This window comes from Hibiscus syriacus, unplaced genomic scaffold, assembly GCF_006381635.1.
Source record: "Hibiscus syriacus cultivar Baekdansim isolate YM2019G1 unplaced genomic scaffold, ASM638163v2 tig00110863_pilon, whole genome shotgun sequence".
In the NCBI taxonomy this organism is placed as follows: Eukaryota; Viridiplantae; Streptophyta; class Magnoliopsida; order Malvales; family Malvaceae; genus Hibiscus; species Hibiscus syriacus.
This window is the reverse complement of record NW_024062892.1, coordinates 192,727-264,815: the sequence shown is the minus strand read 5'-3', so window position 1 is coordinate 264,815 and position 72,089 is coordinate 192,727. Positions and strand designations below refer to the sequence as shown.

Sequence of the window (72,089 nt, the reverse complement as noted above, 5' to 3'; positions counted from 1 at the left end):
GATGACAAGTGAATCGGGCTTCTTCTTACGCAGTCTTGGAACTATTGGGGTGAAAGGAGACTTAATGGCATGTCCACGACGTCTGATGTGTGAACCTCGTCTTGTAAGAAAAACCCGATGTAAAGCATCTACCTTATCGGACCGCTAAAAATAAATTAATACATAAATCAGTAAATAAATAAATAAAATAATGTCGAAAAAGGTTATTTGCATTTTTAGTATAATATTAAACAAATTTACCTCATTGCGTAGAATATGAACCTCATTCTGCAACTATGAAATAATCTCACGTAGAGCGGCTACCTCATCACGTAAAGTAGATATCTCACCACGTAAAGCACCATTGTCATCGCATAAAATAGCTACCTCACCACGTAAAGATTGTACCTCATCACACCATGCCCATTGTCGTCACGTAAAGTACCGACCTCATCACGCAAAGCACTGACCTCATCACGTAACTCTCTTAACTCATCCTGTGGAGGTGGAGAACGGGGAGATAAATGTCATGGCATCTTTTTCGGTCGCCTATCATGAGGTGATAGTAGATAAGAGGCTCGATGATGTGATGGAATTGGTGATGGCTCTTGGTGTGGAGGTATATAATCGGCTCGATCAGGTGATGGCTCTCAGTGTCGAGCTGTAGAATCGACTCAATCAGGTGATGGTTCTCGAAGTGGGGGGGTGCTCATCATCCGTCCCATAAAAAACGCTACTAGCTTGCCACCAATCAGTGGTAAGCTCAGCCTCTGTGGATGTCAGCCTTTGTAATAGATAGTTTGCCTCCTAATAATATAAAAGCTCAAACAAAGTTAAACGTCTACTAGTAATAACTTATTTATATATGGTAGTATTTGTGTTAACTTACATCATTCATCGTCGTATATGGTAGTAAATCTTCCCAATCCAACAGCGGATCCTCCTCTAGGTAATATCCCTAGGAATTTCATTTGAATTTTTGATGGCATATGTCTGCATGCTGGGAAAAACCTCAAATATCCAAATCTACAAACAATATAATACACAAACATTAATTTTAGTAATTGTTAAATAATTAATTATAATTTTGGAAACATTATATAGAAATTCTTACCTTAAAGGCCAAAATAAAGCCTACCAAAGTGTATTTGGAACCATGGGCACGCAAACTACGACGGTCCTCAAAGGCAGACGACAATTTTTTCCAGGTACCTTTCCATAGATATGAACGCCATGGAAACATGTTTCATGCATTTAGGTCCTCTACCAATAATATTAAATCCTCATAAATAGGTTATATGCCCTCTTTGCCTAAAAAGTCGGTATTCAAAAGTAATAAAAGACATACTCGGATAACATCAAGGTCATCCATCCGAGTAAAACCATCTTTAAGAAGTAATCTTTTCAAATCGTCGACGTGTAAACTGGGCTTCGCCTTTTCCAGCTTAGGAAAAACCCGAAATAACCATGATGGGCGGGCGATATGACTAGTGTACCGACCTATTTCATTGTGTCGTCCGAAACGTAGACCAGTGATTAAGCAAAACTTCTCCCGCCAAAACAAGTATACGCCGGTGGAAAAAGAAACCATATCTCTTCATCACCACGTTGTATCTTCTCGGGTAGATCGTTAGTCATGGTCTGAAGAAACAAATGGGTCAACATAGCATCTCCACCTGGATGTTGTACTTTCAGCCATGACCGAAACAAGTATTCTCAAACAAATTTCTTTGTACAGGTGTAAGTGTCGTCACAATTGTAATGGCTAGGCTTAATTTATTCCTTAAAGTCAATGAAGTCGAAAAAAATTCCTAACAAAAACAATAAACATACCAAGTTAGATATACCAAAAACTAAAAATTATACACTATAAACAAACATGATATTAAATAGGGAAAATATAGCCAAATATGTTTCAATCTAGCACGGTATTCACCTAAGTCATTATTCTATCATAGTTCACAAAATGCATCAGATAACATTCCAGAAGTAAGCACTTATATAAACATTTAAAAGGACAATATATAGGTTTAGTGCAGGTTCAAGGACAACATAAAGAGTAGTAGTTTTTTCTTGAAACTTAAATTCGCAACACTGTGAAGTTATTATTTATCTTTGTTTTTTGGTTGAAGTAATGCAATTCATTCAAGTTTCAATTTGCAGAAGAAGAGTGGTTTTTGAAACTTAAATTCGCAATGCGAAAATGAAAATCGCGTTACTTCATTTTCGTGTTGCGAATTTAAGTTTCAAAAACTATTCTTCTGCAAATTGAAACTTGAATGAATTGCATTACTTCAACCAAAATACTAACTTCACAGGGTTAAAGACTAAATAGTTTAGCAGTATTGGCAGCAACCGAATGAATTTACTAAGCAATCTAAGTGAAATGGTTGATCTATATATTGAAATTACCAATAAATTTATCATCAATTTAAATATGAAAAATCTAATAATAATACAAAAATTTCAAAATAAAAATAACTAAAAAAAATAATCCTCGGTGGTTGATTTTCCATTTGTGGCCGTGAATGGTTGTGAGAGGGTGGCTTTGAGAGATAGAGATAGAGGGGGGTCGCCGGATATGGGGACGGATGTCGCCGGAGATGGGGACGGATGTCACCGTAGAGAGTGAGAGATGGAGATGAGATTGAGTTGTGATTTAGGGTTTTAGGTTATGAGTTACGATTATATTGTTTACATTTGTGTTGCGAAATTAATATTGTGTTTCGAATTCGAAAATAAAATTCGCGTTGCGAAAATAAACGCGCTTTGCGAATTTGACTTATGTGTTACGAATTTGACTTCTGTGTTGCGAATTACAAATTCGCGTTGCGTTTTGGAAAATCGCGTTGCGGAAAAGAAATTTGAGTTGCGAATTTCAAAACTGAGTTGCGAATCTGGGAAATTTGCGTTGCGAATTTGGAAACTGTGTTGCGAAATTAGAGTTCGCGTTGCAAATTTGTTGGTCATTTTCGCAAATCCAAAAAAAGTTGGTTAAAATCGTATATTATAAGGCATTTTCGGTCACTGAAGTTATTTTCTCATTTTTTAAAGGAGAAGAGGTGATCGTTAAAGGTTTCTGGGTCTTCAACGTGGCGGTCAACCCAGTCCATGTAAGTAATTAACGCGTCAGTTGTGTTCTCCGTCACGTCTGTTAGTAGTTGTTAACATCGAGTGATCAATTTGTAACAAAAGATAACGTTAATGACCGATTTATGACTTTTGAAACATTAATAGTGAAAACGAAAACTTACTCAAACATTAATGACCATTTGCAAAATTTACCCTTTAAACTAAGCAGAAATTTAAACTAAGCAAAATATGATTTTAGGGAACATAAACCTGGGCAGCTGGGCTGCTATATGTGGAATCCCAACATCAAACCACCAGCCCAAGTCTTATATTTGAATCAATTTTGCAAGAATCAATTTTTAACATATTCGTCATTGGGAATAATTGGATTTTGGCGGTTTGGTAATTCTAAAAAATTTCACTTCTTCCACGAATATCTGAACTTGGTTCTTCATTCTACTTGGGAGAGAGAGTAAGCTACCTCTCTTCATTTTCATTCTTTAAAAGTCTTAACCCTTATCAATTCCCCATTTTTTTATATTGAATATAGTTTTTAGATTCACCGTGCTCTTATTTGTCTTCGTTTTTTTATATTTATGAATGCACTTTATGTATGAGTTAAATTAATTAATTCACTTTGTTAAATTTCCTTGCATAATTTTTAAAATGCCGAACTGAGTAAAATAATTTGATGATATTGGAGTTCCTTTTGTTTTGTTTGTGTTGGTGCTTATGATTTGTTTGGTGATGGGTGTTAGGTCCAAGTCGAACTAGTATCCAAACACTTCTTTGATCTAGAACGAGGGAGTTAACATCAAGGAGGAAGTCGTTTGGTATGTTGCAAGCGTGTAACTTACATCTACAAGGCTAAAGTGAAGAAGAATGACTCACTCCATCACTGCATTTGGGGAAATGTTACTAGCTCCCATGGTAACAGTGGGATCGTTCGTACTAAGTTCTAACCTTCCCCCCAAATCTATGGTACATGTTTTGTATTATTATATTTGACAGGTTTTTGGACATTTATGCTTTTGATTTTATACGTATAATTTGGTTACTTAGTTCAAAAGAAATTACAGGTGAAGAAGGGATGGAGAAAGTATTTGATAAAATGTGTGAAGACTGAACGTGTATGTTAAATATTGTTTCTTGCATGAATGACTTAAATACAAGACTTGGAGTCAGTTAAATATACCAATAGTGTATGGATATGAGTGAAAGATGATGTGTTATTTTTTTTTAATAATATGTGGTGATTATAAGATAATATCTATTTAAAATCTTTATTAGTTATTGACAAACACACACTGCATATATAACTGCTTGAATGTAGGATCTCAAGAAAAATAACATTTTGTTTAATCACTGATTCTATTTGATGGTTTCAGATTTGTTAGACTTTTAAATCTTCAAGGCTTGCTAACATTATAGGGTGTATTAGAATAGGGTCAAAGGAAGACACTATGATTGTTGTTGACTCATCGTTTAGCTTTTATATAAGAGTTTGGTTAAAATTAGAAAATTTCAAGACTGCAGGTTTACTCGCTTAAGTTTCTTTTTTGATTTTGCAGGGACTACAGGGATTCTAGACTACACCAACTATGATAATAAAGCTGGAATTCTTTACAAGGAATTGCAATGGTAGAGGTGGATTTTAGTGAAGTAAATGCTTTGGGGTTTGCAACTCACCGTCATTGAGCGGTAGAAATATTTCACTGTCGATTTCAGCTCCGGATATTGCCAAGCTAATAGGACATGCTATGTGGATTACCTGGGTATTGCAATAATAGGGGAGCATGCTCATTCTCTATACGCTGGTGTTGAAATATGATGCGGAAGGAGCATCAAGGCAAAAATCGTTAAAAGGAACGTGTTGATTTTAAGTTGTTCTTTCTGGAACTTTCACAGATCTCCTTTGCCTTCTGTAAGTGTATCTCTTTGCATATATGTTGTTAAAGTTTTCGAAATTGAACCTGTTCCCCCCTCTACACCTTTTTGAAATACTGGTTATGTCCCACTTTGCAGTTAATCTGATCCAGTTTGCTATTCCAATTGTCTCGTAAACAAAATTTCACTAGAAACTGAACAATATTCATTCCATTTGACAAGTCAGATACTGTTGCAGAGTTGATTATTAGCTGGAGAAGATGCCTACGTAGTTTAAGTTTCAGATAAACTTTTTAGAATTTTCAGCTATGATGGATTTCGTATGACTATATTTAGAACATATGATGTTGGGTGTGTTATTTTAACTAGATTGTTACTTGCTTTTGGCACTTAAATATATGATTTGATTGTTGGTTTAGTGAATCTTGCTTTAGTGCATAGCTTTAGAATTTGAGTTGTGAGGATGAACATCAATTTTTTTGGATAGTATGCGAAGTTTAATGGGAAATGGTACTCAAGTAGTACATTGAAACGTGTCGTGATTTTTTTACTTGGCGGGAAAAATAATATGGATAAAAAATAATTAAAAAAAATGGTTTGGGAGTCACCATCGGCCTTTTGGATCAGGTAGATCGAATGCCTAAAAATTACATTTTAAAAGAGTTTTTGTAAGAAAACATCAGTTAAAAGATAAACTGATTTGCGTTTAACCAAAAATTCGTTCTTTTTAGAAATAAAAAGGGATTCGTGGTCGGTTACGTTTAGGGAAGGATTAACACCCCTATAACGCCCAAAATTGGTACTTATTAATTATAAATTGTCTCTATTATTTGAAATTTAAAAATTCAAAAATATATTTAATTCATAATTCTGTTATTTCAAATAATTTTAAGAAAATATATTAATATATATAAATAAGATATTTACTTATTTAAAAATATCAGAAAATGACTTCTAGGTGCATTAAGACAGCTATTTTCTTTGATATTAAAAAATAAATAATTAATTAAAATATTTTTCTAATAATAATAAATATATATAATTTATAAAAATAGGATATTTATTTATTTAAGAATATTAAAAAATGGACATCCAGTTGTTTTAAGACTGTCATTTCTTAATATTTAATAAATATATAAATAAAAAATATGATATAAAAATGATAATAAAGTGATCGGCTGGTGATCAGAAGTGGCGTGTGAGCCTATGCACCGACAAGGGTGACCAGATAAAACTACCAACATTGGATCCATTTCCGATCCAAAGACCAAGGTAACTTTTTTCTTCTGACATGATAATTTATAACTCACATTAAATGAATCAAACAATGAGGGGCCCACCATCATATAAAAACCAACGGCAATCAATGTGCAAAAGGGGAAGACAATACTAATTCGAAATATTAAAGTTATTTAAAACATTATTAAAATATAAAATATCAAAATTAAAAATACTAATTCTAAATATTATGTAATATAAGCATAGTGTAATTTAATTCATAATAATTTATATGGGATTAAAATAATAAATAATAAAATCTAAAGGAATAAATAATATATATTTACCATAATATATATATATATACGAGATAGGACTAAAATGTATAAAAATAAAATTCTAAGACCGAATTAAAAAAAATTGATTTCAATAACCAAAATGGAATGTTATAAAACTCGGATGGCTGCAGGTATGGTTATTCCATATGAGAAATTACAGAAACACCCTCATCAAAACGGCGTCGTTTTGGTGAGGATATAAATAACATATTATAACCGGCCCTTTGGGCCAAATCCTCATTTCTCTCTTTCTCGGTTTCTCTCTAAAACAGAGAGAAGCATTTTTCTCGGGCTTCTCTCTAGGTTCCTTCACCGGAGGGAATCCGGTCGCCAGCCGACAGCCACACGCCGCCGTTAGCTCCGCCGCCTCCGGTGGCCGGATTTTACAAAAACACCCCCAAATTACAGCTTATATTTTCCTTTATCTAGATCTAAAGTGAGTTTTGCTAAAAATCCTCTAGATTTCCGTAAATTAAACAAAACCGTAGGTATTACCTTCGGTTTTCACGGTGAAACTGATGAGCAGGGTAAGTTTTCTTCTCTTTTCTCAGTTGGTTGTTGATTGTGCTTCGTGGTCGTTCTCTCCTCCTCCCTTTTTTCTGTTGTTCTCTTTCTCTGTATCTTGGTTATCTTCCTCTCCCTCCTCTTTGTTTGCAGGTGAGCCAAGGCTTTATAGCTTTGATGAGGCTCTCATTGGACTGGTCCCAAAGGGATTTCTCGGTGAGTCACCGAACTATGTGGTGACTCACCCCTAGAGCAGCAACGTGGGTGACCATCTGGGTCTTCTGGAGCCTTCGACAAGGGTAGCAGCGTGGAGGCATGGCATCTGGCAGTGGAGGTGTAGACGTGGGGCGGCTGGAATGCTCTTGGAGGCGGCGACGGCCGCGTGGCCCTAGGGTGATGATACCCTAGGGTTTGTTGCTGGGATCATATGGACCGTTGGATCTAAGTTAGATCCAACAGCTGACAAGGGGAGGAGGCTGGAAGCTTAGATGGAAACCCTAGTTGGGTTTTAGGGTTTTTGGTGGGTTTGGGCCATCTGTTTGGGCCAGTCACTGTTGGGTCTGTAATAGTAATTGAGTTAGGTCTGATTTGGGCCTGCAATGTAATAATAATAATATTTAATAATAATAATAATAATAATAAATAAATATAATAATAATAAAAAAAATCAAATGGAAAACAACTAGTGTCTTCAGCTGCCCCTCTTTGCTTATTCTTGTGTTAACGAGAATAGGGCAAATATGAAAAGACAATAAGTTTTTTTTTCATTTGACTTCACTTGGAAATGTTGAACAAGTTCTTCTTTGGGATTAGTTCTTCTCATTATGAACTTTTCCACTAGGGATGACAATTCGTCTTTTTCTGTGATGTGATTTAGCAAAAAGTTGAAGAAATTCTTCTCATTATGAACTTCTTCTCTGTAACACCCTTAACTCATATCCGACCCGAATACAAGTCTGAGGTGTCACATTGACTTTTCAAAACCTTGACTCTTATAGAAAATCCCGGGGATTTTTAAAACTTTCATTAAAACGAAATACTTTAATTTACATAAGACCATAAAATACAAAATCGATCAGAGTATTCGTAATTAACACTTATTACATGCCCACATTCTATACATAACCAAGTACATACTTTGTCAATTACTTCTGATCTGATCTCTTAGTAGTATTGCTGTCCTTACTACTTCTATTTCCACTTTTCCTGATTCTTGGTACCTACGTGTAAATCACTTACACGCTAAGTCATAGACTTAGTGAGGCAATAAATAAATATGCAACAATAAACTTATGAATGTTCATACTTACAATTGGATCATGACATTTCAATATGCATGTATCTATCACACGATAACATATATAATCATATAATGCACATACGAAACTTACCTTCTTGTATCACTTTCACTTTAATTCGGTATTTCAATTGCATTGCCCATGTATATTATTGAGAATAAGGTATGTGAGTGCTTTGAGGTTGTGCACTAATGCTGTCACCACAGCTCGTATCAATTCCCTCATGGGGTACCGAACCTTAGTTCAGTATTCGTCCCAAAGGACCACGATCTAGAGGTCACAATATAAACTGTTCATATGTGCCTTTAAACATATGTAAATTGTTCATATGTGCCTTTAAACATATATAAACTGTTCATATGTGCCTTTAAACATATGTAAATTGTTCATATGTGCCTTTAAACATATGTAAATTGTTCATATGTGCCTTTAAACATATGTAAATGTTCATATGTTCCTTTAAACATATGTAAACCCTCGACTCTTGGCATGCCAACTACACCTATAATTCTCATATCGTATACTATGAGCATTATTTTTATACCTTTCATATCACTTGTTCTTTCTCTTCTGTCACATACCACATGTATGTGTAATTATATATTTCATATCATATCACATGTATCACAAGTACATACATTCACGTAGATCATGTAGCTCATATCAGTTAATTCATATCATGTTCGCATATCACATATCATATCACCATAATTATCATGTATGCATGTTCACAATCATTGTATTATAAAAATCAACATAAGGACTAGACTTATCACAAGTCTTATTCCATTATACTATACATATAGTATGCACTTACCTTAGCTTTGCTTTGATTCGATTCTAATCCTTTGATCGTTCCGGAATAAGCTTACTTTTAGTATCTACATAATCACACATGGATCTATATCAGTATTATAACTAATATACTCTAATGGTTCACTCTTTAGACTAAGAGAAAAGTCAATTTCATCTTTTAATGAAGGTATGCATCGATGCACTACTGATGCATCGGTGCATAAAATGTATTCGATGTTGTATTATTGCTGGGATGTATCGATGCACTCCTTATGCATCGATGCACCAATTGCATTCGATGTTTCATTATTAATGGGATGCATCGATGCACTACTTATGCATCGATGCACTACTTATGCATCGATGCATGAATTGCATTCGATGTATTTATTTTAAAAGAGTGCATCGATGCACTTCCTTTGCATCGATACACCTTCAAACAATTTCTGGGTTTTAACCTTGATGCATCGATGCACAATTAATATGCATCGATGCACTCTGCCCAGAATCCTCTTTTTGAACCCGAAAGTTCATTCATTTGGATTAAATCCTTCATGTTTAATCCCCTTTTTCATTCTTAACTCTAGTACACATCCTTAAACCAATTTATACTCATTTATTTCATCTTAAACCTTCAAATCCTATCCTTCATATGTAATTCAAGAATTACATTAATAAATCAACATGTTTGAATTCCGTTTTTAACACTTCGTATATCTTAACTAGATTGATGACAAGTCAAATTCAACTTTCAATTCTTGTTATGAACTCTATTCCAATATTTCATTCAAGAACCTCTAATCTTTAATCTTCTCTATCTCCTTTATCTTTTGATCTTAAGATAACTTAAGCTTTCATTAAGCTTAGTTATCATCTAATGATCAAAACCCAATCTTAAACTTAACAAATAATTAACTTAGTAGAAGACTCACCTTTGAGCTTGGAGATACGGGAGGAGAGGAAGAAGAAGGAGAAGAAGTTCTGGAGAAATATCTCGTTACATGCTTATCTCTTAATAAAGAGATAAGATAATTATCTTTTAGATAAAAAGAGCATTTTGCCCTTTAATTCATTCAATAATTACTAAAACTTTTATGATTTATCTCCAGATAAATCATTGAACTAATCTATTCTTCTATTTTAACCACTAAATTCTGAAACTTTACCATTTAGTCACTAACCCATAGATTGGGATGTTACAACTCTCCCTCCCTTAAGAAAATTCGTCCTCGAATTTTCATTGCACAAGAAGATAAGATACTGCCTACACATCCACTATTCCTTTTCCCATATTACCTCTTCAATAATTCTTTCGTGCTATCACAACTTCACTTCATTACTTTAATCATTCCTTTACCTTTTTCCTTTATGCTCTCACATTCTTTTAACTTAATTACTCTTACTATCATACCATTTTATTATTCAACTCATTTATTATACAGTAAACGGTACCTGCTATTATCTCCGGATCATCAAAATCTTCATTTGTCTGATAAACTGATCTCCTATATACTTGTTTTTGAACTCTTTTAATAACAAAGACCAGGTCACTTGGTCACTTGTCATTCTCAGAGTGACGTTCGTCCACCAAATTCTCGCTTGCCCACGAAGCAAGGAAACCACTCCATCTAACATTTCCACATCAGAACAATGGAGTCCATCTAACATTATTTTCACATCATTGAGCCAAAATCTGCAGTAACAGACCTTCCTTAGCTTCACCTTTGAATTCAGGAGCTCCTAATCTCTTCAACTCTTTCGCAACATTCATTTTCGGAGTTGAAGTAACAGGAGATTGGAAACGCGTTAATACATCGTTTAACGTTCTAAAGAATACATCTTGATCATTCACAAGCACTCTAGAGAGTGTCTGTTCTTCACTCTGCCTGGCCAGGGCAGGTGAATCAATGCTTTTAGCGGGTCTATCATCTCTCGCTTCATTCCTAGAACTACCTTGTCCGGACATCTATAAAAATACAACCATATAGTTCTATTAGGAAAATAACATACTTGCTATTCTATCAGATCAGAAGTTTCCACTATTTTGTTGGCATGTATACCTTATAAAACACTCTAGACTTCGGTTTATGCTGAGAATCGACTAAACCATAGCTCTGATACCATTAAATGTAACACCCTTAACTCATATCCGACCCGAATACAAGTCTGAGGTGTCACATTGACTTTTCAAAACCTTGACTCTTATAGAAAATCCCGAGGATTTTTAAAACTTTCATTAAAACGAAATACTTTAATTTACATAAGACCATAAAATACAAAATCGATCAGAGTATTCGTAATTAACACTCTTTGCTCATTGTCGTATAACGAGAATAGAGCAAAGATCAAAAGATGATCGAGTTTTTCTGGTCATGAGAACTTCAAAAGATTAAACCACTCACTGTTACTTCGGGATAAATGAGACTTGAAAAATCTTCGAATGACGGGTCTGCTCCCTCTTGTTCAGGGAGTAGAATTTGAATAATCTTCTGCTTACGGGTTCGCTCCCTCTTGCTTCAGGGAGTAGAACTCGAATAATCTTCTGCTTACGGGTTCTCTCCCTCTTGCTTCAGGGAGTAGAACTTGAACAATCTTCTGCCTACGGGTTCGCTCCCTCTTGCTTCAGGGAGTAGAACTCGAATAATCTTCTGGTGTGATTCTGCTTCACTATTCTTCCATGAAGGCTCAACTTCGAGGGTTAAACCTGAAAATCAAACGTTGTCACTCATTAATGTATGCTTGAAGATTTGAAAAACATTATACTCGAAAAAATTAGAATTTAAGAGAATCTTTGAGAATCCATTTCTCTTGCGGGAGCTTGTCTCGCAACAACTAGATATGAAAATCTTCTTGGACTCGACAACCATCTGAACCTCTCTCTTTCTAGGACCTTGAATTAGTTAATGACTCCTGATGCGCATTTCCTTTTAATCAATTGATATGCTTCTTTGTACTCGAGAACCTTCACTTTCTTCCCACATCTGATGACCTGATAGTTTGCTCCAACACTATTCCGAAAAGGCTTAAAATGGCCCGAAGGACTTATCATCTCACTCGAAAGACTTACAAATGACCCGAAGGATTTCATCATCATGCTCGAAAGACTTACTGATGAATTTACTTCAGTACTCTTCAGTGAAGGCTTACAAATTATCCGAAGGATTTAATCATCATGCTCGAAAGACTTACTGATGGCCCGAAGGATTTCATCATCATGCTCGAAAGACTTACTGATGGCACTTACTGATGGGTTTGCTTCACTACTCTTCGGTGAAGACTTACAAATTACCCGAAGGATTTAATCATCATGCTCGAAAGACTTACTGATGGACCGAAGGACTTATAAATTGTGAAATTTTGAAAATCGCATTATTTGTTTTCAAAAATTTCATCTTCTCAAAACATCGTTTTTCATTTTCAAATTCTTTTGAAAACATCTTACCCGAAGGTTTTACGGATGGCCCGAAGGACTTATCATCTTGCTCTAAAGGCTTACAGATGACCCGAAGGATTTAAGCATCATGCTCGAAAGACTTACTGATGGCCCGAAGGACTTATAAATTGTGAAATTTTGAAAATCGCATTCTTCGTTTTCAAAAATTCCATCTTCTTAAAACATCATTTTTTATTTTCAAATTCTTTTGAAAACATCTTACCCGAAGGTCTTATGAATGGTTTGCTTCACTGCTCTTCGGTGAAGGCTTAAGATTGACTTGCTCCAATCTCATGTGTGCAAGTCTTTCCAATCGATCGATTCACTTCTTTATACACAAAAATCTTTGTTTTTCTTCTATATCTGATGGTCATCACTTTAGAGTAATGTTTCTTCTGTGGATTAGACCTCTCAATTCTTCAGGGTATGCCTCTCTAAATGTAACTCCTTGCGTTTGAGGTTGGAAATTTTCCCTTCAAACTTGTCGGGCTTTTGACATCATGAATCTTCTCTTTTCACGGGAAGATCTGTCAAAATCATGTATTTATGCATGAAACACTAATGCAATTAAATGTATCAGTGTAATGCATTTTCTTTTATGCAAATGATGTTTTCATGAATGCATAAATGTTGAATCAATTTTCACTTGGCTCCAGAGTGGTGAGCTTGATCTTCTTCTATTTGATCATTCTTTCAAGGGTCTACTTCATATGCTCGTGTAGCAACTCACGGTTTCCAACTTGCATCTTTGACAAGCCCTCTGATCTTCTTCTTGTCGTCTTTGTTTTCTTTCTTTATTTCGGAGAAAGTGTTTTCTCTCTCAACATCTTGCTATAGTAAGAAATACGACTGTCTTGCCCCATTTCCGTCCTTGGCTCAATTATACTTTCAGAGTTGTTCTTCCAGGACTCTGCCATTGATCAATGCTCAGTTGATTTGCTTTACAAGGTAAGCTCTGCTCAAATTCACGGTCTGCCCCTAACACTTCAAGTTGTGAGGCTCATTCTCAATATCTTCTTGATCTGAATCTTGTCATCCCAACATGATATGGGTTTCTGGTCATGCCCCAAAGTGGGTACTCTTGGATCTCTTTGTGCCCAACATATCATAACTTGAATGTTCTCATTCTCGTATCACTACATAGTAGTGTTGTCAAGTAGTTTGAAGGCGTCTCTTCACATTGTCATAAACACTTAAGTGCCTAATTTTTCTAACAAAATGTCTTGCATTTTATACAAGTTGTAATATGTGCCCCTTCTGAATAATGAGATCATCTTCTTCTTGATGGGTAATTGACAACGTCACAAGGAAATTTTATAAGTTTCATTCTTCATTCATTCTGTTCTCTTGGACCATCTACTTCAAGATCGTGGAATACTTCATGTTCTGGCATTGCTTATTCCTTTTCTCCAATAGAGGCATAATGAGTCTCACAAGCTTCAAGGACCTTTCACACTTGAAACTGTCATGTTTGAAAATGTTTTTCCCTTTTCTCTTATTATAGGGATCAAAGAATGAAAGAATTTTATAAAATATTGCCCCTTAATTCAGGCTCACAATCAAATCAAATCATAAACATGAGTTCAAAAAATATCAAAAGAATCAATAACTATTTAATTTTTCAGAGTTATAACTCTTTGACAAGTGTCAAAATTGATGGGTTGGCTTCAGTTGGCTTCCTATTTTTAAGGTTTTAACCAACAAACTTATATTTCTTTCTCGGACTTCGTGAACATCACAACATGCCCCTTCTTCTGGCTTGGTATTTTAATCGGATACGGACAAAATGACGCAACTTGCATAATCAATTACTAGACTTTATAGAACACTTCTATTTCAATTTTCTGAAATATTCCATTTGTTCAAGGCTCGTAGACTCCTCTAACAAAGGCAGTGCAGAAATATCGATCTAAAAATGAAATTCCTGAGTGTTCGTGTGAAGTTGACTATAACAGGTTTTCCTTAACTCCCTTAGTCAATCTTTACCGAAACTCCTTATTTAGAAAAACTTGATTTAATTTGCCATTGTCTGGCTAGCTGAAATCAGCTTTATTGTAATTTGCCTCTATCGGGCTAGCTGAAGGGTTCGTCTCATCACAAAGTCTTTGACTTGACAATCACAGTGGAGCATACACCAAATTGCCAGGTACCCGATCAAGGTCATGGTTTGAATATAATCTATTCATAAAGCCAGGGCTTTCGAGTTTCCTCTATAACCAATTGCTTTAGCGGAATAGATCAGCTTTATTGTATATATATAATATTATAATTTGGGTATACGGGTCCAATTTCTTAAGCTTGTCAAGAAGAACCTGTCATAGTCTAGGTGTTGTTGAAAGTCAGAAAATCTCATCGTTGGAGTTCAATTTCCAAGTAACTGACCTAAACTAGATTCACCTACTCGATTATTTCATCCGTAAAGATCATAATCATCATTGAACGTCATCAACAAAAGTGTGGTCTATTTAGTTTCGTGACATCATACACAAAAGATGCCCCACGTTGTCCGCTCCTATACATACCTGAATACCAAGCCTATGGCTCATTCCATTATGATAGAAGAAGGCTATATCGGTCCCTGCAATAAAAAGGTATGGTGTTCGATTGTATCTTCTGGGGATAAGGTCAAGGTCCTTGTTTTATCAGGTTTCAACCTTATCATCTTGTCAAAGATTTATAACTCTAATCATTTAAAGAGTTTTTAATTCAGTTGATATTCAAAGAATTTCAAGTTGCAAATTCGATTTAATGCTTACCATCCTCAAAGTAACATGAATTTATTTAAACATCATTATAAAAAAAACTGAGAAAGGATGAAAAACAAGTTCAAACATGATGTTGCAAATGAAATAAAGCTCCATAATGAATGAAATGATCTCTTCCTAATTAGGATGCCCCATTACCCATCTAATGTCGTGGTACTTAACTCAAACGGATGTTACATATTGTTCTTTGATGCCCCACTCAAGCTCGTCATCCACTGTTCCACCAATTCCTCTGTTAACGTCCCATTTGCCACAAGCATCTCTATCTCCTTTAACAGCGGCCTACAGTTTCCCGTAGAATGTCCCAATTCCCCCAAGTGGAAATCACAGACACTATCTTGATCATAGCTATGAGCAGAAGGGTCTGGTTGCACTTTCACTGGCCTCGGTGTGAGGTATTGACCTTCAATCAAATGGGGATACAGATCTGAGATAGGAGTTTGGAACACTTTCAAAGCATTTTTCGATCTTGGGACTTTCTTTGGAAGTCTCGAGTAACCCGCTACCCATTTTCTTTTACGGCTTTGAGAGCTCTTGATGTAACATTCATTCACCTCATCAGATTGTTCCTTTTGATCGGTTGGGTTTTTAGAAGTGTCTTTCAAGTTTCCTTTGCTGATTGCATCCTCAATTAACTCCCCAGCAGAGTCGCCAAGCTGTCGAAACGATTTTTTTTAAAAGGTGAGATTTTGAAAACCACATTAATTCTTAATTTCTCTTTTAATTTAAAAACAAATGCGATTTAAAAGACCTCTCGTTTCGAAAAATTTAGGATTTCATTTACAATAGAAAAATATGGTTCGAAGAGTCGCCACCAATCTTTGATTAGGGTGTGATTGGGCACCCAAAAATATTTTGTCATTTTAAATAAAAATTAATTTTAATTAAAACAACAAATTGAGGTCTACGTTTCCAAAAATGGATTCGGGAATCGGTTACGTGTGGGGAAGGATTAGCACCCCCACAACGTCCTAAATCGGTACCTAGTCGATTAATTAACTCTTTGCAATGAACTTTATAAATTCGAACTTAATTTGATTTTTGATCCCATAAAACAAAGATATGAATTTAAAAAAAAATCAAAAGCACTCAAATAAATTAAATTAAAATTACCGAGTCGTTTTAGAAAGATAAAGAATGTTCGATTATTTACAAATATCGAGACAAGATCTTAAAAGTTATAACAACCTTTTCTCGATAAATTTAAATAAACGAACATTTCCTTTTCTTTCGTTCCCAAATTTTAGGTGACGAATCAATTTTTTTGTTTCACTTTCGGGATACACTTTTAATTTAAAATCGTCAAAACGGCCCTCTAATCAGTTAAGACAAGCCACTTAGGACAATTTTAAATTAAAAGGGTATTACCCTTAGTCCGATTATGTATTTATAAGTCGAGTTATGCACATGAGGTTACCATGCATTAAATAAATAAACAATGCAACAACCTAGATCTAGATGGACATGCGAGTACAAACATAAAATTTACGTGTTAATATTAAGACAACGAATAAAAATCATGCAATACACTTTCATATATAAAGATTGTACACACATGGTAAAGATTATGTTCAATTCCTAATATGATAATAAATATACCACTACGAATATATAAATGTGCATGAGGAAGACAACAGTATAATGATTGAAACAAAAGGTAAGCAAGTCTAAGGTTAAAATTATGAATTGAACAAAAATAAGGTCATGAACCACAAATAATTAGATTTCAAACATTATGATTAAAATACAACCATAGACGCATGTAGGACTAAAATATAAATTTCAGAAATATCATGTCCAGAATACAAACAAGTGAAAGTTTACAATCCCAACATTAGGACCTAAATAAAAAGACTGGAAACTAATGATCAGAATAAACAAAAGCAAGAATTAAGACCCCAAGCATAAACATCATTTTTCTACAAAAACATTCACTAGGGACAGAAACAAAATTATTCAAAAAAGAGGAGTCAAAGAATGGTTCATTCAAAATTATAATAACTACAAGCACAATATTATCAATACATTAAAAATGCACGTGCAACATATAATTTCAAAATTTTCAAAGCACAAAACAGTTCCAGACCTGTTAACAGATTAAGGGTGCGTTTTGTCACCTTCTCGCCAGAACGAAAGCTGTCATCCACCGCCGCACTCGGGCGATCGTTAACGCCGAACTTTTAGGGAAGCTTCGCCTCAATGTCAGGAGCTTGAATATGGCCTTGGTTTTGCGAGAAACGGTCTTCAAATCCACGAAATGGTCGATAAACGTCTCATCTTTTCCTCTCCGATTTGCTCTGATTTGGAAGCTTCTCTACCCCGATATGCGACGGAATTGTTCTACAAAGGAAATAGTAGGCTCTTTGTTCTCTCCTTTTTCTGTTTGAATTTCTTTCGAAATTTTTTACTTTTGTTCGATACCTTGCTGCTGCTGTAAGGAATTTTCTGATATCCTCCTTTATTTGAGAAAAATGGTTGGTATATGAATGGTTGTGCGTGGTTGATGATAATTTTCTTTCTCGTTGGTTGCTTTTTCTTTACCTTTGCTTTTAAAATAAACACACACACTGTAGAAATCCAAAAGAAAGATGATGAACCCTCTCGTAATGGTAGTTAATTGCTAATTAAAACCCCCATTTACAGTTTCTAGTGGTTAATTCCTGATAACTATTTTTGGTTTTCCAGGGCTTCACGTGGGCTGCTCTGTCGGGTCATTGGTTTGGACCTCCAACTGCTCTGCTTCGGGTCTGCTCCGACCTAGCCCCGGACAAAAACGAGCATCTACAAACACTTATTACATGCCCACATTCTATACATAACAAAGTACATACTTTGTCAATTATTTCTGATCTGATCTCTTAGTAGTATTGTTGTCCGTGCTACTTCTATTTCCACTTTTCCTGATTCTTGGTACCTACGTGTAAATCACTTACACGCTAAGTCATAGACTTAGTGAGGCAATAAATGAATATGCAACAATAAACTTATGAATGTTCATACTTACAATTGGATCATGACATTTCAATATGCATGTATCTATCACACGATAACATATATAATCATATAATGCACATACGAAACTTACCTTCTTGTATCACTTTCACTTTAATTCGGTATTTCAATTGCATTGCCCATGTATATTATTGAGAATAGAGGTATGTGAGTGCATTGAGGTTGTGCACTAATGCTGTCACCACAGCTCGTATCAATTCCCTCATGGGGCACCGAACCTTAGTTCAGTATTCGTCCCGAATGACCACGATCCAGAGGTCACAATATAAACTGTTCATATGTGCCTTTAAACATATGTAAACTGTTCATATGTGCCTTTAAACATATATAAACTGTTCATATGTTCCTTTAAACATATGTAAACTGTTCATATGTGCCTTTAAACAAATATAAACTGTTCATATGTGCCTTTAAACATATGTAAACCCTCGACTTTGGCATGCCAACTACACCTACAGTTCTCATATCGTTTACTATGGGCATTATTTTTATACCTTTCATATCACTTGTTCTTTCTCTTCTATCACATACCACATGTATGTGTAATTATATATTTCATATCATATCACATGTATCACAAGTACATACATTCACGTAGATCATGTAGCTCATATCACTTAATTCATATCATGTTCTCATATCACATATCATATCACCATAATTATCATGTATGCATGTTCATAATCATTGTATATAAAAATCAACATAAGGATTAGACTTATCACAAGTCTTATTCCATTATACTATACATATAGTATGCACTTACCTTAGCTTTGCTTTGATTCGATTCTAATCCTTTGATCGTTCCGGAATAAGCTTACTTTTAGTATCTACATAATCGCACATGGATCTATATCAGTATTATAACTAATATACTCTAATGGTTCACTCTTTAGACTAAGAGAAAAGTCAATTTCATCTTTTAATGAAGGTATGCATCGATGCACTACTGATGCATCGGTGCATAAAATGTATTCGATGTTGTATTATTGCTGGGATGCATCGATGCACTCCTTATGCATCGATGCACCAATTGCATTCGATGTTTCATTATTAATGGGATACATCGATGCACTACTTATGCATTGATGCATGAATTGCATTCGATGTATTTATTTTAAAAGAGTGCATCGATGCACTTCCTGTGCATCGATACACCTTCAAACGATTTCTGGGTTTTAACCTTGATGCATCGATGCACAATGAATATGCATCGATGCACTCTGCCCAGAATCCTCTTTTTGAACCCGAAAGTTCATTCATTTGGATTAAATCCTTCATGTTTAATCCCCTTTTTCATTCTTAACTCTAGTACATATCCTTAAACCAATTTATACTCATTTATTTCATCTTAAACCTTCAAATCCTATCCTTCATATGTAATTCAAGAATTACATTAATAAATCAACATGTTTGAATTCCGTTTTTAACACTTCGTATATCTTAACTAGATTGATGACAAGTCAAATTCAACTTTCAATTCTTGTTATGAACTCTATTCCAATATTTCATTCAAGAACCTCTAATCTTTAATCTTCTCTATCTCCTTTATCTTTTGATCTTAAGATAACTTAAGCTCTCCTTAAGCTTAGTTATCATCTAATGATCAAAACCTAATCTTAAACTTAACAAATAATTAACTAAGTAGAAGACTCACCTTTGAGCTTGGAGATACGGGAGGAGAGGAAGAAGAAGGAGAAGAAGTTCTGGAGAAATATCTCGCTACATGCTTATCTCTTAATAAAGAGATAAGATAATTATCTTTTAGATAAAAAGAGCATTTTGCCCTTTAATTCATTCAATAATTACTAAAACTTTTATGATTTATCTCCAGATAAATCATTGAACTAATCCATTCTTCTATTTTAACCACTAAATTCTGAAACTTTACCATTTAGTCACTAACCCATAGATTGGGATGTTATATTCTCCTTCTTCATATGAGTTCTTCTCATTATGAACTCTCTCTGGAAATGTTGATGTTGATCTATCTCCTTTTTTGATAGCGTCATGCAAAAGGTTGAACAAATTCTTCTCATTATGAACTTCTTCTTCCTCTTCAGATGTGTTCATCTCATTATGAACTCCTTCTGGAAATAGATGTTGATCTATCTCCTTCTGCGATAGAGTCAAACAAAAGGTTAAACAAATTCTTCTCTTTCAGATGAGTTCTCCTCATTATGAACTCCTTCTGAAAATGTTGATCTTCAAAAGAGGGGTTCTTCTTTCAGTCAATTCCATAAGATATGAATCAAGGCAAGGTTGAACATGTTCTTCTCATTATGAATTTATTCTTCCTCTTCATATGAATTCTTCTCATTATGAACTCCACCTGGAAATAGCTCTGCTGCTCTATCTCTTTTTGGAAATGGAGTCAAGCAAAAGGTTGAATAAGTTTTTCTCATTATGAACTTCTTCTTCTTTCTTCAGATGGGTTCTTCTCATTATGAACTCTTTTGGAAATGTTAATCCATCGAATGATGAATTCGAGCAAAAACTTGAACAAGTTCTTCTCATTATGAACTTCTTCTTCCTTCTTCAGATGAGTTCTTCTCATTATGAACTCTTCTGAAAATGCTAATCCATCGAATGATGAATTCGAGCAAAAGGTTAAACAAGTTCTTCTCATTATGAACTTTTTCTTCCTCTTTAGATGAGTTCTTCTCATTATGAACTCTACCTGAAAATGTTTTAAGAAAAAAAATTATGTACTGCAGGTCTTATGGATGACCCGAAGACTTTGAAAACATCAAAAAGCTCCCGAAGGCTTTTTGGAAACATCATGCACTGTAGGACTTACAGATGACCCTAAGGCTTTGAAAACATCAAAAAGCTCCCGAAGGCTTTTTGGAAACATCATGCACTGTAGGAATTACAGATGACCCTAAGGCTTTGAAAATATCAAAAAGCTCCCGAAGGCTTTTTGGAAACATCATGCACTGTAGGACTTACAGATGACCCTGAGGCTTTGAAAACATCAAAAAGATCCCGAAGGCTTTTTGGAAACATCATGCACTACAGGACTTACAGATGTGGGAAATAGTTTACTAAGTAAAAAAACTAAGGAAATCGTTTTCTTACTTTTCAACAATTCCATTTTTAGAAAAGATTGAATGAGAAACTATGGAAATCATTTTCTCATTATTTTTTTTGAAATAACATGTTGATTGGGTAACATGCCCCAATCTCAAGATAATGCTCATTTTTGTGGATTACGTCCATCTATTCTTCAGATGTTTGCGTGATTCCTGTATTTGCGGTTTTGAATACCTTCTTCTTGTAAGGTATTTTTTCCATGAATCTTCTTGTTCTTCCGAAGATCTGTAAAACTTCATGTTTGAATGCACTCAGATGTATCAATGTAATGCATTGTTTATTATGTAAATGATATTCTTATGAATGCATGAATGTTGATGCAATCTTCATTTGACTTCAAAGTGGTGAACTTGGTCTTCCTTCACTTCATCATTTATTGCCAGGGTTACCTCTGGATATCAGTGTAGAAACTTATGCTATCAAGCTTGCATTTCTGCAGAATCATCTGATCAACTTGTATCTTTGCTGTCTTCTTTGCTTCATTTAAGTCTCAGAAGAAATGTTTCATTTGTGGATTTCTTGCTGTAATCAGAACTATGACTTTGATGCCCCATTTTATCTTGGATAAAACCAGCTTTCTTTGTCGGACTTGTTTAGAAATTCAATAAAGCTTTCATATTTGAAAAGAGAATCTATCATCTTTAAAAAGAGAAACTATCATCTTTGAAAAGAGTGTAGATGTAGATATGCCTGACTCAGCAGGGATTAATCAGGAGAGTAGAGTTTGTTCTGATTTGACTCTTGAAACACATCACAAGGAGGATTTATCCTAATTCCTTTCATGTCTCCACATATAATCAAATCTCAAATAAGGCAACTTGGACCATATCATGTCGAGATGCTTAACAACAACCTGTTATTCAACCTTAGTTGGCTCCACTAGTTTCTTGTTGTTAAAATTTCAGCTTCCCTTCTATGGAAAGAAATATTCATCATATCTCACTTCTAATCTTGGGGTTGAAGAAGACATACTTCATCTTGGATTAATAAATGAAAACCATATGATCACAACATTGGTTTAGCATCAGAAGAACTGGTTCGTAAAATATTTGACAACACATTCATCATCTTATGTGGCTTCTGCTTGGATTGTTGGTAAAGAAAACTCTTTGCACAGTGTTTAAAGCTTTTGTATGATGTCACAAGACCACTTGAGAACAAAACTCAATGGGGATTCAAGTGTGATGTTGGTATGACCAAAAAGTTGGTCAAATTCACAAAATGTGCTGGTGTCGAATTGAATAGGAGACAACAATTGATCTTAACATCATCTCGGGCAAGGGCAAGTGTAATACTGATCACGTTTTCTTCTGTAATGAGCATTGTAGAAAGTAGAAACACTTCAGCTATAGGATCCATGTACAGAAAGATATCCGTGGAATTCTTGCTGCTGGGGATGAAACGCACATGATAAAACCAAAATAGATGAAAACTCAGTTCAACCTGGCTGGCAATGATAACCCCAGTAACAACGGGAATAACAGTAATGTAAGTGAGTCGAGTCTCCTTTTCTAATGTCATCGATTAAGCGAAAACTATTGTGAAAAATAGCTTCGTAATCCCAACAGTATGGTTAAAACTAACTGCCAGGAATCTCAAAGAAATATTTCTAATCATCACCGACACACAGAATACAAAATTCAAGGCTGAGATCTTGAGGAACTGAACCCTGGATCGAGTAGTCTGCCTGGGGACCATCTTTATCCATGCAATCATGATATAGTTTATCAAATAACACACTGTCATGTGACACATGGTTTAAGAAGATTGGGTATTTGAAACCATGCTTGCTGAGTATATATTTGTTCAACAACATGATCATAATATAACTGCCTGATGAACGAAGCAATTATGTATAGTCAGCTCGACTGTCACTGTTTTATCATTTTCATTCTTCATATCTTTCTGTCTCATTGGAAATATTTTCTCAAATCAATGATCTTTAACACATGATGATATGGGCCTTCAACATGCCCCAGCATTTACTGATAAAGATGCTAAAAGTGTGCTCAACATTACTTCTTGTTGAGATGAGCCTCTAAGAATACCCAAATATCCATATTATTGTGAGCCTTCAAAATGCCCCAATATTCTATTTCTGGTTGAAAATGGGCCCTCAAGATGTCCCTCTAGATTTGTCTGATTCACTCTCAATGTCTGTTTGACTGAAATGTCATGATCCCCACGAGGTCCAATTTTGACAATGAACTGTTTTAGGTACTTATGGCTTTATTCGTGCCCCAAATCTGTTTATCTTGAATACTCTCATTCTGGTGTCACTAAACAGTAGTATTGTCAAGTAACTGGAGAAATTCTCTTCATGTTGTCACAAACTTAAGAAGTACTCAATCATTCTGACAGAAACGTCTGAGATATGTGACTTCTGAATGAGGTGACCATTTTTTGTATATGGAGGGATTTAGTCAGACAGAGCAGTAAAAATAGCTTGGTAATCCGTTCCAGGCTGACACAGTAGCTTATCATCTTTCAGTGAAGGCCATCTCTGAAATATATTTTTCGGTGGGAGAGAAACCAATTTATGCAAACAGTAATCTGATGCACTGACAAGACTACATATACAATGGTACATGCCCTTGAAAAATCCACACCCATGCAACATGTTGATTCTGATAACAACTCATCTGATTATGAAGCGATCTTTCAGGATGATTTCACAGATATTGATAGTTCTTTCTGATACCGAGGAAATCCTGAATTCTGATTCTGATGAGGAGAATAAACTGTTATTCTTGACGAAAATGGGGTACTCAGAGGCTGAGGCTTCAATAACCATGGAGAGATGTGGTCCAGATTCATCAATTGCAAATTGAAAGATTTTATATGTGCTGATCAAATGGCTAAAGTTGCTGACGCATTTCTTCCAATAGAAGGTAGGAATTCATTATGCAATGATCCCAATTACAAGCAAAGGTGAAACTTGGGCTATGATTTTTGAAAAGGAAGAAGCAGAGGAAGCTTGAAAAGAAGCTTCCTAATGAAGACGAACATGCAGTTCATCTTTCAATTCCAATGATTGGTTCTGGGTTCCTACCGAACCAGATCAGATAACTCAAAGAACACTTCCAGAAGATGCTATTGGGCCTCCTTATTTCTACTATGAGAACGTGGCGCTTGCTCCAGTTGGTGTTTGGACCAAAATGTCACGGTACTTATACGATGTAGAGCCAAATTTTGTAGATTCAAAGTATTTTTGTACTACTACACCGAAAAGGGCTACATTCATAATCTGCCAATTGAGAACAGATTTCCTCTTATTCTGCTTTCTCATTGCACCATACATGATGCTTTTCCATTGACAACAAACTGGTGACCTTCCTGGGATCCAAGAACAAAGTTGAAATGTTTACAAACATGTACAGGAAGTGTCAAATTGACAGAAAGAATCTGTAAGGCTCTTGAAACTTCTAATGATGAGCCATCTTCGAGTGTCCAGAAGTATGTTCTTGATGAGTGCCGAAAATGGAATCCGGTATGAGTTGGAAGGCATAAAGATGTTCTTCTTAAATCTGATACGGTAGAAATGCTTCTAGGTTTCCCTAAAAACCATACACGAGGAGGAGGATCTGCTAGAGACATGTTCTCCGGTGATATCAATGTCTTGTCTCTTTTTTCTAGGATCAGTAATGCAGAGGTTGCTTTATACTGTCTTGGCATACCTTTGAAAACATATGTGCAAGAACTTAATGGTGATCAGTTGGAGCAATTGATGAGTAGATTTGGCGGATTCAATCTTGTTGTCGATGACATCCAATGTAACAACCTTACCGGAAGAAATAAACATCATCAAGATGAACTAGAAGATTTTTGTTGGTGCATTTTCATGCAATGGTCACTACAGCGGTTGTCCCTTCTGTTGCTCCAAGATATATCATACCCTCGTATGAAAGGTCTATAAGTGTAGAATATGTTCCAATGCCATAAGTTCTCAAATTCAAGTTCAGCAATCTTCTGAATGACATAATGGATATAATCTTGGCAAGGAAAATGATCAGCATGGAAGAAGTAGCAATGATGTATCAAGACTTGAGCCATCATCATGGTATAACCAGAGTGCAGGTAGTGAATTGTTCATGGCTCTATGATGTAATCTTCTAGAGAACATGGATTGATGGCTGGGGAAAATAATTTGTCTGGTGATGCTTATCGACCTCAGCATGAGATAAATGATAATCTTTCTTGATGAGCTGCTAATAATGTCATAGGAGAGTGTCACAAGTTCAATTCTCCAGACTTTCTGGCTTCTTGGACCAATTGCCTTCAAAAATGTGAAGTGCTTCATTATTCTGGCCTCGTTCATTCTTTTTCTACAACAGAGGTAGAATAAGCAACAATTGCTTCAAGGACATTCCTCATTTGAGACTGTCCTGTTTGAAAATGTTTTTTCTCCTTTCTTTATCAAAGAATGAAAGAATTTTGCAAAGTAATGCACTTCTCAAGTTCACAATAGAATCAAATCATAAACAATGAGTTTGATGAATATCAAATAAATCAACTACACTTTTAAATCATTCAAAAATCATAGTCCTATAGCAAGTGTCAAAAATATTGACTGATTTAAGGTGTAGGTTAGTTCTGGTAAAGTAAGGTCTCTCAGGTTAATTCAGTATATATGTCTCTTTGGGCTTCCATTAACTTGAAGAAATGGTTGTTATGCTCATCTCGTAGAGATACTTATTGATTCCAGAATATCAGGAACGTCTTTGGGATGTGCGGTGCTTCATTAAGAGCTTAAGATCGTCTCTTATGTCGTTGTTGCACCATTCAATATTCGAGCCGCCTTTTCAGGTTTTCAACTCGAATCCTCTTTTGGTTCTAAGATGTTATTTAAAAATTTACATCTTGAACCCCCCTTTTATCATTTTTCATATCATGCATTAAAGATTTTAAAAACCAATTTTTGCAAATAAAAATCAATCTTGAGAGGCGGAATGAATTCTAAAGATATTCTCTTTTACTTAGAAATCCATGTATGATTAGAATGGATTTTTCAGGTACGTAACGTAGGCCATGGCTTATGGTTACGAAAGAAAGGGATAAAAAGGCCCAAATAAGTGTTTAAGGGTAATCAAACCAAGGATCAATTCATTCTGATGCCATCAATCTTGCCTTGCTTAACTTGGATCTGCTTTGTTGGGGATTTTTCCATCATCTGGATCCCTCTAGACTGTCAAATTTTGGATTCATTTCCATTTTCTCATATCTTCATCATTTCTTGCTCTTCTTGTTTGTACTTGATCAACCTTGTAACTTTGAGGCTCAATAAGTCACCCATCTTGATTCAATTTCCTTTTTTTTTTTCTTTTTTTTCCCCTTTTTTTACCTAATGAGTATAGGACTTCAATTGCTTCGAGCACCTCCTTTTCCTCTTGCATTTTGGAAATTTTCCATTATTCTTGATTGGATGATATTTAAGCACTTTATATTTGACTACCTTGTAGTTCAAAACTTCTTGACTTCATGGAAACTTGCCTTCGTAATAAAAACTGTATTGACAATCTTTATTCTTGTGAGCCAATATCCTTTACTTTGCCCCTAATGTGGAGGGTGATCCTGGTTAGGGTTGAATCAGAAGAAAAATCATTCAGGCTCAAGTGGGGACAACAAAGGATATACATATATATTTAAAAGGATAATGAATAATGTCGTTCGTCATCTCATACACAGAAACCTTTGTAAAAAGAGGTATCTCCAGGGGGATGAATATTCAAGATTAACCTTATTTACATGAAACAATGTAATTAATGCATGATATATTTATTTCAATCAATCACCTCTTCTTTGAGTATGTCCCAATCACTTGAAATCATCTTCGATAGTTGGTCCATGATGCCTCATCTCATCTCTTCTTGCAGGAAAATTCACGATAACTGAAAGTTTGGTTCTTTTGAGGTTTTTTTTATGATGGCATTGTATTGGAAGGTCAAATGTGACTTTTGAGGTCATATATATGGTGGAGGGGTAATATCATAAACCAACCAACTCTATCCGAGAAGGTAAACATCTAGATTTGGTGTCTCAAAAACAGGTAGAGACGTTTCTTAGAGTCTCAGATATGTACATCAAAATTTGGTTTTAGTAAGGATCAAGTAATTGGCATTGGATGGAAGGTATAATTTTATCACTTGCCAAAGATATATAATTCTTGAAAAATTAAAAGAATATTTAATCTACTTGATACTCAATAATCTCAAGATTAAAAATTGATTCCTTGCTCATAACCATAAACAACAACACATTTATTTATTGCACAAAAGCGGAGAAAAGAAACAAAAAACAAGTTCAAACAAGATGCTGAAAATATAAAGTACACAGTGGTAGATAACACTTCCACTGTTTATGCTCATTACTCCTCTAATGTTGGGTGTACTTGGCCCAGGATTTTATCCTTATTTTCCCCCATTTCTTGATCTTTCTTGTGTCAAGACTCCCTTGTCGACGAGCGTCTCTATTTCCTTTAACAGTGACCAACAATTCCCTGTTGAATTCCAGATACCCCAAGTGAAAATTACAGAAGCTATTTTGATCATAGCAATGGGCAATTCCCTGTTGAATTTCCAGATACCCCCAAGTGAAAATTACAGAAGCTATTTTGATCATAGCAATGGGCATAAGGCTTTGGTGACACCTTCACCAATCTTGGTGTAATATATTGACCTTTAACCAAATGAGGGTACATGTCTGAGATAGATTCTTGAAACACCTTCAGAGTTTTTCTCGCTCGTGAGGCTATCACTTTCTTTGATCGTTCTGAACGACTGAATGCTATCATGTTATCGAGGGGGTTCTGGGTGCTCATTTCAGCTATAATTGGGGTAGTGTTCACCAGACTCCTTAGATTGCCCCTTGGGACCAAATCTTGAATCTGTCTTGAATTACCATGCTCTCTAATAGGTTCTTAATCATCAGACACTATCACATCGAACTCGTCATTATCATTCAGAACCTTATTCACAGCCTTCACAGCTGGATCCTTTAAGGGTTTCTCTCCATGGAGTACAACATTTATCATGTCCATCAATTTTGTCATTTGCTCTTTTGAATCATTATGGGATTTTTTTAATTGATCAATCATCTCTTGTTGAGTCTTGATAAGTTGCTCTTGTAGTTTCTCAATTCCACCAACCCTTGCTAAAATCTCATTCATGGTTCTTATCCTTGTTTAGGAAGACCAAGTTAGCTCCACTTTGATTTTAGAAATTCTGTCATGGAATCCTCCACGAATTACTCTCATGTTTTCATGTTTAAATGTATGTAAAATAGTTTAAAACCATTGAATCATTATGGGATTTTTTTAATTGATCAATCATCTCTTGTTGAGTCTTGATAAGTTGCTCTTGTAGTTTCTCAATTCCAACCCTTGCTAAAATCTCATTCATGGTTCTTATCCTTGTTTAGGAAGACCAAGTTAGCTCCACTTTGATTTCAGAAATTTGTCATGGAATCCTCCACGAATACTCTCATGTTTTCATGTTTAAATGTATGTAAATAGTTAAAACCAAATGTATTATGTAAAATGAAATGTAAATACAAATGTAAAAAATGCAAATGTAAATATTGAATGTAACAATAAAAATGCAAATTGTATAGTACAAAAGCAAATATAAAAGTATAAATGCACAATGAAAAATGCAAAGATGCAAAATGCAAATGCATGTATGAAAAGGTGTTTACTCAAGAGTCATCATCTTAGAACAGATTTCATTGAACATAAAAGTTTCGGTACATCAAACAAAACTTTACATATAAGAATATATGTCACTCCTAACTTCTCCAAAGCCCAGTTAGTTTCCATTCATGCTCAAAAAGTTGAGACTTCAGTCTGCTTCATCTCCTTGTAAAATCAGCTAAATCAATCACTTAAGAACCATATTATTTTTCTGGACTGCAACTTCTTCCATGACATTCTCTTTCATCTTCTGTCTCATTTCTCGGAGTTGCTAATTTTCCCTTATAAGAGAACCTTTATGTCCAAGAAGTTCTTGAACAAGATCTTAATATATGTTGCAGTTCTTTTTCAGCTTGGTGACCCTTGTGATCCACTCTTCTGGGTGTTTCTAGGCCATTTTGAAAGGCTTGATGACCTTCTGGAAATTCATGCATGGTTTCCATTTTGGTGCTCAATTTATCGTTTGCAATCTTTAGATGACGAATTTGAGCCTCAGACCTCATCAAATTTTCTTCTTTCTGGGTGCCCTTACTTATACTCTTACCTTTGAAGACTTTTGGTATTAATCTAGCAGAACCTTCGGTTACCAAACTAGGTCAATCCTTTATCATAAATTGTAAGGATCCATGATCCAAAAGACTTTGGACTCGACGTTTAAAGGCAAGACAATTCTCAATGGTATGTCCTTGAGCTCCAGCATGATATTTACAATAAACGTTGATGTTATACCAATTCGGATACGGAGGTTGGAACAGTTTTATATAATATGGATCCACTTCTCGTGCTTCAAGTAGCTTCTCATATAACTCTTTATATGATATGGGGATAGCATCAAAATGAGAACCGCCTTTTGTCTTGGATTGAACCTGAGTTTTAGACGTCGGGAGCAGACTAAACTTCGTCGATTTCAAATTACATGATTTTTTCTTTTTGTACAGGGGTCTCTTTTCCTTTGGCCAAAACAGATATTCTACCCATCATCTTGGACATCTGCTCTCTTATTTCTCATATCTCCTTTTTCTCTTCAATGGGCATACGATCTTTGGGTACATAACTATCCTCTATCTTCAGAGTTTTCTCAAGATGACATTCCATAGTTGCGTCATATTTTGTTTGATCATAAAACTTTTTGTCCATTTATGATTTCTTTCCAATTTGATGAACAGTCTTTCAAGTCAACACCTTTTGGTTATGCTATGATCATGCAATGCAAACGAAAGAAATCAATATAAACAAGTTAGAGCAAAACAAAATATATGAAAAATAAAAATGGAAAGAAAAAAAAATTGGTTAGTGCCAAGAAAGATTCTATCTATCAAGGTATATAATGTATCCTAACCTCATGCTTTCTAGTTCCATGCTTTGTTTGGAAAAATTAACCTAACTGCATGATTTCTAGTTCGCATGTGTTTATTTAGGAAAAATAAAGGAAAATAAAATAAATTAAAAGCTAGAGCTTATTTCTCCTTTGTGTATACATACGGACAGAGGTTCATTACAGTCCTAGATCCGGAGAATTTCTAGGGTCTATTATATGCAAGGTTTCAGTTCTAGAAGTAAAGGTACTCGAATTGTCCTTGTTGATGCCCCCTTGGGCTGTCAAACCTCAATCCTAGTCTATTACAGACTTAAGCGGATCGAGTTCAATTCGAGGGGAAACATTTCTCTATGCCTGACACGGAGAAAAAATTCTCACGAAGATATAAAGCATATGAACCCCGAAAGTTATTTGCTAGGTCTGACACGGAGAATAAATTCTCACGAAGACGTCACTTTCACTCCCACTTAAAAGGGACAAGCTTGATTAGAAAGCTTATGTTATGCAATGCAAGTGTTGTGTGTGAGGAGAAATAGTTAGACATCTGACAAACAAATAAAAAATGAAATTTAATACATTTAGATAAAAAAATAATCATAAAGAAGATTATATAAAATATTATAAAATAATAAGTATAAAAATTTTAAAAGAAAAGAATTATAAATTAAATATATGAATTTTTAATTTCTAATTAATAGAGACAATTTATAATTCATTTAAAAGCTTGAGTGATCCCCAGCGGAGTCGCCAAGCTGTCGTAACCGGTTTTCGTCCGGGCACGAATTTTTTACTTGGCGGGAAAAATAATGTGGATAAAAAATAATTAAAAAAATGGTTTGGGAGTTGCTATCGGCCTTTTGGGTTAGGTAGGTCGAATACCTAAAAATTACCTTTTTAAAGAGTTTTTTTAAGAAAACATCAGTTAAAAGATAAATTGATATGCGTTTAACCAAAAATTCGTTCTTTTTAGAAATAAAAAGGGATTCGTGGTCAGTTACGTTTAGGAAATGATTAGCACCCCTACAACGCCCAAAATTGGTACTTATTAATTATAAATTGTCTCTATTATTAGAAATTTAAAAATTCAAAAATATATTTAATTCATAATTCTGTTATTTCAAATAATTTTAAGAAAATATATTAATATATATAAATAAGATATTTACTTATTTAGAAATATCAGAAAAGGACTTCTAGGTGCCTTAAGACAGCTCTTTTCTTTGATATTAAAAAATAAATAAATAATTAAAACATTTTTCTAATAATAATAAATATATATAATTTATAAAAATATGATATTTATTTATTTAAGAATATCAGAAAATGGACATCCAGTTGTTTTAAGACTACCATTTCTTAATATTTAATAAATATATAAATAAAAATTATGATATAAAAATGATAATAAAGTGATCGGCTGGTGATCAGAAGTGGCGTGTGAGCCTATGCACCGACAAGGGTGACCAGATAAAACTACCAACATTGGATCCATTTCCAATCCAAAGACCAATGTAACTTTTTTCTTCTGACATGGTAATTTATAACTCACATTAAATGAATCAAACAATGAGGGGCCCACCATCATACCAAAACCAACGGCAATCAATGTGCAAAAGGGGAAGACAATACTAATTCGAAATATTAAAGTTATTTAAACATTATTAAAATATAAAATATCAAAAAAAATACTAATTCTAAATATCATGTAATATAAGCATAATGTAATTTAATTCATAATAATTTATATGGGATTAAAATAATAAATAATAAAATCTAAAGGAATAAATAATATATATTTACCATAATATATATATATATACGAGATAGGACTAAAATGTATAAAAATAAAATTCTAAGACCGAATTAAAATAAAAATAAATTGATTTCAATAACCAAAATGGAATGTTACAAAACTCGGATGGCTGCGGGTATGGTTATTCCATATGAGAAATTATAGAAACACCCTCATCAAAACGGCGTCTTTTTGGTGAGGATATAAATACCCTATTATAACCGGCCCTTCGGGCCAAATCCTCATTTCTCTCTTTCTCGGTTTCTCTCTAAAACAGAGAGAAGCATTTTTCTCTGGCTTCTCTCTAGGTTCCCTCACCGGAGGGAATCCGGTCGCCAGCCGGCAGCCACACGCCGCCGTTAGCTCCGTCGCCGGCCACCGTCTCCGGTGGTCGGATTTTACAAAAAACACCCCCAAATTACAGCTTATATTTTCTTTTATCTAGATCTAAAGTGAGTTTTGCTAAAAATCCTCTAGATTTCTGTAAATCTAAACAAAACCGTAGGTATTACCTTCGGTTTTCACGGTGAAACTGACGAGCAGGGTAAGTTTTCTTCTCTTTTCTCAGTTGGTTGTTGATTGTGCTTCGTGGCCGTTCTCTCCTCCTCCCTTTTTTCTATTGTTCTCTTTCTCTGTATCTTGGTTATCTTCCTCTCCCTCCTCTTTGTTTGCAGGTGAGCCAAGGCTTTATAGCTTTGATGAGGTTCTCATTGGACCGATCCCAAAGGGATTTCTCGATGAGTCACCGAACTATGTGGTGACTCACCCCTAGAGCAGCAACGTGGGTGGCCATCTGGGTCTTCTGGAGCCTTCGACGAGGGTAGCAGCGTGGAGGCATGGCATCTGGCAGTGGAGGTGTAGACGTGGGGCGGTTGGAATGCTCTTGGAGGAGGCGACGGTCGCGTGGCCCTAGGGTGATGATACCCTAGGGTTTGTTGCTGGGATCATCTGGACCGTTGGATCTAAGTTAAATCCAACGGCTGACAAGGGGAGGCGGCTGGAAGCTTAGATGGAAACCTTAGTTGGGTTTTAGGGTTTTTGGTGGGTTTGGGCCATCTGTTCGGGCCAGTCACTATTGGGTCTGTAATAGTAATTGGGTTAGGTCTGATTTGGGCCTGCAATGTAATAATAATAATATTTAATAATAATAATAATAATAATAGTAATAAATAAATATAAAAAAAATAAAAAAAATCAAATGGAAAAAAACTAGTGTTTTCAAAACGTGTGAAAGATTCGACGTCTTCTCTAAATAAATATATAAAAAATCATCTTTAAACGTGTTTCTTCAAATACCGTAACATTCATTCTTTTTAAATAAATAAAATTTGTACCATTTCTTATAAACGGCATTAAGAAATCTTGTTTACATTGTCGAAAACGGTATCTCTCTCTTTCTCTATCTCCCACACATGCACCGTGATGCACGTGGGAACATGTGGTGTGTTGGCAGGTCAGAGAATGAAGCGCAATTCGACCTTAGCAGACACATCGAGAGTGGAATATCTGCAGGCATACATGGGGAGTACGCTGGATGCAATAAGGTAAGGCAGCTTCATTTTTCAATTAAGATATGCAAATATTACAAGTACAGGACATATTAATCCTTTCTTAAAAACTGTTGAAAAGAATGGATCGGATACAAGAGGGTACTTTGTATGGTCGTTCCTAGATGTGCCGGAGATGCTAGATGGTTATGAATTGAGTTTCGGATTGTATTACGTAGATTTGGATGATCCGGATTTGAAGAGACAACCCAAGTTATCTTCATATTGGTATTCCCATTTTCTCAAGGGAGGGAATGTTGGTCCTGATATGCTCATGCACTTCAACACTTCACACCCACATTTCTTCCGGTAGCTCTCACGCTTTTATCTATTTTCAGCTCTTTGCTCAAATAAATCTCACAACTTTACAGTTTTGTGTGGTTAAGATGGTTTGTATCGTTGCTCCATAAGAATAAAATTCTATGCCCCCTTTTATATGCTCACCAATAACTTTGGTCATTTCATCTAAAATGTATAAAAAAGATGTTCGACTCGCATTTGATATCATGTAAAAAGATGTTTTTTTATAGGTTGTCAATCCTGATAATATCCCTAAAAGATGCGTACACTGAAAACACTTTTCAGGTCTTGAATCATTTTTTTAAGTTAATGGTTTAGGTGTTTCAAGGGTAGTTTAAGTTTTTTCTAGTAATTAATTTTTAATTTTTTAAATATTTGAATTTTATAATAAAGAAAAGAGAAAATATCTCAATAGCTTTCCAAAAGAGGACGACGACATTTCGGGACATGAAGATAAATTTTACATTTTTTCAGTGATAAAGAAGAGAAAGATACATATGTAGTGACTTGTTAAATCAGAAGGTGAGTTCAAAGGAAAATTTCAGAAAATTCAAATTTGAGATAATAAATTAAAAAGGGTCGCTGATTTGTATTCTTCTAGGCTGAAGTTGGAAGAATTGAAAAAAAAAATCAAGTACATTTTTCTTATTTTCTCATAAAAGTCCAGATTTTCTTAACAATCAAACAAAAGATAAGAGATGGAGCTTGCTTTTCTTCGGATGAACTTCTCAGGAAAGAAGGATTAAATGAGTTGTTAGAATTAAATTGGTACAATATTAAAATATTAAAGATTAATTTTTTAGAATTAAAATTAAATTAAAATAAATATATTTTAACGAATAACTATCAATTTGTTACTTTTTCAAGGTGGTGACTATTTTATGAACTTTTATAGTCAACGCAAAAAATATTTATAATTCGTAGGACTACTTGTTACGGAAGACGGCTATCGGATAGAGCAAAATCGCAACTGATAATTTGAGAAAATAAAAATAAAGATAAAAGAGACAAAATTTACGTGAAGAACCCCTAAATAATATAGGATAAAAACCATGGGCAATGGTAGAAGAATTTCACTATAAGAAAATAGGAATTACAACTTCTCTCGATCTACCAAGGAGAAAACAATGATAATTATCTCTTGATAAAAAAGAGAAAACAACTCTCAATAAACTCTCTAAATTCTCTAATATTGGGAGAAATCTAGAATGATTTGGGATGGTTTTGAAGCTAAATGAGCTAGGGTATTTATAGTTAAAGCTTAAGGACTAATTTGTAAATACCCTAAATTACAATGACTAAAAATGATTTTACCATTTTCCAAATTTCCACAAAACCCATTGTGCACCTTTCGGTGCATTAATTATATGCACCTTTCGGTGCTTTAGTCAACAATCTCCCACTTGAAGATTTGATTGGAACAATCATATCTTCATATCATTCTTTCTACCTTGTACCTTCATATTGCTTACGTCTCTGACATACCGCAGGAGGATCGATACCAAGTAAATTTATCAACATTGATCGCCTTCGTCATGAAATTTGCTATGTTGTCTTTGGTATGGATCTTCTGCATATCTATCGTCCCTTCTTCCACCTTTTCACGAATGAAATGGTATTGAACTCGTATGTGCTTTGTCCTTGAATAAAATGATGGATTCCTTGCTAGATGCAAGGCCCTTTAACTGTCACAAAACAGAGAGACATACTCTTGATTGTGCCCAAGCTCCTCCAATAGCATCTTCAACCAAATTGTTTCTTTACTGGCTTGTGTAGCTGCTACATATTTTGCCTCTGTTGTGGATGTAGCCACAACTGACTGCAATTTTGAAACTCAGCTTACAGCTCCACCAGCAATTTTGAACACATATCATATAGTAGATTTGCTTTTATTCAAATCCTCTGCATAGTCAGAATTAACATACCCATTGATAAGTAAATCTGATCCTCCGTAATATAATGCAACATTTGAGGTCCCTTTGATGTATCTCAGGATCCTCTTTACTGTATTCCAATGCTCTTTGCCTGGATTCGCCATGTACTGACTAACCACTCCCACTGCTTGTGCAATGTCTGGTCTTGTGCATATCATAGCGAACATTAAACTTCTCACTGCCGATGCATACGGTACTTGAGACATCTCTATCCTCTCTTCTTCACTGCTAGGACTCATACTGGAGGATAATTTGAAGGTAATAGGAAGAGGGGTAGAAATTGGCTTACAATCTTGCATGCTAAATCGTGACAAGATCTTCTTCAAGTAATTCTTTTGTGAAATCCAAATCTTCCTATTATTTCTATCTCGGTGAAGTTGCATCCCTAGAATCTTGTTTGCTGATCTCAAGTCCTTCATTTCAAATTTCCTATCCATTTGTGCCTTCAATTATTCAATATGATCTTTGTTGGGTCCTGCAACCAACATGTAATCCACATACAACAGCAATATAACAAAATCGTTATCACCATACGTCTTGAAATAAGCACAAAGGTCTGCATTAAGTCTGTTGTATCCAAGGCACATAATGAAGGAATCAAATCTCTTATACCAACACCTCGGCGTTTTCTTTAGACCGTACAGAGATTTGTTCAACCTGCAAAACAAGTTCTTCTTTTCTTTTTCTTCAAAACCTTCAGGTTGAAGCATATAAATCTCTTCTTCAAGATTTCCATGAAGAAAAACTGTTTTAACATCTAGTTGCTCTAGATGTAAGTTCAATGTAGCACACATTGCCAAAACTACTCGAACTGTTGTTAGTCGAACCACAGGAGAAAAGATTTCATTGAAATCAATACATTCTTTTTGAGCATATCCTTTGACCACCAGTCTTGCACGATACCTCTCAACTTGATCGTCACCATTTCGCTTGATTTTGAAGACCCATTTGTTACCAATTGGCTTCCTTCCTTGTGGTAGTGGCACAAGGTCCCATGTATTATTTTTATGAAGGGCTTCAATTTCTTCTTGCATCGCCATCATCCACAGTGAAGCATCTGAGCTGTTTATTTCCTCCTGGTATGTTAATGGCTCGCCGTCCTCTGTTAAAAGGCAGTATGCAATATTACTTTCATAAAATAATCTGAGTGCCAATTGGGACGTCTTCTCACATGATCTGATTGACGAGTTTTTGGAGCTTCAGAACTCTCTGGTTCTTGTTCATCATGTGTTGGTTATGCTTCAGAAGAATCTCCTTGTTCAACCTCATTTTCCACATGTATTTGTGTAGTCTCTGACTTTTCAGCGATATCTTCGTCTTCTTTTCTTTGTAGTTTATCTTCTACAAAGATAACATCCCTGCTGATGATCACTTTGCGGACAGTGGGATCCCACAAGCGATACCCCTTTACTCCATCAGCACACCCCAAGAATTTGCATTTCCTGGATTTTGGATCCAGCTTTGAAATTTATTGGGAGTTGTACATCACATACACAATACTTCTAAATACATTGAGGTTTGAATAATCACCTGGTTTACCAGTCCACATCTCCATTGGTGTCTTCAGCTCTATTACAGTTGATGAAGCTCGATTCACCAAATAACAGGCGGTATTGACTGCTTCTGCCCAGAATGATTTTTCTATGCCTGCATCCCTCAACATTTCTCTTGTTCTTTCTAACAAGGTTTTGTTCATCCGCTCTGCCACTCCATTTTGTTGAGGAGTGTTTGCCACTATGAACTGCCTTTTGATGACCTGCAAAATTCATCAAATTTTTCGCTTGTGTATTCTCCTCCATTATCTGTTCTGAAACACTTGATCTTGTTTCCAGAATCAAGTTCCACCCGCGCTTTGAAGTTTCTGAAAGTTGAAAACATATCTGACTTCTTTTTAATAGGGTATACCCAACATCTCCTGGAGTAGTCATCAATAAATGAGACAAAGCATTTTGCTCCACATAGGGATGTAACTGGTGCTTGTCATACGTCAGAGTGAACCAATTCTAGAACACTTTTACCTCTAGAATTTGACGTGTTGAATTTCAACCGGTGATGCTTACTTGTTATACAATGCTCACACAAAGGCAGTGATACCTTTGTTAAGCCTGGAAGTAGCTTTTGCTCCACAAGGAATTTCATTCCTTGAATAGACATGTGTCCAAGTTTCTGATGCCATAACATTGCAGAATCTGAACTACATGAGGCAACATAGGCTTCTGCTTCTAGCAAAGTCTCTCCTTTCAGCATGTACAAGTTTGCTCCACGAAACACCTTCATGATTCCTTTCTGTCTTTCAATCTTGCTTGCATTATTATCTAACAATCCGTAGGATAATAAATTTTTCTTCATGCCTTTCACGTGCTGCACATCTCGAACAACTTTAATTGTTCCATCGTACATCTTCAATTTGATGGTTCCCACGCCAACGATCTCTAAGGCATGATCATTGCAACTATACACAGATCCTCCTGAGACAGGTTCATAATGATGAAACCATTCTCTTTTTGAGGTCATGTGATATGTTGCTCCCGAATCAATGAGCCATATATCTGCAAATCGTTTTCTTCCTTCCACGGTGGTTGACGCTTCAGAGCATAGAGCATCTCCATCATCTGAAGTGTTTGCAGTATTGCCTTTTGGATTGGAGTTTTTATTTAGACTCCAACAATCCTTCTTCAAGTGACCATTCTTTCCACAGTTGTAGCACTTTAAATTCTTCTTGCTCCTCGACTTCGATCTACCATGTTTGTGACTGCTACTTTGGCCACGTTCTGTTGATCTCACCTCTCATCGTTGTCAACGCTTATGCTTGTTGCAGATTTACTTATCTGTCTTCCTTGTTCTTGCGCCGATTTTCTTCTTGTAGAATAGCAGCTGCAACGTCATCGAAGACTAGACTGGTGACATTACTATTTGTCAAGTTGATGTTAAGTTGATCATACGAATCAGTTAGACTTTGAAGTAGAAGTTCAACACGTTCTTGTTCTCCTATTGTACATCTTAAGGATGTAAGCTAAGAAAATAAAGTGTTCAGCTTGTTTAAGTGCTCCATCACTGAAGTAGATTCTGACATACGGAGTGTGTACAATTTTCTCTTAAGGAAAATTTTATTGTGCAACGATGTGGCCTCGTACAATTTGGTTAGATGATCTCATATCTCCTTAGTTGTCTTCTTCTCCTCGATGCTTGACAATACTTCATATGCTAGTGCTAGATGAAAGTTTGCTATAGCATTCCCGTCCATTTCGATCATTTGTTGTCATCTGTGAAATCTATCGGCCTTTCACTAATAGCTGCTAGACAACCGTCTTTCCTCATGATTGCCTTCATCTTTAATTTTCACAAAGAGAAATTTCTCTCATTGAATTTTTCAATATCAAATTTCGTTGCCATAGCTTCTATTACGGATAGCTCCCACTTTTTCATTATCGTGAATAGTTCTCTGGAACCTTCAAAGAATGGGTAATACCTTCTTACTTTCTTATGTTGGAGGATCCACCTTTTGGTGGCAACCACAAAGACAATAAGCAGATATTACACACTCAAATCTGGCTCGGATACCAATTGTTGCGGAAGACGGCTATCGGATAGAGAAAAATCGCAGCTAATAATTTGAGAAAATAAAAATTGAAGATAAAAGAGACACAAAATTTACGTGGAAAACCCTAAATAATATAGGGTAAAAACCACGGGCAACGGTAGAAGAATTTCACTATGAGAAAATAGGAATTACAACTTCTCTCGATCTACCAATGAGAAAACAATGATAATTCTCTCTTGATAAAAAGGAGAAAACAACTCTCAATAAACTCTCTAAATTCTCTAGTATTGGAAGAAATCTAGAATGATTTGGGATAGTTTTGAAGTTAAATGAGCTAAGGTATTTATATTTAAAGCTTAAGGACTAATTTATAAATACCTTAAATTACAATGACTAAAAATGATTTTACAATTTTCTAAATTTCCACAAAATCCACTGTGCACCTTTCGGTACATTAATTGTATGCACCTTTCGGTGCTTTAGTCAACACTATTTATATATTTTACCAAATATAGATTGGCCTTGTAATTTCATTATATATTCTGGGTTATGCTTGAACTCTTTGATTCTATAAAGCCTGATATTGATTCGAATTGTTCTATATGTTTGGTAAGTTGAAAGATTTCAACTGATATGGAACACTTTGTGAGTACCATCCATCGATAAAACTGATTTACCCTCAAAACAAAGTGCATGAAATTGCTTGCTTTTCACTGATACAAGACATTCATCTTCATCCTTGATGTAGCAGGATACATTATTTGATCCAGTTTCCCTCACTTGTGGCCATATATTCTGCTACATTTGCGCTTGTTCATCTGCATCGATGACCATTATCGATGGACTGAAAGCAGCCAATCCAAAAGAAAGGTGTCTTTTATGTCGACAGGTGAGTGTCCATTGGTCCCATAATTATTAAAGAATGATCACTTTATGTTATGAAAGTAGACGTAAATCTCTGCATATTTTGTTTTTCTTCTGAGTTTCAGGCTGGAGTTTATGAAGGTGCTGTCCATTTGGATGAACTTGTTACATTATTAAGGAGAAGGTACGATCCTATGGCTACACCATTAGTATCTATTTAATTGTGCGATTATTATGTTTGTCATTACTTTTTGACAGAACACTTGTTCATATGTTCTTACTGGGATCATGGATTTTTCTGAACAGCTACCACGGATACTGGGATCATGGAGTTTATGAGCAGCGGCTTGAGACGGAAAGATTGGAGAGAATTCGGCAGGCAAAGGGACATTGGGAATCTCAGTGTCGGGCATTCCTTGGCGTCTGATCATCAGTTACTTCTTTTCCCTCTGTAAATCCATTTTTCCTTTTTGTTCTTACAATGCCCTCTATTGATGTTTTGTAAATGAATCTTACCATGAAAGTTCATTTTTGGTTTGGTAATATTTTCAATTCACTGACCAAAGATCAATAATCTAATATAGAGAAATCCATGCTAAAGAAAAAGAAATGGATGAAACGAGTACATTTTTATATAGATAGCTAAAAGAGAAGATTACATTTTGCTAAACGTTTACTGTAAATAGAACATTCCCCATAGCTGTAAGTATATTAGGTTAATTAGCAGCTACAGCTCTTACATGTTACGTTTGTTACATAAAAAATATATCACCTATGGGATTTTAGGCGCCGGTAGTCTGAAAATCTGTCACAAGATTCTGTTATAGTCCAGAAGAGCGGTTGGCATACTCTTGAACCAACGCTGCAAAGAGTGTTGGCCTTTCGAGCAAGCGTGACGGTGAGTCGAATTCTTTAGCCTTTCCTGTGTTATTAAAGAAGATAGGCATTAGCTATAAAATTCATGTGACAAAATGATCCATGGAAGCTTTGCATTGAAGTTTGGCATGGGTTCATGCTACTAAGCTGAGAGTGAAATAGGTAAGAGAAAGAAAGACGCACCTGCATCGACAACTAAAACCCTGTCACAGTCCATGACTGTTGGTATTCTATGAGCGATGCTGATGATTGTGCAGGCTGCAAAGTCTTCCCTGATGATCTTTTGGATTATGGAATCAGTTTGCGAATCGACGGATGCAGTTGCCTCATCCATGAACAAAAGCCTGCTGCGCTTAAGCATAACTCTCCCCAAACACAGAAGCTGCCTCTGCCCCACGCTCCAGTTATCGCCATTGTCGGCCACTGTTAATTAAAATGGCTTTGCTTAGGCACTATTTCGATAGCTAGACTAGAAACAAGTTGATAGTTGCTTACCTAAAGAATCAAGTTTATCTGGTTTCGAAGCAACCACATCTTTAAGTTGGCAGCGCTCAAGGCTCTGCAAAAAGCAATAAACTTCTCTAGTGAGAAGAAGAAATATCTATAAATATGCTTGCACGGCCTATAATGGTTCATATTGTTATTGGAATAACATGTTTACCTTCCATATCTCTTCATCTGAATACTGCCCTACAGGATCAATGTTGCTTCTAACAGTTCCTTCGAAAAGGACAGGTTCTTGAGGGATGATCCCGAAGCGTGACCTAAGATCATGAAGTCCCAACATACATATATCTATGCCATCAATAATTATTTTCCCTCCTGTTGGCTCAACCAGTCTGAAGAAAACTTGGATTAAAGTCGACTTCCCACTCCCGGTCCGACCAACAACACCGATCTTTTCACCACCATTAATGTTCAGAGTAATGCCTTTAAGTACAAGAGGCGTGCTTGGACGGTATCTAACCTGTTAACAAAAATTGTTAGCAGTAGTTCAGTCCAGTTAAAGAACTGATAATCAACTCCTGCAAAGCATGTAGCTCGAAATAAATTATAGAAAGAATAGTGTAAGAGCAAAGTTACCCGTAGGTCTTTGAGCTCAACATTGCCTTGGGCAGGCCAATTCGGAGGGGGAAGGCGGTTTTCGATATGCCATGCTGCTTCTGGCTCAAGCTTTGAGAATTGCTTTATTCTTTCAACAGAAACCATCCTATTTTCCACAAAGCAGCTCATATATATGGCCCAGAACAATACACTGTTGAGGGACAATCCATATGAAAGAGATAACCCGACATTCTCTGCATTATGCAAAAAAGTCAATTTTTTTCAAACATTCTTATACTTTGAGGGCACTAGGCCAATTACACATATAATGTCTATCAAATTAGTATCTTTCGCCAGCCTTCGGCTGAGCTGAATCAGGCACATGATATCATCAGATGATCACAAGCAAGTGCTACAGATAAAAGAATTTAGTGTATAAAAGTGGCATGACAGTGTGCATTCATCTTCTTTAACATAGAGCATGGTATCAGGACCATGACATATGTTCAAATGATCAAATGCTTTGTGTTTCAACAAGGAAATCATAAAGAGATTAGTGGAACAAAGATTTGCATTACAATTACCTGGCCTGACAATGCTGCTAGGTAACATGATCATAAACAAGGTTGAAAGGCAGAGGATTACGCTCCCAATAAGTTCCAAACGGAAGCCCAACCATTCATTTGATCCGTTGTTGTGGAAATCCATGCGTAAATTGGAATTAACTCTGTTAACATTTTCCTGACAGAAACTATCCTCCTTTTTGAATGCGCGGATTGTCATAACTCCAGAGATGCTTTCCGAGAAGTGATGAATGACAGGTGCTTTAGTGATCGAGTCAAGGCGAGTTAATTCTCGAGATGATGCAAGGTAGTACCCCTTTATTCAAGAAAAATGAATATCATCAAGAAAGAAACTAGATCTCCATGCAAATGTTTAAGATTTAACATAATGTGGTGAGTGAAAAGAATTCTTTAAATTTGCGTGTAAGACACATACCCGATACCAGAAATTCAGCCAACCAAGAGGAATTATCAAGAATATTGTTGGCCAGGCGTATTGACATGTGATTATGAAGATGCTGAGCAGTGTAATGTACATGGCAACGGTAAGGCCCATGACGAATGGAACGAAGATATCAACGTTGGTCTGATCAGTTGATGCCTGTTGATAATAAAAAAATAATATGTTAGTCCTAAGATACCAAGATATCCGATCATTTTTTTCTTGGAACCATTGACTCCAATTATTTCTTTTCATCAATAATATAAAAATGACAGATGATATGCAAATATGCTGCTAAGTGAAAGTGCCAAAATCCAGTCTTCGAAACCTTACCCGACTTAAAATTCTTCCTGAAGGTGTGGTGTCGAAAAAGGACATAGGGGCATGCAGGATGCTGTGAAGGATTTGCCCGAAAAAGATTTGGGCTGTCTTAAGCCCCATGAGTGTAACAAAAAATGCCCTGAACATTATCAACACCACAGACACGGCTGCTATGATGGCATAAACAGAAATAAATACTGAAGGGTTGAAAGAAAGAGCTCGTTCGGCTGAAGTTTCATATGATAGCCAATAATCACCGGCCATTTGAGAACCTTGCCATGAAAGAGATAATAGCAGAACTGCAGCCACACCCCACCAGCCAAAAGCCTCAGTGCAGTACATCTTGTACACATGGAAGCTGACTTTACCAGTTTCCCTCTCTTCATCTTTGATTAGCTTAGAATCCCCCTTACCGGATTTTGTGTGGTCTTGAGACTCACCATTTGCTTCCCCAAGGTTGGAAGCACCCTGAGAAGGTTTGGATGCATTGTTGGAATTTTCACCAGGCATGTTGTTGCCTGCTTCTACAAGTTCCATAGCCGTTTCATGTGCAGCTACAAGAGCTCCGAAATCCAAGCCAGAGTCTAGTAGATTGTTATACTTCCCCGACTGTACTATCATCCCATCTCGCATCACCTGGAATTTACACAAACATTTTAGAAACGTCAATACTCTTATATGTGTGCATGTGCAGGCCTGTGTCTTTTCCAGGAAACAGATAATGTCTATCCTACTTACCATGATGAGATCAACATTGTGCAAGAAGTCCACTTGATGGGTTACAAGCAAAATAGTCTTCCCCTTGAGAGCTCCTCTCACACATTCCTGCAGATAAAAAGCATACAAAATAAACATACATCAATGACGTATCATTTCTTTCCAACGATTGCTAGGCTTAAAATGAATCACACAAAAATGCTAATGTTACCTTAAATATATCTGTCCCTGTATGAGCATCAACGGCACTAAAGACGTCATCAAGAAAGTATACGTCACAATCTTGGTAAACAGCTCTTGCGAGTTGTATCCGTTGCTTCTGGCCACCGCTGAGGTTAATCCCACGTTCTCCGATTTCAGTCTGATCACCAAATTCCATCATTTCCAAATCTTTCTCCAAACAACAAACCCTTACAACTTCCCTGTATTTCTCCTCGTTCATCGGCAGACCAAACAGGATGTTCTCTTTAATCGTCCCATTCTGAATCCAAGATGTTTGAGCTACATATGCAGTTGAACCACAAAGCTTAACCTGTCATGGAAAAAACTGTATTTAGCAAACATTCCTTGTCTTTTGCATTGTTATGTTGATTGTACTCCAAGTCGCATGTTATTAGTAATGGTCTAGGGTCTAGGGTTTAAATATTCACAGTTGTATATATCAAAGATAAACTTAGTTCCCAGACTTTATACCTTTCCTGATATTTTGTGCATCTCACCGAGAATCGAAGCCAGAAGAGAAGATTTTCCTGATCCAACAGTCCCGACTATAGCTGTAAGCTCCCCTTTCTTGACCTCTAAGTTGATATTTTTCAGAACCTCCTCTCCTTTTTCATCATCCCAGCTAAACACCCCATTTTTAACTTCCACGGCAATTCTACCATCACAACCCTCCTGTCTCTCCACCGACGATTCCACCAATTCTTTGCTCATCATGTAAGTATCCAATCTCTCCAGTGAAATCATTGCTTGCGAAAGGGAGATCATGGATTGCGGGAAGTTCCTTATTGGCTCCTGCAAGATCTTGAAGATCGTTGTTGTCGTGAACACGAGCCCTGCATCAAGTTTCACTCCTAACAGAAGTGCAGTCGCAAATGTGAGGGTAGATATCAGTAGTGGTGTTGACCACATCACTACGATATTTCCAGAGATTGAATACAAGAATTTGCTTAGCCATCCGAACTCGGTTTCACGAAAAGATTGGACTCTTTTATTGAAGTGTTCTTCCCACGCCTGGAACTTGATCACCCGCATGTAATTAAGCATCTCATTGGTGGCCTTCATCCTCTTGTCGCGATTCTTCATCACATTGAATTGAAACCGGTTGTTCCTTCGAGTTCCCATTATAACAAAGATAAAAACGCCGAGAAGTCCGAGCACTGCAGTGACTATTGCAGCGCCGAGATACCTAAACAAAAGCACCAAGGCGACTGCAACTTGCAAAGGAGTCAACCAAATAGAATGGAGCTGCAACATCATATCAGAGAGCTGTTGAGCATCAACAGCCATGTAATTCACAATCTGTCCAACACCATGAGACTGACGAGCAGAGCAGGTTAACCTTAAGCCCTTCTTGTATAAAGAAGTGATGAGAGTGCAGCGAATGAGCATCCCGAGTTTCTGAGAGTTGAAGTTGAATTGATGAGTCGTCAACACTTCAACAAACTTAGCTACGAGTAGAATCAATATAAGATAATACCCTTCATACGGCGAGCTTCGTTTCCCGGAGGTGTAATCAACAAAGCTTTGGATCAGTACAGGACCAACATACATAACGCAGAGCCGCACTATGGCAAGGAATGCAGTGAGAGCAACTTCCTTCCAAAAGCATCTTAGCAGTGTAGTTCGAACAGGGTGGCTCAATTTTTCGTGCGGTTTAGGCCAATTCACTTCAAAGAGCTTCGAAATCTTCTCGGCCCGATGTTCGGGTGACAAAGTTGGGACTTCTTCCATTTTGAGAGGGGATTTGTAGCCTTTTCTCAACAGAGGATTCATCCATATCCAAAAGGCCTTTGATACTATAGAAGCGGAAGCAAAGCCACTCACTTTCGGTTTGCTCAAAAGCGGCTCAAGTAACTCTTCTTCTTCATCATTCATTGTTGATTCGGATTCTCTGGTCACCGTTATACCAGTTGAACCTCTAATGGCGACAAGAAGAAGAACAGCTGATAATGGAAAAGAAACGAAGGAAACAATATCATCCAACCCCAAATACTTATATTCGAATGTTTCAACAGACACCACACGAATGATACTGGACACAGCGAACAAGGAAATGACGATAAAATTCGCAAACCAATAAGCTCGAAGAGACAAAGGGTGATTAACAGCCTCGAATCTCTTCTCGTGGATGATTAAGATTGCAATCACAACATGAGTTATGGCTTGAACTAACCAAAATATTCCATCAAGTTGCTTCCATGGCTCCTGGCTACTTGTAGTAAATGCGAGAATACATACAATAGTGTAAGAAAACACCAACACAGCCGTCACAATCAAAGAGAGTGTAAACCATAGGGTTGTCTTGATAAGCGCCCTGTTATTTCTTACGAGAGGCTTATTGATGTCGGAGCTGCCATGGCGATTGCCTGAGAATCTAGAATAGAGCTTGTGAACAGCAAAGCATAGGAGGGTGAGCAAGAACAAGAGATCAACGGCGGATAAGAGTGCCCTTTGAGGACATGCGGAGAGGAAAATGAATCTCAGCCATTGGAATATAACAGGAATAGATGTCGTCTCCTTGGAGAATTCAATCACAGAGCTTGAACATGAAAGGGAAGTAATCCAAGTAGCTGAAGACATATTCACTCAGACTTGGACGTGAAATAAAACAAAAAATAACAATTTTCCGTTTCAGAGATTGATGATTCCAATCAATATATTAATATTCCCTTCCATCACCTGTAAAAAATACCTATATATCACCTTGTGTCTACAAATGGATAATCCAAAAAAATAATGCTAATAACAACAAAACAACAAGAAGAGAACAGGAAAATTTGATGATGAATGATAAGTAATAAGAAAAAAGAGAGGCAAATTCACGTTTTGCAAAACCGAAAATGAACTTTTAGAAGAACGAATATAACTTCAAATCAGTGAAGATTTTTAGCTTCGCTGATTGACAACCGTAGAAATACCTCAAAAGCTTTGGACTTTTAAGCATGGGCTGCCATCTCTAACGTGAAGCCTGCAAAAAAGAAGAAAAGCTTTTAAGGCAAAGGTGGGTGCAGGAGGAGACAATGGTCTCTGCTATATAATCTGAAAATAAATGAACGAGTCGTGCTGGAGCTCTTAAGAGCGCTTGAGGCGGCTATAGTCAACAAATATAGAATTTGACCAAGAGAATATCCCATTTCCCATACTTGTCAAACAAGTAAATTTGATTAGAATCAAATACTCTATACGTACTGTTGAATCTCACATGTTATACTTATATGTACTGTATTTTGAAAGGAAAAAAAATACAAAGAAAACCAATCAATGAAGTCTAGGAAAAACAATCCACTAAAAGAGAAGACAATCAATAGAACTTTTATAACAATAAAACACCATGCACGACAGAATAATCCATGGAAAGAACCTGCAACTAAGTTGGGAAAAAAAGAAAAGCCAAAGTAAACATTGCTGCAATCTCCAGAGATTTTGCACCACAATAAAAAACCCTAACCCAAAGCCAAATACCACGTGAAAAATCCGTTCAGCACGTTTTAAAGTGCCCCAAACATTCAAGCAGAAGCCAGAGAACGCCTGGTTGTAAGAAAACAAATGTTAATAAATGCGAAAACACTCGAACAGTTCGATTTCGCTGTTTTGATTATTTGGTTTGATAAACTTGACATTCGCTGTCCAATTTAAAGTGTTTTTTTCTCTCCATGTATTCTTTTTTCTGGACAAAAATCAACGTTTGTATTCCCGTAATAGACGTTAAGATAAGGCGATTTTGCATTGGTTCCTGACAGATTGAGATAGAACCTTTATGTGATCGATTGTTTTGTTTGGTTATATATGAGAATAGAGTTTTGTTGTTCTCATTTTTACTTTGATTACAGGAATTTGCCATCGTGATAATTGTAAAACTGGAATTTCTGTGCCCACGTGCAACACTGTTCTCGTGTGATTACTTTCCGGTTGGAATTTGCCATGCTCGACGGATAACACGGATTTGGTCGTAGTATGTCACATTTTCTATAACCTTATTATATAGTTCTTTATTTAATTATTGGTTTCATTTTTAAATAATTGGTAAAATTAGGAAAATGTGAATAGCTCAAATTTATTAAGGGACTTAATTATACATAACTATCGACAACTTCAAAAAGTCGAATGCAATTCTTGATGAGTTTCTCATTGTATCAAGCATACATGTTAAACTATTCTTTTTACATATTGTACAATTCTATAAATATATGGATAAATTATAAATTTTATAATTGATTTTTTTTACTTATATTTCGATGATTAAATTTTATTTTTTAATATAATCATTAAATTTTTTAATTGTTATTATTTTTATTATATCGTTAAATGGTTAATGATACTATGACATGACAATGGAACTAAAATGGTTTCTTTTGGTAAAGTAAATTTTATATCAAACAACGTCGTTTTAGATCTATATAAAATCTTCTTTCTTCCTTTTTATTATCTTATTTGCTCTCCATCTGTTTAAATTATGATCATCGTAGGGACCATCATCGATTGCCGTCAACGGTGGTTGTTGAGTCTCAAAATTTGTTTCACCCTCTTGAATACGAATTTGATGTCCATTTAATTGAAAAACACCTCAAACTCTGTGAATTTAGGGTCGTTGTTTTTCTTATCTCACAAAACTATCGATTTTTTATGACATTGACAATCAAACTATACACCAAGAGCTTCATCTTTTGTTATCTTTCATTTACAAATTACATTTCACCCAAAATCTTTCAAAAGTTGTTAAATTTCAGTTAAAACTTTATCTTCATTTTTTATCTACTATTTCAACTGTCATATCATGATGTGTTCGAGATATGTTGTTCTCCTTGTTGAGTTAGACTCTTCTATTTCTGAGATCAAAGGAATAATACTTTGATAGCTAAAAATGGGGAAACTCAATACTTTTTATTCATTTCCCTTTCTTTTTTTTTCTTAATGATTTCCTAGCTTATCTTTTGTCTGTAAAGGTTTTGATTTGGTTAGGGAAAAAGGTTTCAGATTAGGTGACGATGAAGTGGTTGTGGTACAACGCTGGTTCAAGTTAAAATGAAGAAGAATGATGTTTTTGAGTTGAAAGGAGTGGTAATATATTAGGATTTGTAGGTAATGGTTGATGGTTGATTTGGGCTATGATGGTTCGGGTCATGGGCAAAATATAGTTTGGTTGTTGGTTTAATGATGAAGTTAATAGGATAGTTAGTGTCAATTTGTTGGTGTTTCGGTGGACGCACTGATGGTTGATGTTGAATGTGGTGATGAAATGAATCGTGGATAATAGTTGTTGGTTTAGTGAGACATATGTGAATCAAATATTTAATTCAGACTTTGAAAAAAAGATGAAAAAATTTGAAAAAATTGAGGTCTAAACATCATTGTTGTCGCTAATTGATGTGGTAACTAGTATCGATAAATGATAGTCGAAATTTGAATTGGTTCCTACATGGTTGGAAATTATTAAATGAGTTAATGAAAGTAGTTGAGAAATGGAAGAGTGACAAAAAAAAGGGTAAAATTAGGAGATAAAAGTTTGTAATTTACCGTAAATAATTTAAGGATGCGGGGGTCTTAAAAAATTACGTGGAGTGCAAAAGTTTGTGTTGGGTTAGGGCGCGTAGGGCAGATACACAACACATTGAAGTTTTAAGAAAACAAATTGAATTGCGTAAAGGTCAATCATGTCTCGTTTGTGGGGCCACCAGATGCGGATTTTCCACCTAAATATCACCCAATGTTTTTAATATTCCCGATGTAACACCCTTTTTTCAATATTTCTCAAAGTAATACCCATTCGACTGATGTGGAATTAAGTATCGTTTTCGGGACAACGCCTTCGCGGGATTTGCTGATGTGGAGTGAAGGCACGTTTTAGAGGAAGCTCCTTCCAACTAGTGTAGCACTACGGTGGAAAGAGCGTTTCAGGAGACGCCTTTCAAAAGCTCTTTTAGGGGAACATACTTTTCACTTGGTTTTGAATTAGGGTTTTTATTTAGGGTTTATGGTCACCTAGTTTGAAATTAGGGTTTTAGTTTAGGGTTTAGGGTTAAATGTGATGGTGATTTAGGGTTATTAGAATTTGATAATTTATTAGGTAAAAGGTTTCAGTTATGATTTAAGAATGGTCAAAGGTATTTTTAAAAAATTTATTTAGATTAGAGTGATTTTAGGTTAAAGTGGTATAGGGTTCGTTAAGGTGAAAGTGATGAAAGATTTTATAGGTTAAAGTGGTTTAGGGTTTTTTAAGGTAAGAGCGGTTAAGGGTTGTCTATGATAAAGTGGTTTAGGGTAAGGTTCGATTAAAATGAAAATGTTAATCACTTGAAGTAAGAGGTAAGTGTGAATTTATGTAGAAAATATACATATATTGGAAAATTGTAGAAAATGCAATTACATTGTAATATTAGAAACAATAACATACATTGAAATAGAAAATACAATTACATAAGTAAGGGTTAACGGTTAAGTGATGATAAAAGAGCTGAACATTTTTTTCTATTGTGACTGATGTGTCTGCAATGCACACATCTTTTTTTGTTCTACTGACCTATCTCGAATATCAATATCATAATAAATTCGAGTGGATTTTGGACGATTTGAGTTTCTCTATAGTAACAGTTCCGGTACAATTAGTTGTTTATTAATGGAAGGCGCGTCCCCGAAAACGCTCATTCCGACGTGGCACAGAATCCCACGAAAGCGTGTTTCCTACAAAGCACCTTATCCTACGTGGCAGCTCAGTCAGCAAAAACCCATGTAAGGGAGCGTCCCTTGAAATGCACCATCCGTCTTGTTAGCAAAAATCTCGTTAAAGCATGTTCCCGGGAATGCGCCTTAGTTCTACATTAGCCGAATGAGTGTTACTTTGGAAAATATTAAAAAAATGATGTTACATCGAAAATATTAGAAAAATATGGTGATATTTAGGTCGAAAAAGCCCCGGATGCACTTACCTTCTCTCATTGTGTACGTCAAGCCAAGTAAACTTTAATTTTATCAAATGTATAGTATTATTCAATAATTACCAAATTGTTAATCAAAGAAAAAAACATTTTGATTATCAAAACGTTGTCTTATCGCAGTCACTCTATCATCATTATGCTTATAGTTTGATTAGTATCATTGATAACAATTGATTAATTTTAATATTATATGAAAATTAAATTGAATTACAATTTTAGGTATGCAATTACATAAAATTAAAATTTATGAAATATATTAAACATTTGATAAAATTTCATGTGTACTACTAGTACTTTTCTTTTAAAATTTCAAATTTTTATTTTAAAATAATTGATTTTTTTCTTTAAATTTATTAAAATTTAGTTATTATACTTTATAAAAATTAAAAATTTAGTCTAATTGAGTAAAATTTTAAATTCACCTTTTATTTCACCGTAATTAATATTAAAAAATATTATATTTCTGAACTTATTAAGTGGAGCTTTGTCGTAAGATCTTAAATTTAAATAGTTAATCTATATTCAAAAACATTATAAATAAACATTACATTATAATAATCACATAATATTAATTTTAAAAAAAAAATACTATTGTTTCCAAGTAATTTCCACAGAAGTAGAAGTATTTATGGAAAAGTTAGGAGTAAAGAAATGAATTCGTCACAGCTGACGTCAATCAAAGACAAAAACTTTGAAAAATATGTTGTTTAATATGTTGCTTAAAAAGAGTTGGTCACACGTGACATCAACATGTTTTATAAACTCAGATTCATTGAACCCCACCAAATCCAACGGCCATTCTTCTGCCGCTTGCACTCATTATCTATCTATAAAAAATTATTTCTTTTAAGACAAAAAGAGAGATTGTAAAACAACATTTAGTTCCCGCACACCATAGTCCACATGTTTGAATATTATAATTGAGAGATAATTTTTTATTATGCAATAATTTAATTTAAGATGGTTTTAATTTAGAAATATTTTCATGTTCAAGTTAAAAAATTATATAAATTTATAATTTATTTTATTATAATCAAAAAGTTATATTACGGAAAATTAAGACTTACAATCAAAAAAATTATATAAATTTGTAATTTTAATAAGAAATAATATAAAAATAATATTTTTATTTTAACTTAAAATATGACTATTTAATATAAAATGTTACAATCCTAATAAAATTCAGTTACAATCAATTTATATTATTTTAACTTATAATAAATTGTGTTTTAAAATTTCGGTAATTGAGAAATCATTTTGAAGTTTGATACATTAGCTGGAATTGTAAAACAACATTGACGGCAGAAGTGGGATCGAAATCACGTGTTTGGACAGTTGCAAAAAAGTAAAGTTAGTGAGTACAATAAGTCCCACTCATTCAAATCAAACAACACGGAAACCTGAGAATGACGATTTGTCACCACATAAGGAATACAATTTAAATACATCACCGTATTAAATATATGAATAAATTATATATTTAGTTACCTTATTAGTCATGTGGTTCATTTTGTTAATTTAATTTTTTTTTAAATATAAAATTATTTTTTAAATTTTATGTTAATCATTTATCATCAAACAATTAAAAATAATACCGATATATCATATAAAATAATATCATATCATAACTAAAAAAATAAAAAATTATCACATTAATGATTATATATTTTTAACTACCAGTAATCAAAACATAATTTTTGACATGATTTTAAAAAATAATCAAATAATTAAAATAAAATCACAATAATTATTAGATAACTAGATACGTAATTTACTCTAAATATATTTTTAAGACGACAGTGTTAAATTATGATAATCAATATTCCTTATTAGTTGTCGTATTAACGCAAAAAATAAAAATAAAAATTTCCTAAAACATGTAGACGTTATTACCACCTTAAGGTCATCTTGAAAATAATTTTTATTAATTCCCAAAATTTTATAATAATTTTGCATTAAGTTATATCGTTCAATTAATTCACAAATTTCGGAATCCAACTCCTACAAAAACTCAAAATAATATAAAGGCACTTTTCAAATCTCTCATCAGATTCACTTTTATCGTGGTTTGATTTCTAGGGTTACATATTTGAATATGAGATTGAAGAAATAATTTCATTATTTTATCATTTTATTGCTTTTTTATTACAACAAGTAAACAGTTCTTATTTCCTTCCAAAACCGAAAAGAAAATGAGAAAATCACTGGAAAATCATAGCTTTTCCCGGTGAACAAAGGATAAAATAGTGAAACTTATGCGAGGTTTTTTCCGGTGAACAGCAACATCCTTGATTAAAAATATCATCACATAAGTGAACTAATACTTTTTACCCAACTAAAAATTATTGCCTTAAAATAAAATATGAGTCAAAATGCTAAAAAAAATACGAGATATAATTACTTTATTAAATATTAAAGGTAATTTTTGACAATGTGCCTTTAAGAAAGTGAGTTGAAAAAAGAAGCTTTTATACAAATTCACTCGTACTTTATATGCAGAGGGCATAATGACAAGGAAAGATAAACATAGGCAAGGAATGATGGGAAAATGGCTTTTAATAAAGTAAATCTACTTGAAAAATATATAAATATAGCTGACAAGAAAAGATTGTGAAAATTTAGAAAACCTATATAGATAGATATATACTTACTATAATACAAAGGGAGGAGGAGGAACCTGCAATGAAATTCCATGAACAGGGTCTCTCTCTCTCTCTCTCTCTCTGAACTTGGCCACCTTTTTATGGGCGACAACGAAGAATGAAATGAAAAAGGAATGGTGATGCCTATGCCTATTCACAAAGATAACCCCCCCCCCCCACCTCTCTACATGAAGTAGCTTAGAGGTTTTTTCTTTCTTGATCCGCCTTCTCCATACAAATCATTCCATTGAAGCAGCTCATTCATATTTGTAGACTCTGACGACACACTTGCACAAACCTGCATCCATTACCAATCCCCTCAATAGCACAATATTCCTATCATAACATGATATCAACTTCAATTCAACAAATACATGCGTCTGTCTTAAAGCTCACACACGCACCCACAGATAAATCCTTGTCAGGCTTCAATGGATAGCTATAGATAATTAGAAGCTCTAGAACCATATAATTTATAAAGAGCATAGCATGGTACCTGCTCATGTGCATATTTAAAATCATCCATCTTCAAAGGACGAACGTCAGTGCTGCTATACAATGTCGGTGCCGGTCTATTCTCAGCCACCGCCAATGCTCGCTCCTGCAATTGCATGATAGATATGTATATAATCAATCTGTAGTCTTATACAGAATTTAAACTTCCGTGTAAAATAAAAGGAGTTTGTCAAAGATGGGTATCAATCAAAACCCCGCCCAAGTATCATTATCTTCACTCTGTCCAATACATGAGCATATAATGCAACAGAAGAAATCCTCACTTCAAATTGCATTAGATAACTTTGAATTAGTACTTAAAATTGCAGTTATTGGAATTGCTACTTTATTCATTTTACTTGAAATTCATAATTCTTAAACAACATAATAAGAGATTGTTTCTTTCCCTTGTAAACTCTTAACCCCAGATGCTAGAAAAATATATTTCATCTTCTAGGCCTACAAGACCAAGGTAGTCAAATCACCCATTACATAGAATTGCATAGACCAAGAGTAATCAAAATATGTAATACTACTAGCCACTGTCATAAATACAGTATTGGGACATGTAATGCCCATGTCCGTGACAGATGCACCACTTCTTAGCACCATTTACAACATCAACATGATATGATATGCAAGTAGCTGCAAACTTATCATAATAACGAATAAGCTAAAATAACCAACTGACCTTCTTTTCCTTTTCCAAAATTTCTCTTATGGGACAATGTGCGGCAGTCACACAAAGATTCTGCAATGAGAAAATTACACAGGAAATAAACATCGATAAAAGGGACATCAACCTAACCTGCTCAAGTCAGTATAAGAATGTGTTTTGCAGTTGATCAACTCCTATCATTCTCTAGCTCACGAGTCACAACACTCCTTTACAGTTCCAAAAATAAGATAAATAAAAAGATTAAAAGATAAACCTTAAGGTCACTTCCAGAATAACCATCAGTCATATTTGCAATAGCTTCCAAATCAACATTGGGTGACAATTCCTCTTTGGCTAATATAATTCTTAGAATCTTCTCTCTGTTTGGAACATCTGGCAAATTAACCATCAATCTGCACAAAATTCAACAGGAAAGTCGCCGGTGCTTAGCATGAGGTCATACAACAGCAACTCAAAGAAATAACACAAAAGAGTTACCTTCTAGGAAGCCTCCTGATGACTGCCTCATCAAGGTCAAATGGCCGGTTTGTAGCAGCAAGAACTGATACTCTTTCTTTATCTTTGGTACGAAGACCGTCCCAATTTACCATAAATTCATTCTTCATTTTTCGCATAGCCTCATGTTCACTTGGATTCTCCCGTCTTCCTAACATACTATCAACCTAAAATAACCACCCAAGTCAATAAAATTACATATCCCAAAGAAACAGGAGGAAACTTGTAACAATGAAGGAAATAAACACAAAATACCAAAAATAAAAGGAGAATAATAATCTTAAGTTGGTCAAACCTCATCAACAAAAATAACACTAGGTGCAATTTTACTGGCAAGAGAGAAAACAGCTTTAACATACTTCTCTCCTTCACCGAACCACTGCAAGTCATATAAATATGTTACATTCATATATCAAAAGGAAAAGCTATCCAAAAGACGTACATGCCACAGTTTTATGCACTTATAATACCTTTGATGTAATGCTGGACATTGATATGTTAATAAAGTTTGCACCAGCTTCAGTTGCAACAGCCTTGGCAAGCATTGTTTTGCCAGTACCAGGAGGCCCAAAGAGCAAGATTCCTTTGCAGGGCTGCAAAAGCAATAATATAGAAAGTAATACAGCATTAGGATTTACTTCAAAAATGCACTATTTCAAATAACATACAATAATCAAAACAACATATTGAAAGAACCTTTGTCAACTGTCCCTTGCAAAACAATTCAGGCCTTTGAAGGGGAAGCATCACCAATTCCTTCAAGGTGTCTTTGACATTCTCAAGGGCTCCAATATCATCAAAACTAACCCCTATATCACTTGGGGGAATAACATCCGCTAGAAGTTTCTTTTCAAATTCATTCTCAGTGACCACATCCTGGAAAGAAGAAAATTAGATCTTGTCCAATAACATACTAACCCTACAACCAGAAAGATTATGGACAATCGTATAGTGGGAAATGGCCACACACAGAACCTAAGAGAAAGAAGACAATAATACCTTAAGTGATTTCTTCAAGCTTTTGCTTTCGTTTTGAATGCCTTGCAAAATGTTCAGCCCATATTTGATGCTGCAACAGAAAATCAGACAGAAGGTTAGCATAAGAACAAAATGGAGACATTTCAGTTCAAATAATATTATATCCTTTAACATTTAAGAGATCCAGGCTGCAAAATGAATATAAAATAGGACCTTTCAGTTGAAACTATTAGTTTAGCATCTTTGATCAAAACTTCAGAAGAATTCATTAAGTGGTGACTCAGCGCCCAGCCTACCACTTTCTCCACGCCTACAATAATAGAAGGCACAAAATAGTAAATTGAAGTAAAAACATACTACAAGATTTTAGTATTATCTCCTTCCAAACTTGTACTCCAGTTTCATGAATTTCAGGGAGACATTTTACTCATTGACAACCTTTAAAATGTAATCAATTAAATATATATTTTTTTAAAAAGGACTCCTCAAATTTTATATATAAATAATAGTAACATGTTAAAATCTAAGAAAAAGGAAAACACTTGAATGGAGTACGTATATAGTAAGAAGTTTGAGGATACTAACTCTCATTTGTGAGCGTTTGATCTTTAATGCAAAGTGTTTCAAGATCAGGGCAATCCAAACCATTTCGACTGAGAACCTGATAGCAGAAAACTGTTATGAAAATCTGCAAATAGAGACTAGTACCTCAAATGTTCAAATAAATGAACTGCTTTATTAGTTTCTATATATAAAAAGGGTGCAGAAGGAAGCTTCTATCTGTTTGGGGGGGAGGGGTTGGCGGATGGAATACATACAATTTTAATTTTAGCCATCTTCAAGTTTCTTTTGGTTTCTCATCACAGCAAGTAAATTATCCTACACTTATTAGAAGTTTTACCAAGTTCATGAAAGTAAGCCACTTCTGGCAACGTATTCTATAAACAAAAGCTAAGACTGGCATGCATAAAGAGGAAGTGCAAAAACTGGAAAAACAAATCAAGAGTTTAGTTTTACGCACTGAAAAAATGCTAGCAATATTTGACTGTGCTTTAAGAGTTTCAATATCATGTTCCAGTTGCTGCTTCCAGTCCAAAAGTAAAGCTTCATCCTGACATGATTCAGGAATATTAACTTAAATATTTCAGTACTCATAACAGGATAACTGATTAGAAACTGACATAAACGTACCTGAGGCAATTGAATTGTCACTTTGTTAGGGAAAAGCCGAGAAACTTGTTTCATGGTTTTAGGTGTTTCTTTGCTCCTGTCATGAAGTCTACCAAAATTATCCTGCAAAAAGAATGATCCCTGCTTTAGGTGTGTATCTGAATACAAGGTGGCAAATACTAGATCAGAATGAACTAAGCATGGCAACACATTGGAGGACATTTTTATTGAGGATGATCCTCAATTGCACCAAGTCACTTTGTTGGGGACCATGTTAACTACTAACTCTAATTTGAATTGCAATATAAGAACACTATATAATCGCATGGGCATTAAATCATGTTAAATTCAAATGAGGATTACACCTAAAACTTTTAAAAATGGTAATAATGTCACTGTTTGAGAAAAGAGCATTCAAATTCAAAGTATAAACATTGATATGTTAGCAAATAGTCAGACATGGTCCTTCCAAAACTTGACACAAGTACACAACTAGAAAGTTAGAAACCACCAAAACAGTCAGGCTCACAAAGAAATTTAGACAGTTGTATAAACTCAGTTCATTCCTTAAAATTATTCCAACATTTTTTCTCAAAAGCATAATGCAAAGAAAAGTGTAGTTGCTTGACGTACTGGAAATGCAAGATCAAGTAAGGCAGTCTGATTGGATCCAAATTTTGTGAACAAGAGGCCGCCAGGATGAGACTGAAGAAAAACAAAATTGCAGACATCAAAAGGTTAAAATACTTCCTAAAGCATCAAAGAAAGACAGAGTTGAACCAAATGTAGGTTGCTTACTTTCTCCTTGCGATTATCCATCTGGGTATGAGAACCAATCACAACAACATTAGCTGGCAGATTCTCAACCTTACTCTTCAGGGAAGTATATAAATCTGAATTTCCAGCCATGGACTTCTCTATTTCTTTCACAAACAATATTAAGGGACAGTGCTTACTTTCATTCACTGCAATCTAAAAAAGTGAGACAATTCAGAGCTAAATGCTTATAAAACATGAATACCATAAAGCAAAAGCTCCGTCGCTTTAACCATAATGATATGTACCTCAAAAAGTTCATTAACAGCTAGCTTGTCAACATCATCACCTCCAGAACTATCCAAACGAAGTGAGCTAGCTATAGATAGAAAACATAATGAGTAAGGTTGAGGAAAAAGTTCACAAAGTATCATAAAAGATGTTTGAAATCAATGCAAGAAATGGGATAAAGTGATCACCAGCACAGAAGAAACCATGATCTTCTTCACAAAGCCCACCAAGGTCATTTCCCTCCAGAATAGATCTGTCAAATCTAACCCCAATTTTTGAGAAACCATTTTCTTCAAATGCAAGGAGAACTTTGCCCCGAAAACCAATGGTTGGTCCCCTACACAGAACACAAATATTATACTACTAAACCTTTTCGCAGAACATAATCAATAATTTTCGCAGAACATAATCAATAAGATTAATAAAGTCCGTCTCATGAAAAAATTACATGCCGTATACACCATGCCAACACTAGCAGCATTTCTTAAAACAAATAGGAAAATCTCGGATGACTAGCAATGGTATAAAGGACAGCAATCAAATTCGATCTCCAATATAAGCAAGCAAGGACAGCACCAAAATAAGATAAAACTCCAAACCTAATGTCAAAAAAATATAAAAAAGGTTCTTGGTATTGAAGAGAAAACACCCATATGGCTAGCTAAACTGTAGAGTATAAGAAGATACCTTAAAGCAGGTTGTAGAGAGGAAAGTCCTGAAGGTGATGTGACACCTACAAACTTAACCCTATCACCTGACAATTTTAGATCAAGTAATTTTAGATCACCAATTTATCTTTAAAAAAAGCTATGGCATTACAAAAAAACAAAGGTAACTCTTCTATCTAAAGGAAGTGAAATACCTTTCTTAAATGTATAGTTTTTAGATGTTGCAGTAGATACTTCCTGTTTTGGCAATGCTTGGGAGCCCAGCGAAGAACCCCCTGTTATATCAGCTTCGACACTAGAAGTAGGTCTCTTCTGCTGCAAAGCAGCAGCCTGTGCAGCTCTTTTAGCATATGCATAAGCCCTCTCAGCTCTCGAAGGTTCTTTCACAGGATCCGCTTCTTTTGATGTTGATCCCTGGATATATTGGAAGGAAAATAGTTGAAAATAGATGTCACAAAAAATGCTCAGACATTTAGAAATTTGAAACGATAAAGAAACTTGTGCAACAACACAAGACTCAGAACAAAGATTTTGCTTTCATAAAATGATATTTTCAAAGAATCTAAACAAGCTGAGAGGTGAAATAAGCATACTCCAGGCAACAGAAGAGAATCAACAATCAGCAGTCGAGCACCAAAATGATTAGCAAGTGCCTTTGCCAATGTCTCCTGATATATTTCTGAACCTATAACATAATCAAAGGCAATTAATTGAAAATTTGAATGCTCAGATCAGAGAATATAACGAGCAAATAGGAAGAATTAAACATTACAGAGCCAATTAACAGAAAAATAACAGCCATACCCGAAGGACCAGACAACAATATACGAGGACTCATGGTAGGAAGATCTGAAGCGTACTTCGCAAATTTATTACACTTCAAATGCACATAAGCTGAGGCTATCAAAACTTTCTTTGTCGTATCACTGTCACAATGGAAATTTTCAAGTAAAATTAATCAAATTTCCCCAACACTCCAAATATGATAAATAGGAAATGAATTTGGTTATAACATAAACAGAGACGGATAATGCTGAGTGGCAGACAAAGAATTCTATTTTCTGCAATATGCAATGTTGGATGATCAATATTCATCACATACAGATTTGCAAAAATTGTGAAAACTAGATCGGCAAAATAAGTAAAAGCAATAATACAAATTAGGTTTCCCAAGATATAGACATAAGAAATGATAATAATAAACGTCTGAAGAAGATAGAGGTGAAGAACACAATTCATTGCAAAAGCACAAAATTTACCTCAAATAATACGGAAAATTTTCAAATGAGACATCTATATTGTCCGGATTGAGAATGCCTTCCTGTAAACTATCTTTAAATGCTTTCCGCTTAGTTGATATCAAAGCTGAAGGAGGTTCAAAATCCTTAAGCATCTCTCTAATTTCCCTTCGCTCGTCAAGAATTTTGGCAATGCTGCCACTAAAATCGAAGTCAGTAGATGTACCAGCAAGAATACGCAATAATGGCCTTAAAGAGTAGCTTGCCCCAGGGATCTTTGTATTGTCAGCATCCATACCATCATTCAATCCAAGTCTATCAAGATTAGAGTTTCCATTGGCTACATCAGGTGTAGGAGGACTGGTTTTGTCCCTTGAAGAAGCTGTCGCTGGATCAGTATTACAAGCACTATCCTTCATATCCACGTCTGGAAGCCGGTCATCTGACACTTCACAACCAGAAGGTAAGGTAGACATCTCTGAATTTTCTTTTGTTGACAAAGAGGCCAAAATTGTTGCCGCCCCAGCAACAGCAGATGGGTCACCTGATCGTGCTTCAATAATCCCTTTTATAGGAGCTGTCTGAGCTTCTAAAACGCTTAAAGTAGAAGGTATGCCTGGGGCAGCTAAGTTATCATTGGTGAGCTGCTGAAAAATCTATATTTTCGTTAAGGAATTAAAAGGTTGCTAAGATGGAATAAATATCAAAATAAACTCAATGCTGAATAATGGAACCTGCCGAAAGACTACAAAGATTCTCATATGAGCGCATAGAGCACCAAAAGTTGAAAAAACAATAAAAAGGATACATAAGCGTGATTCCCTGTACTAGTGAAAATCAATTCATCTCCTGCATTTAGAATTAAAGTAGCATTTTTGCGGTAAGTCTTCCCATTAACCTGGACAGAGCCTTTTCCTCCTGTAATTTCTAGTAATGCAATTGAACTGCCATCACTCTACACTAGGAGAAAATAATATCATCACTCTCATAAACCCATGAAAATTGGAAAACTATGAGCAAAATATTTGCGAAGATCCATACCTCTATGTGCTTCACTTTGCACAAAACAGTGCTAATATTGGGATCTTTAAGACATAAATTACACTGACGACTTTGGCCAGCAGTGAATATAGTGCCACACATGACCACGTGAGGGTTCTGGGGACAAATTGAACATTAATAAGAATCGGAAGCATAGTAGTTTTGAATGAAATTACCATAAAGAATTGAAACCTATATAAAGAGGAAAAATGGCTAGAAAATTGGTGGTATGCCAAGTCTATGTTTGGCACCAAGGCATTCAAGCAGAATGAGTAAAGATCACCTCTCCATGAAATATAGCTAATGGATTAAACTATAAGATTGAGAATTACAATTGGAAGATACCCAAAAGGCAAAAAAAAAACAAAGGCTGTTTACCATGAAAAAGAAAATTTTACTTCGATCTTTCTGGCTAGAAAAGAGAGAAAACAAATTGCCTGGTTCATCTATTCCAATTGTTGCGATGAAAATGACAAACCAAAATAGAACACACTATGAAAGCAGGGGCCAATTTACCGAGATAACCTAAAAGTAATTTTCCCGCCAATATCCCAAGAGTAACAATCAAATCATGCACAGAGGGATCTTTTCAACAACTGAATATGTACAATAACTGAAACTTAAACTCCTATCTCAAATTTGCAATTTTAATCTTAAGGTTAGACCACTGTTTTCAGAATCCAAGCATAATTGCAATAATAACAGCTTGTTTGGTAATGTTGATGAATAAAGTCCAATGCATTTGAATTAAAGTCTCTTTAAAATAGGATCTCAGTTTGACCTATACTATTATGAACTCCAAGGTCCCACTCTATGATTGAAATCAAATTACTCAAATTATGTAGTAAGATTTCATTGACATCCAAAATTCACGAGCTGAAAGTTCTATGATCCTTCAGCCATTAACAATTCTTAAAACAAAACAATAGTTCCGTCTTATGATATTGCTTTGTTGGCTGAAAAACTGAAAGACCCAGAGCCGCAATATGCATTCCTAATCTTGTCTTATTTAGCACAGAGATCATGAACTAGAAGGTAATAATAACGCAATTTCAAAGAACATACCTGAGAGTACTGAGAAAGAAGCTTTCCCCAAGGGACTTTAGAACCTGATTTAGCAGGTTTCGTTGGCTTCTTCTTAACCCGAGCGGTAAGCCCAGCACCGACCACCTTCGCGTTCTCCGCATCAATAGCAGGTTCACCTACGTAGCCAGAAGTAAAGACATCGAAGCCCCGTTAAAAAATCTCCCACATAACCCAAAAAAAAAAGAAAATCAAAACCCCGTAAACCAAATTGAGAAATCAATCGAGGATCGCACCTAAAGACCGCGGAGACACCAAAGCACCGTTCTCCACATCAGCATCAGCAGACTTATCAGGGATAGACTCATCAACGGCCTTATCCGCATCGGATACCGGCAGATCAGAAGATCGAAGCTCCGTTACTCGTGAATCCGACCTGGATTCCTTCACCGGGCCCAGAGCTTCGTTCAGCGGCCCAGACACCGTCGCTCCATTGGTGGAAGATGCCGCCGGCTCAGATGCCTAAAGGAGAAAAAACAATAAGTCCCAGATTCAAATCTAAAGATGAAAAAAAGAAAGAAATTTGACACGCATGCAAATTGAAAACCAAAGGAGAAATAAAATTTTAGGATTATCAGAAAAGGAAAACAAAGCTAAGACCTTGGATCGTTTACTAGGGGTAGGAAGCGATGTAGCGGGAGAGGAAAGGGGTCGTTTTGAAGAGGAAGAGCTCCGTCGCGTTTCAACCATCGCCTTGTTTGGGGAAAGAAGGGAGTTTTGAGGGTTTATTCAATCTGGGTTTTCTCTGATCGGAATAAAGGAACGGCCTTTGGGTCTATGGATAGGGAAGGAAGAGAGAGAGTCAGAAAGGAAGAGAAAAGGGCTGAATGATTGCGGGGAGATCAGTTATCAACGTCCCCGTGCTGTGCACATATAATCATACTTCTCTTCTTTAAATTTTATTTAAAAATAAAATAATCATACTAATAATTTATTATTATTTATTTATTGAGGAAAAGGTGAAGTTGGGCTGTCTATTTTTTCTGAGATAAAAAAGTGTAAACTTTTTGGCATAAATTTTAGGGTATAATTCCTCTATCAGTGTTTGTATTATTTAGGTATTTAAAATTTAATCTCTTTACTTTTTAATAATTTTCATAAGACTTGACTTAATTACAAAATTGAGATCTTGGAAACCATGCGTACATACAATGTACGGGCTAAACTCTCGAGATAACGTTCTCGAATAAATTAATTCACGAGATAATGCACTCCTCAGATTAATTGCTCAAATAGAGTGAAATCTACAGTGTTGGTTGTAGGTCGCCATGCCATCCGGGCGACCTACTAGGTCGTCATGTCTTCCCGGCGAGCTATGAGAGAGATTGCATGTGTCATGCACGTTCCAACACGTTGGGCATCCGAAGGCATCCGACCGAGGCCATTCGAGCGAGCTATGCGAGGGCATCCGAGGGCAAGAGGAATCACGGAGGAGCAGGAGGAGTGCATGGCGACCTACAAGGTCGCCCGGAGTGCATGGCGACCTATGTTGGGAAGCTGCCACGCCGTAGGTCGCCCGGAAGGCATGGCGACCTACGGCCATGAGCAATTAATCTTAGGAGTACGTTATATCGTTAAATAAAAAATTCGAGAATATTATCTCGAAAATTTTGCCCAATGTACGCCATGTTTTACTTTATTCTGCTTTAAATTCCTATATGTTTTAGGGTAAAGTACACAAATGGTCCTCCAACTATAGGATATTATTTTGTTGAGTCATTTGATTATAAAAAATTACAAAATGATTCTCCAACTATAGGATGTTGCTTTGTTGAGTCCTCAAACTATTAAAGTTATAAAATGGTCATTCAACTATTCATATGTTCAAAACTCGTCATTTTTCGTTAAAAAATTGACGACCATTTGGGTTGGACATTAACATGTTAATTGAGATATTGTAAAATCTAAGCCTAGAACCGTCAGAACTGTATTTTATAGATTGACTCTCCACATTATACTGTCGAGACAGTGCTTAAAAGCAACTATGATACTAGTAAACATTATGAAAATATGATTTTATCATATCTTAGTCAACATGTTAATGTTCAGGTTAGACGATTGCTAATTTTTTAATATAGAATGACGAATTTGAAACATATAAATAGTCGGGTGACTATTTTATAACTTTTAATAGTTAGGGAACAACAAAGAAACATCCTATAGCCGATGGACCATTTTGTAACTTTTAATAGTCGGTGACTCAACAAAGCATCACCCTTTAGTGGGGGACCATCTTTGTACTTTACCCTATATTTTAATCATTAATTTGTTCGTAATTTTGTATTATAATTATGAAAATTAGAAATCTTATAGCCCTAAAATCAATTTTTTTAATTTTAAGGAAAGAGATGCTACATAATCTAATTTAACAAAATTTCATTGAAAATTTTATCAATTGGGCATGAAATATTAAATAAATAAATAAATAGGTGCAATAAAATTTTAGATTGAAAAACATATATTAAATTTTAATTTTACAAAAAAAAAACAAAAGGGTTGAAAAGAAAATCAGACCAAAATTTAAACAAAGGAAGTTTATTAAAAATCCTACCCAAATAGGTCAAAGATGTTCTGTTACATACTCGTAACATTTATTGCTGGTCTGGTTTGGTTTGGTTTGGTTGGATAACTATATTTACTCTCAATAGAATATAAAAAAAAGATATTAAGATTTCGATGTCATAAATATTTTATTTGATTTGATTTATGAGAAAATAAAATACAAATTACAAACAACTGTTTAAACGTGTCTGAACTGGGTTTTTAGCCGAACAATAAAATATTTGGTTGACCATACCAAGGCCAACTTCCTTTATAAGGTTAACATGGAATCCAAATGGTTCAATTCAATACGCCGTCTCCCTTGCTATGGGATTATTGCCAGTTTATTTTAAATATATATTTAAAATATTATAATGTATATAATGACGATTATTAGGGTTTACTTCGTGTAAGTTCTGGGAAGCTGAAAGTGAGTTGGTGTGTGTTGCCATGATTGTGGAGAAGCTTCGCAGTAAAGCCAAAGTAATTGTGAATATTTTTTAACCCCAATTCAGTATTATTATGGCTTTATATATTTTAATAATTATTTAGCAAAAATATTTGTCTTATAATTTAATCAATAATCATTAGAGATGGATAACGGTGGAACCAGGAAGGAACATTATGGATTAGGAATTAAAGTAATTGATCGCATGACGCCTAGATCGTGAAGAAAACGAATAATCAGGCAATGTTATTAGTGCATGGATTCGTTACGTTTTAATCATTGCCATGTTCATATTACGTATAAAATAAAGTCATACCTATAAACAACAATCATGTGATTTTAGGTTAAACAGCTAAATTTATAAAATTTTACGAACGGAAATAAATTATTAATAAAATACAAATAATTTTCAAAATATAATAATTTAAAATTTTTAGAAATACAAGTGTCTTACCTACTCTCTCGTTTCTTCACTACCTTCTTCTTTAAATTAGTTTTGTTACCCTTCCCTCATCAATTTCGATAACAACGATATAAATGATATAGGATAACGACAAATATAATAGATAAAAAGTATAGATTTATTAAATTAATATTGTTATTTTTTATATATTTTAAATGTTTTTTAATTTAAAAAATTATCGTTAATATTAATAAAAAATAATTGACGTTATCTTAATATATTAAGAAAAATGAAAATAAAAAAAATAAAAGACCTAAACTGAAAGTTTAGGAAGAAGAAGAATGTCATTGAACCTTCCATTATTACCCTTTGCGTACCGGCACGTGATAGGATACGGCGGCGTACGTGGCAATATAAGTTGTGTGCACATGATTGACACAAACATCAAGGAGAGATGCATGTCGTTCTCTTTCAAACATGCCGTTGTCAACCAATTAACGAAGGATTTCTAATATATTAATAACACCACCTTAAAACATGATTAGAAATTTCGGAAATAACCATCCTTAAAAAATGGCTGTCCCTTGTTTATTAGGATAAACTAAATCAGTAACCATCAATTCTCTGTCTTTATTTTGGTTATTAAACTGTTTTCTTTGGTAAAAGCACATTAATATTATTTTTCTTTCTATTTCAACTATCGATTATTAAAAAATTAATAATGTTGATGTAATATTTTTTTAGTTTGTATTAAAATTTTACGTCATTTTTATTCATTCATAAAAAAAAAACTAGCGTGTTATTATTTAATAATTTTATATGATAAATTTAATGATAACAAATAATATTATATAAATTCAAACAGTTACCTCTATAAAATATACATATAGGTATTACTAATTATTAAAATAATTTTAAATAAATATTATCTTATAGTTATTTTAAACTATTAGAAAAATTATGACAAATATATGGGTGGCAATTGAGATAAATCTTCTTTCAAATTTATAATTTAGATTGAGTATTTTTATGATCTAAGAGAAACAAGCATGTGTATTTTCTTATTTATGGTATTTACCGAACAACACCTAAGATTAAGCGGTTCACAATATTTTATTGTTTATCACAGAAGACAAAGGAATGAATAATCTCCCTCCGCCACACATTGATCCTAAATAAGGTTTTGTCATTTATTCAATTTTCCCGCGGCATCCTGCGGGTCCCTCCATCCCCCAACGACCGTTTCTGTCGGAAAATAAATCAAACTTCACCCCTGTATAGTATTTTGCATATTTTTTCTCAAGCTAAGCCTTTCCTAATCTTATTAAGTGGCGTTTGATTAGCATGAATCTCTTAAAATTAGAAGAAATTAGAATCTAATTCCATCACTTTCTATATTTGGTTCAAATTTTCAAAAGGAATTGAAATCCTAAGGGAATGTAAATTCCATCAAATGAGGAAAGTAAATTCCATTCATTTAACGAGGGAATTGAAATCTTTTAGAGGAAGGAATGTAAAATTTGATCATACTACCCTAATCAATCTTTTGGTAACTTATTAACATATTTTGATCGGGTCGGGTCGGGTTTTTTTAAGTGTGATATTTGGGTCGGGTCGGGTTTTTTAAGTGTGATATTCGGGTCGGGTTTTTTAAGTGTGATATTCGGGTCGGGTTTAGGATGAAAAATACCCGACCCGACCCGAAAAATATATATAATTTTACCTTATATATTTAGGAATAATTACAATAATACCCTTATATATTTTTTTTCAATTAAGTCATTGTTTTTATTGAATAAAAATAATTTTTTATTATTTCGGGTTGGGTTTCTAATTCATATATTCGGGTGGGGTCGGGTCGGGTGAAACTTTATTTTGGTCGGGTCGGGTCTCGAGTGAAGGTTCCCTTGTTCTCGGGTCGGGTATACCAAAAACCTGACCCAACCCGACCCATGGATAATTTTAGCTTATGATGTTTATTAGTATGATTTTTATAATTTATTGAAATGAATAATCAATCAATAAAATGAAAATTTAATATTTCTTAAATTTCCATAATATATTGCTACATGTAAATTATAAAACAAACTAAAATTAAGCAAAAAAACAAAAAGGTCAATTCTGTCATTTTACATTACTAAAATCAAATTCATCTGACATGTTTGCGAACCAAACAAAATATGGAATTGGATTCAAATTTAATTTCCTGCTAACCAAACATGTTTCAGATTCAGATTCCAATTCCTACATATTCTAATTCATTCACAAATTTCAATTCCCTCATAAACATTCCAACGAACCCAACGTCACCTTAGTTCTCCCATCCAACACTGTTTGATTTTGAACGAAGATCGGGTTGGGGAATAAAGGGTAAAGATGATAGACAGGTGTTTGGGAGCTCAAGAATCTAAAAAGCTCCGGAGAACTCTCCTTCACTACAAGGTAACGATCTTCTGCCTCGTTATAACAGTAGTCATACTGTACGGCGCTATCGGTGCCGGTAATTCAGAGCTCCGGTGCAAACTTCGTCGAGATTCGTGACCATTTATATTTCCGACAACGCATTGAGCCTCACCGCATCATCGAAGAAGTTCAAACGATGACGTCTGATAACCACTACGCCTGCGTCGACAACCATAACGAATTCGACATAAATAAGATCTTACTTGACAAGGAATCCGAATCTGACGACTCAAAACGTAATGCTAATAAACCATATTCTCTTGGCCTCAAAATCTCTGATTGGGACGAGCGACGATCTAAATGGTTGAAAGAAAACCCAAACTCTCCAAATTTCACCGGTCCAAATAAACCGAGGGTTCTCTTAGTCACCGGTTCATCTCCCGAACCATGTGAGAACCCGGCTGGCGACCACTACTTATTAAAATCAATCAAGAACAAGATCGATTACTGTAGACTACACGGGACCGAGATATTCTACAACATGGCGTGTTAGAAGTGGAAATGGCGGGGTTTTGGCCCAAATTATCGTTGATGCATCCGGAGGTCGAATTCCTCTGGTGGATGATACCGACGCCATGTTCGCCGACATGACATTTGAGGTTCCTTGGGAAAGGTATAATGACTCGAACTTGGTCATGCACGGATGGAAAGATATGGTTTATGAGCAAAAGAATTGGATCGAGGTAAACACTGGGAGTTTCTTGTTGAGAAATGGGTAATGGGCACTTGATCTTCTCGATCCTTGGGCTCCAATGGACCCAAAAGGGAAAACCAGGGAAGAAGCAAAGGAGGTTCTGACCAGGGAACAGAAGTATCGCCCTGTTTTTGAAGCTGATGATCGATCTGCAATGGTTTACTTGTTGGCTCCTCAAAGGGAGAAATGGGTTGATAAGGTTTACCTGGAGAATGCATATTACTTGCTGGGTTCTCGGGGGAGTTTGATTGATAGGTATGAGGAAATGATTGAGAATTATCATCCGATTTTAGGTGATCATCGTTTGCCATTGGTGACTCACTTTGTGGGATGTAAACCTTGTGGGAAGCTCGACAATTACCCGGTTGACAAGTGCATCAAGCAGATGGACAGAGCATTCAAATTCGGGGAAAATCAGATTATTCAGATGTATGAGTTCGACACGAAACCCATAATCCCCTCCGGGTGAAATATGAACTTGGATTGCTTCATTCTGTTTTTAAAACGGTTAGGATACCTTCTACTAACTATCAACACACATTTTCGTCATACTAAGATTCAAACTCCTAAAAATAGGATAAAATTTTACTAGGATTCAAACTCCTAAAAATAGGATAGAGTTCTACTAAGATTTAAATTCCTAAAGATAGGATCCACAAGCACTATAAATAGCCATTGTAACTCACCATTGTAACACACGATTTACACACAAAACATAGAGGAAAGCACGAGAAGATACAAATGCAAAACTATTGTAAAGGATTCGAAAAGGAAATAAAAGATAGCATTTTCTTTTTTCTTTCTTTTGCATGTGCACGTTATTTTTCTTGAGATTTTGTTCGAATAACCCAAAATGTGGGTTGCGCCGATGACCAAAATGGGTGGGGTTTCGAAGTTTCGAACCTAAATCTACCCCGAGGCTTATTTTTAAAAACCGGTTTGATTTTCGGTTAAAGGAGGGGAATAGCTTTTTAAAAATCTATATTAGTCCTTTATTATTATATGGATATTTTATTCATTTATTTTTATTATTAATGTTATTATTATATGTATATATATATATTAATTATTTTCATTTATTTTTTTACTATATTTTATTATTATTATATATATATATATATATATATATTTCTTTAATATTTTACTTATAAATCTAATATTACTATATATAATTATTATTTTACTATTTTTTTTTCTTATCTTACTTATTTATTTTATTTATTTTATTATTTCATTGTATCTTATTTGTTTTCTTTACCTTGTTTATCTAACACATTTCTCGATTTTTTTAAATGATATTTTCAAATCAATCAAGGGTAAGTAATTAGGATCGAAACTTTACCTTTTAATTTATCTTGTTATTTTTCTTAATTAAGACAACTGGAAATTACGTAGTACCGAAAGGGCAGTTCAAGGGTGCTAATCCTTCATTGACCGTAACCGACTCCCGAGCCCGACATATTTCTGGTAAGACGCAGATCAGGTAAGATATAGGGTATCCGATCAACCCATTTATTTTTAAATAAATGATCGGTGACGACTCCAATCCACATTTTTCTAAGTCGAAGCCCAATTCCGGGGCTCAACTGAAAGACGGTTGCGACAGCTTGGCGACTCCGCTGGGGACGGTAAGTGAGTCAGGCTAAGGTAATTTCCAATTGTCTTTTTAACGAAAAGGGTAAGTTTAAATTTTAAGGTAATATTTCGATCCTTTTTACTTACTTTTGATTATTTTCGAGTAAATAATTGGACTAATCGTTTTTTTATTTCAGCCTTCAAAGTTTTCTTTTTTTCATCTAAAGGCTCTATACCCGAGCTCCGAACCCGTTTTAAGTGGGGGTGAAAGCGACGCCTTCGTGTGAATTTATTCATCGTATGGGCCTAGCAAGTAACTTTCGGGATTCATATACCTTATGCATTCGTGTGAATTTATTCTCCGTATGGGCATAAGGGAATGTGTCCTCTCGAGTTTAACTTAGTCCACACAAGCCTGTGATGGGTTTAGGACTAAGGGTCTGGTAAGCCCAAGGGGGCACCAGCAAGGAGAACTCGGGTACCTTTTTTTTAGAACCTAAACCCGGAGACTACAAGGAGTTAGGGCCCACCCCAAGACCTCATTTCAAACCCTAGGATGCCGGAATTATTTCCTACTTTACTTTCTGTTCAAAGCATGTGAACTAGAAATTTATGCGGTTAGGACTTGTTCAAAACCAACTTACGGGATAGAGATCATGTCCGGGTAGGAATAATAAACATGAGGGGTAGATATCATGTGGGGTAGGATTTTTCATTTTTATTATTATTAATTTGATTTACCTCACTAACTCTTTTTGTTTTTGTTCTCTTTTATTTTGTTTTCATCACCTGCATCATTTAAAAGAGGTGTTGATCCACCAAAAATGTGTTTGTTAAACATAAATAATCTGAATTAATGGACAAATGTGTTGTAATACAAGATACTAAGAACCCCGAGGTACGACTATGGTCCGAGAAGACTCAGAAAGAAA

At 35.1% G+C, this 72,089-nt stretch overlaps 4 protein-coding genes and 1 pseudogene across 6 annotated transcripts; 3 read left to right on the top strand and 2 right to left on the bottom strand.

The window, feature by feature from the left end:
* The first annotated feature begins 33,558 nt into the window (after positions 1 to 33,558).
* LOC120143731 (beta-glucosidase 10-like) lies at positions 33,559 to 34,054 on the top strand. The gene is made up of 3 exons (XM_039157970.1): positions 33,559 to 33,577; positions 33,648 to 33,738; positions 33,823 to 34,054. Exons 2-3 carry the CDS (start codon positions 33,656 to 33,658, stop codon positions 34,052 to 34,054), a joined length of 315 nt encoding a protein of 104 aa, XP_039013901.1. The 5' UTR covers positions 33,559 to 33,577; positions 33,648 to 33,655.
* A 6,011-nt stretch (positions 34,055 to 40,065) lies between these two features.
* On the top strand, positions 40,066 to 40,807 carry LOC120143729 (E3 ubiquitin-protein ligase BAH1-like). Its single transcript, XM_039157969.1, has 4 exons — positions 40,066 to 40,125; positions 40,268 to 40,405; positions 40,506 to 40,564; positions 40,687 to 40,807. The coding sequence occupies exons 1-4, from the start codon at positions 40,066 to 40,068 to the stop codon at positions 40,805 to 40,807; spliced, it is 378 nt and encodes a 125-aa protein (XP_039013900.1).
* A 189-nt stretch (positions 40,808 to 40,996) lies between these two features.
* LOC120143758 (ABC transporter C family member 4-like) lies at positions 40,997 to 47,610 on the bottom strand. Its single transcript, XM_039157992.1, has 12 exons — positions 47,484 to 47,610; positions 45,037 to 47,244; positions 44,555 to 44,875; positions 44,365 to 44,451; positions 43,639 to 44,262; positions 43,300 to 43,464; positions 42,885 to 43,179; positions 42,340 to 42,554; positions 41,918 to 42,223; positions 41,752 to 41,815; positions 41,440 to 41,679; positions 40,997 to 41,302 (listed from the first exon to the last, which is right to left on the bottom strand). Exons 2-12 carry the CDS (start codon positions 47,143 to 47,145, stop codon positions 41,202 to 41,204), a joined length of 4,527 nt encoding a protein of 1,508 aa, XP_039013923.1. The 5' UTR covers positions 47,146 to 47,244; positions 47,484 to 47,610; the 3' UTR covers positions 40,997 to 41,201.
* Positions 47,611 to 54,105: 6,495 nt separating this feature from the next.
* On the bottom strand, positions 54,106 to 63,868 carry LOC120143759. 3 transcript variants are annotated; one of them, XM_039157995.1, is made up of 27 exons: positions 63,634 to 63,868; positions 63,270 to 63,495; positions 63,016 to 63,152; positions 61,951 to 62,067; positions 61,718 to 61,864; positions 60,931 to 61,565; positions 60,476 to 60,597; positions 60,265 to 60,356; positions 59,866 to 60,085; positions 59,691 to 59,757; positions 59,192 to 59,340; positions 59,021 to 59,091; positions 58,755 to 58,928; positions 58,590 to 58,661; positions 57,999 to 58,079; positions 57,808 to 57,897; positions 57,372 to 57,447; positions 57,000 to 57,096; positions 56,808 to 56,877; positions 56,505 to 56,684; positions 56,279 to 56,401; positions 56,104 to 56,187; positions 55,791 to 55,975; positions 55,567 to 55,705; positions 55,326 to 55,385; positions 54,636 to 54,740; positions 54,106 to 54,437 (listed from the first exon to the last, which is right to left on the bottom strand). In XM_039157995.1, the coding sequence occupies exons 1-27, from the start codon at positions 63,721 to 63,723 to the stop codon at positions 54,324 to 54,326; spliced, it is 3,723 nt and encodes a 1,240-aa protein (XP_039013926.1). In that variant the 5' UTR covers positions 63,724 to 63,868; the 3' UTR covers positions 54,106 to 54,323. The 3 variants fall into 3 exon arrangements, with proteins under 3 accessions (XP_039013926.1, XP_039013924.1, XP_039013925.1); XM_039157993.1 differs by having other exon boundaries at positions 57,978 to 58,079; positions 63,634 to 63,867; XM_039157994.1 differs by having other exon boundaries at positions 57,823 to 57,897; positions 57,978 to 58,079; positions 63,634 to 63,867.
* Positions 63,869 to 68,763: 4,895 nt separating this feature from the next.
* On the top strand, positions 68,764 to 70,137 carry LOC120143728 (annotated as a pseudogene).
* Positions 70,138 to 72,089: the final 1,952 nt, after the last annotated feature.

Excerpts from the sequence above, each read along its gene's own strand:
- LOC120143731 (XM_039157970.1), top strand. The coding sequence starts at position 33,656 with ATGAAGCGCAATTCGACCTTAGCAGACACATCGAGAGTGGAATATCTG. Across the intron at positions 33,739-33,822 it reads AGTACGCTGGATGCAATAAG|GAATGGATCGGATACAAGAG; the intron begins GTAAGGCAGCTT and ends AACTGTTGAAAA.
- LOC120143729 (XM_039157969.1), top strand. The coding sequence starts at position 40,066 with ATGCTTGAACTCTTTGATTCTATAAAGCCTGATATTGATTCGAATTGT. Across the intron at positions 40,126-40,267 it reads CGAATTGTTCTATATGTTTG|GATACATTATTTGATCCAGT; the intron begins GTAAGTTGAAAG and ends TTGATGTAGCAG. Across the intron at positions 40,406-40,505 it reads GGTGTCTTTTATGTCGACAG|GCTGGAGTTTATGAAGGTGC; the intron begins GTGAGTGTCCAT and ends TCTGAGTTTCAG.
- LOC120143758 (XM_039157992.1), bottom strand. The coding sequence starts at position 47,145 with ATGTCTTCAGCTACTTGGATTACTTCCCTTTCATGTTCAAGCTCTGTG. Across the intron at positions 44,876-45,036 it reads TGCACAAAATATCAGGAAAG|GTTAAGCTTTGTGGTTCAAC; the intron begins GTATAAAGTCTG and ends TTTCCATGACAG. Across the intron at positions 42,224-42,339 it reads TTGAGCTCAAAGACCTACGG|GTTAGATACCGTCCAAGCAC; the intron begins GTAACTTTGCTC and ends TTTTGTTAACAG.
- LOC120143759 (XM_039157993.1), bottom strand. The coding sequence starts at position 63,723 with ATGGTTGAAACGCGACGGAGCTCTTCCTCTTCAAAACGACCCCTTTCC. Across the intron at positions 58,080-58,589 it reads TACTTGATCTTGCATTTCCA|GATAATTTTGGTAGACTTCA; the intron begins GTACGTCAAGCA and ends TTCTTTTTGCAG. Across the intron at positions 57,448-57,807 it reads ATATTGCTAGCATTTTTTCA|GTTCTCAGTCGAAATGGTTT; the intron begins GTGCGTAAAACT and ends TTCTGCTATCAG.